This window comes from Schistocerca americana, chromosome 11 (genome assembly GCF_021461395.2).
Source record: "Schistocerca americana isolate TAMUIC-IGC-003095 chromosome 11, iqSchAmer2.1, whole genome shotgun sequence".
Classification (NCBI taxonomy): Eukaryota; Metazoa; Arthropoda; class Insecta; order Orthoptera; family Acrididae; genus Schistocerca; species Schistocerca americana.
The window spans coordinates 17,204,769-17,276,857 of NC_060129.1; positions in this window are offsets into that span (position 1 = coordinate 17,204,769).

The window sequence follows — 72,089 nt, forward strand, 5'->3', positions numbered from 1 at the left end:
TTCCTACTCTCGAATTCCAGTCACTCATGACTATTAAATTTTCATCTCCCTTCACTACCTGAATAATTTCTTTTATCTCATCATATATATCATCAATTTCTTCATCGTCTGCGGAGCTAGTTGGCATATAAACTTGTACTACTGTAGTAGGCATGGGCTTCATGTCTATCTTGGCCACAATAATGCGTTCACTATGCTGTTTGTAGTAGCTTACCCGCACTCCTATTTTTTTATTCATTATTAAACCTACTCCTGCATTACCCCTATTTGATTTTGTATTTATAACCCTGTATTCACCTGACCAAAAGTCTTGTTCCTCCTGCCACCGAACTTCACTAATTTCCAATATATCTAACTTGAAACTATCCATTTCTCTTTTTAAATTTTCTAACCTAGCTACCCGATTAAGTGGTCTGACATTCCACACTCCGATCCATAGAACGCGAGTTTTCTTTCTCCTGATAACGACGTCCTCTTAAGTAGTCCCTGCCCGGAGATATGAATTAGGGACTATTTTACCTCCGGAATATTTTACCCAAGAGGACGCCATCATCATTTAACCATACAGTAAAGCTGCATACCTGCGGGAAAAATTATGGCTGTAGTTGCCCCTTGCTTTCAGCCGTTCTCAGTACCAGCACAGCAAGGCGATTTTGGTTAGAAGGCCAGATCAGTCAATCATCCAGACTGTTGCCCCTGCAACTTCTGAAAAGGCTGCTGCCCTTCTTCAGGAACCACACGTTTGTCTGGCCTCTCAACAGATACTCCTCCATTGTGGTTGCACCTATGGTACAGCCATCTGTATTGCTGAGGCATGCAAGCCTCCCCACCAATGGCAAGGTCCATGGTTCATGGGGGGAGGTGGGTGGGGACTTCATCCCATCCCATTCCAAATATGTAAGTTCAAATTGCAACACACTTACCAGAGATCCCAACTCAGCGGCCTATTTTCTTTGCTGCTCTCCCACATCTTAAGTATTTAAGTCAGCCACCTGATTGGTTGAATGCGCTAACTGTGCTCGGATCCGACCCAACTGGCTGTCACTAGGTTGAGTTCCTTCTAAGAGTCGAATAGTGTCTTCAGGGCCCTTAAGAGCCTCACCGAGAAACTGGACTGCCGCATTTGTCTCGCCAATCACAGTCAAGGTGAAAAACGTCAAAGCTTTTAATGTTTATAATCAAAGGAGATAATTGCTTTTAAAATCAGTCATTAGTTTATTGCAATATATGAAGTGTGATGGAGGTGAATTATTGCGTCATTAAGCATCGGTAAAGGGCTATGGTTCTTCTCTTTGCAAACTCGGTACACTTTGTGCATGAAAGGAACTCTTCTGATGCTTTCCTAGCTGGGAAGGCCGGCGACCAGGTGGACACAGGTAGTGCCCTCGGGCGAACGGCGGTCGCGCGTCTATGTCGGCACGCTTCACAGAGGGCAGGTCCCCAGAGGATTAGCGACAGGCGAAAACGCCGCATACATCAACACGCTGCCAAGGGAAGCCGTGGACATTCGCACCTGTGCCCTAGGCTACAAACTTAGAACGAAAAACAGCTTTGTCACGATTCTAGGTAACGCGGACAGAGCGGCGAGTTGAATAGCAACAGCACGACTTTTGGGTGTCCAAGAATCTCTAGTGACCCGGGGAATTTTGGCCGTTTCCCGCGAGCAGAACACCTGGGAACGTAGCGGCAATACTCAGGGGGAGAACTCTTAATTTATTTGTATTGTCTCTTTTCCTCGTGGAATGCGATGGCAAGGAGGGAAGAAATTTTGAAAGGGACCTCTTCATTGGCAAGAATCTAATGTTCGCTTTGAAAAATAGTACGAGCTACGTAATTTGCAGAAGGGAGGAGACGAGACGATGGAGGGGAGCGGCTCTCTCTCTCCAGGTGCGAGGAGCACACTAGCATTGGGCATTCCGAATATTGCTTATGAGGAGGCAGGAGTTCACTATTGACTACTTCCGATAACTTGCAAGGATTCTCTTATCGCTTGTCTTGAGACAATGCATTTTGCATTCGTCGCAAACAGTGTAGAGAGCAAAGTTTGTTAGATCTAAGTAGGCGAGCTTCAATCACTGTGCGCGTTATCAAGAGCCTAACTCAGGATCACATTTTTATTTACTACATGTCCGATGACGGTAGTAGTGTTAAAACAGTTTTGAGCTTTGTTTAATACAGCTGCACGTAGGTCTGCACTTGCAGATGGACGCATACCGTCGTCCAGTAATGATAACTTTCAGTAGCAGCTTTCGGTCACTATTTTCAGCGTAGGGCATGTTAGACGCTATCAACTACGTCGCCGGCAGAGCGTTGATGCAGCCGCACTCGATCAGCCGATTCCACCGCCACGCCGAGCACGTTATGAACATGGTAATAAAGAAAACGCCCGCTTTCCTAGCTGCGCATTCTTCTTTCGCTTTTTTCAATTTCTTTGCAATGTGTTAGATGCCCATAAAGACGCAAGGCACAGTATTCACCGTTTGCCCGTTAAGAGAGTCATATGTTCAGCTGTTGTTTTCATTCCTTCCTCATTTATTACACCAGGTCAACCCGTCTCGTGTAATTTATTTATATGTTAAATAAGAATGAGTTCATACAATGTTCATGTTAAAAGACAAATACCTTAGCAGGCAGCTTATATAATTCACTCGTTGTGAGCTCTTGGTGCCAATTCAATTCTATTTGTTGCCTTTTTTTATTCTTTCTACAGTATCTGCCGACCCAAATTTTTAAATTTTTTTTATCATAATTAGAATAATTTGTGAGTGATTGTTAAATGAATTTGATAAAATTTCAATAAATATTGTATATGCAGTTTAATGCAGTTTCATTGAATAAGCCACTTACCTGTTGAACAGCTCTGCTTGCATTTCATTTATAGCATTTAAATAAAATTCACATCTCTTTCTCCCTCCCACACGAGGTATCTTGTATATAAATGTACGATCCTGCGAGGATACGAAATGACGTGGTTCCCTTGTGAAGTAGTCAGATTGCTGTTATACACAATTTTTTTTTTTTACGGGAGTTTTCATTCATTCTAAAGAAATTAATGCAGCGACAACGGTGAATTACTGCACTCTGTTAATCTTTTAGTTTATCTTCACCTAGCACAGTGTACTAACTGTAAAATCTTCTCTTTCAGCTTGGACTATTGTAGGTTCTGACCTACAACACGTTGCTTTCCAGCGTTGAGGTTGTAAGTAAGTTGTTTTACTGTGTGCAAATCAGGCAACTTTTGTACATTCGAGATAGGTTTTGTTTTGTCTTCTGGGGGTAAATTCCTGCGGTAATTAGTCAATGTTCACTAGATGCAAGGCTAAACTTCTGGCTAATAAAGTAACAAATTCTCATTTCGAGATGTCAGAAACGGGCGACGTAAATGAAATCATATTAATAGGTCAGGAGCCGCTAACGCCGGCTGAGCTCGAACAAATGAAAAATCCTGACGTACAAAACACGGATGTCGACATCTCGGCCCCGATAGGCGCTCCGCAACTTCAGAATAAGGTCGTTATAACGGAGGCCCAACAACACGTTAAGGCTGTGGTTAATTTTGTAAATTGCTGGGAAGAAGACAGCGAGGACGAAACCGATAGGGCAGTGTCGCCACGACAGTACCACATAGGTGTCCAATTAGACAATCGTGGTGAAGCGCCAGAAAAAACAGAAGCAGATAAATTTATGATACTGATGAAATGTATGCAGGAATTGAAAGGTGAACTAACAAGTCAAATCAAAAACGAATTAAGGACTGTGAGAGAAAGAAGGCCAAATGAAGGAAAATAACGAAAGCCTAGGACGGAAAATCAAAGGCGATATAAAGAACATCCAGGTAGGTACTGAACGTCAAATGAAGGAACATAATGAAAGCATAGAAAGCATGAAGATGGATCTGGAATGTAGGTTAAACAATTCCACAAGGAGATCACGGACTCTCATGAAGATATGTATAACAAACTGCGTGGGGAAATTGAGCAGCTCGACGGTCAGACTAGGAATAATGAGGCAAAGATCTCTAAATTAGCGGTATCCGTAGAGCAACTTCCGGTATTGCAGGGGAGGTAACGGTGATAGTAGGCGAGCTGTCGGCGAAATGGCCAAACTGGTTATTGCAAGCCAAACGTGCAACACGCCACAAGGAAAGGAAACCATTGTAGACAGCGCGAACTCGAATTCGGGAGTGCAAATGATCACCGACATGGATTACAAACACCTGCTCTCTGTGCAGAGTTTTCACCACTATAAAGACAGTGGAAACGTTCTGCATCCTCAGGCCTTTTACAGCAATTTCTAGTGCCAATTCCACCAAACTGGCTCCTCAAATTTAAGCTATCTTTCATTTGCGGATTTCTAGAGGGTAGCGTATCCGAGCGAATGCGAGGTGTCGGAGATAATTTCACCTCCTATGAGGAATTCAAGGAGATCTTTTTGGGCACTTATTGGTCAAAGGCGACCCAAGAACGTATCAAGCAGGAAATTATCCTCTGTAAAGACTGGCAACTCGGGATTCACAAACCCTTTCAAGTTCTTCGAGGCTCTAATTAAAAAGAATGTCTTCCTCGATGCACCATGTAGTGATACCGAGCTCATCCGTTATTGCTATATGAAACTGCCATTGAATTACCAACAGTCGCCGATAGGACGATGCGGCAGTGATATTGAGGAGTTTAAAAACCTTCTCAGAGAATTAGAGTTTGCATTAGAGAGAGAGATGGGCAGAAACCGCAGAAGGCAACAAGTACAGGCGAACGGTCGGGCTGAGCAAACGGGAAGAGAGCAGCGCAGGGACCGTAGGCATGACAATAACGATTATAACAGTTCTGTCGGAGGAGGTCCGCGCCAACAGCCGTACAGGCGTAATAGCAATTACAACGGCAATGGAGGCAATGGTAGGAACGGAACGTCGTATCGGAACAACGGCAGGCAATGGCGTCAGTCGCAAGACGGCGACGACGATACTAATAATAAAATTATAAACAGTCGACCAGTTGCAATGGATAAAGAAATTCTTTACCTAGGCTTCGACAAGTATAAATTTGTCTTCTTCAGAAGGTAGCAATTTTACATTAGTAAGGGCTAATGTACCATCGCCGTTTTTACAATTGTCGGCATAGATCCATGTGTCAAAAATAGCCGTTTGTGAGCGCTGCAAGATCCATCAGCTATTTTATATCTACGCGACAAACCCTAATTCTAGGGTTATATTTTATTTTTGACACATGGATCGGATCACGACATACGTGGATGATATCATTATCGCCGAAGCCTCGTGGGAGAACCATAATGAAATACTGAGGAACCTGTTGAGCACTTTGAAAGCATATGGTGTCACGGTAAATTTAGGAAAATCATACTTTCGAAGGTCACAGGTAAAGTTTTTAGGCCACATAATCTCGGCCGAAGGGATCTACCCCGACCCAGAGAAATTAGATGCAATTGAACAGTTATCCACCCCCACCACCAGAAAGAAATTAAGGGGTTTTCTACGTTTATACAATTTCTACAAAAAATTCATAAACCCAGCCTGTCTGGCTACCCCTCGTCTCTGTGCCCTTATGGGAAAGAAAACACCTTGGGTGTGGGAGGAGACAGCTGAGAATGAGTTCCAAAAGCTAAAGGCTGCGTTAGTAGAAGCTCCCCAATACTATGGCATCTGGACCTCACCAGATGTTGTTGTATACCTACAGACTCAGCGAAAACAGGATTGTGCATAGTAGTGTTCCAGGAGTTCGAGTCCGAGAAGGGCACTGAAAGACGGACACTCGGTTTCGGCAGCAGAACCCTGTCGAAATGCGAAAGGAACTACTCGGTAACAGAACTGGAGGCATTGGCGGTTGTATGGGCGTTTGAGAAGATCAGGTATTTCCTGTTCGGGAGAAAAAATCGCGTCTACACTGACCACAAAGCGCTACAATTCCTGTTAATAGCCAAATTAAACCACAGGAGATTAGGAAGATGGGTACTTTATCTGCAACACCACGAATTCTCGATCGTACACATCCCGGGCTCAACTAATATTATCGCCGACGTACTGTCCAGATCCCCTATCGGATTAATCTCCACTGTACAGGACGACCTCGAGGAAAGTAATTTTAGCATCTTCTACATGAGAAAGGTTGCGTTCGAGAATTTCGTAACGGCCTCAATGCAAGATATTGCAAGAGAACAGGATAAGGACCCAGTCTTGCGAAAGATTAAGGAACAATGGAGAGATAAAGAACAGGTCGAAGCTCGACAATTTTATATCGTAAGAAAAAACATCATTTTCTACCGTAGGGAAATCGAGGATGCGCGTTGGGTTTTGTGCATCCCCGAAGAGACGATCAATACAATAATATGGTACACGCACCTGAGCTATGCACTTTTCGGCGGCAGAAAGTGCTATGTAAAACTAAAAACGCTGTACAATTTTAGGAATATGGAGAGGCGCATTAGGAAGGTGTTCTCCGTCTGCAAGTTGTGCCAAAAGTCCACGCACAACAACTAGAATTTCCAAGCTCCCTTGTATCGGATAATCCCACAAAGATCGAAACAATTAGGTGCCGCGGATCATCTCGTTCCATTACCAGGGGCGAGTCGTGGTTATTGTTTTGTGCTCGACGCGGTCGAGCTTACGTCAAAATACGTAACGTTCACCCCATTACGTAAGGCAACAGCAGCGACGGTATCAGAGGCAATCTGCAGGGGCTTCTCATCGCAAGTAGGTAAAGTTGAGAGCATCATTACCGACAGTGGGCCGCAATTCAGGGCGAAGAATTGCGTTGAAACATTGGAACGACGCGGTATAAAGCCGATTTTCATTTCAGCCTTCCACCCGTCTTCGAATCCGCCTGAGCGCGTGATTAAGAATTTAGGAAACCTTTGCCGAATGTACTGCGCTAAGCAGCACGCCTACTGGGAGGTTTTCTTATCTCTGATTTTCAACAGGTTATGAATGAGCTGCCTCACGGGACAACGAAGTTTCCGCCGTCTACGGTTTTAAGAAACAGGCACCCGACAGACCGAGTCAGGGGGCTAGTTGACTTCCCTCATCGAGAGCGGACGCAGCACAGAGCTGTAGTTCAAAAATGGCTCTGAGCACTATGCGACTTAACTTCTGAGGTCATCAGTCGCCTAGAACTTAGAACTACTTAAACCTAACTAACCTAAGGACATCACACATATGCATGCCCGAGGCAGGATTCGAACCTGCGACCGTAGCGGTCGCTCGTCTCCAGACTGTAGCGCCTAGAACCGCACGGCCACTCCGGCCGGCTAGAGCTGTAGTAAACATGGCATTGGAAAATATAAAGGCGGCGGCAGAAAAACGCAAAAGGTTCGCAGACAGAGGGGCGAAGGTCAGACACTTTGAGGTCAGACACTTTGAGTCCTATTGAAATCCCACTGACTGTCATGCAAGCAAACGGGGCTCTGCCAAAATTTTTTTCTGTTTATATGGACCATTCAGAGTAAGAAGGGTGGCCCACCTGAACTCATACGAGTTAGAGTACTCTGCTGGTCAACTTCACTGTGCTTCATGCAACAGGATATTCAAAGCGAAATTCGGATTCGCGAGCCACATCCGAGCCTACCACAAGGACAGAGAAGACTGACGGAGTCGCTGTCGCCGGACACGGCGAGGAGGACATCATACCAATCAGAGAGCGGATAAAATAAGGAGGTTGCAACTGCAGGAGAGTGGAATAATTATAAATGGTACTGTGTGTGAAATTGTGGGCAAGGATTTCAGTCTTCCAGCATCGCGTACGGGTGAAACAGCTTTAACTTTGTCACAGGGAATGTTGTTTTATCCGAAGGGGTTTCAGGAGATATTAACAACGCAGAATCTGACATATTTAAACTCCACGTTAAATTCAGAGTTTTCCGTAACGTTGCATTCCTTTATTAATGCACAGGAGGATCTATGGGAATACGTTCGAAAGTTACAACAGCATCAGAGCAACAGGATAATGACAGTGAGCATTTCAGCCACAGGGTCTGTGGTTTTTCTATTTTTCTTGAGTATAGCTGTGTGGAGAGTGTGGAGACGTGCACCAGTAGAGGAGGTGCCTACACTTCAGTTGCCTATGGCATGGGCAACCAGTGTCTATAGGCGTAGAATTAATGTTTTGATGTTCTCGTTAGTTTTATCTGTAGAATGTAAGTTTTGTGAACAAGGTATGTTACGCAGCCACAGGCCACAGGCCACGTCTGTTATATTTCGATTCGGGGCGAATCTTGTTCAGAGGTTGCTAGTCTCAGAGTGTTGTAACAGTCGACAACTAGTGGGCCAGGAAATGCAAACATGGCACTCGCGAGCGCGTTGCTGCGACGACGGTATTGCGCGCACGATTTGCTTTCAATGAAGCAACATGAGGTAGCAAACTGTTGTGTTGCTTGAAGTTATGGCGATATGAGGCGAGGAATTAGGCCAGAGCCGAGTGAAGATTTGTAGACGGCTAAAATTTGAGATTTTATCCCTGTCATAGTTTCTGTCTCTCTCTGACACCACATCAGAAGCGAGGGGAAAAATTGTATAAAGAGAAGTGCAATTTGAGCTAGTGACAGTGTGTCCCAGGTCAGTCGAGAGTTGGGTCGCCTGTGCTGGTCTACGATTATAGGGGCCAGTCTGGCAGCGATGTTGTAAATATTCTATGTAAATCTGTAGTTCATTTCTATGTACATGTTCAGGTTGTATTCCACCTCTGGGGACCCAATACTGGGACGGAATGGCAGCCACGTACTTGGTGACTGCATGGTCTGCCTGAAGGAGGGCAGTGACAGCAGTCTGCAGCAGGTCCAGGACAGGCCATGTTAACATCCCACCTGAGGTACCGAGGTCCGGGCGAGGCGTACACTGCGGGAGGTGCAGCAGTGCTGAACAGCATTGGTGACGACGGCGAGTGTTGCCATCTGGCAGTCAGCACTAGCGGAAAGTTGCACCACTGCATCCAGGAGGGCGCGGGTTCGAGTCTGGCCCTGTCTTAGGAGCAGCAGCGGCCAAGGGCCACGGGTGACCAGTACAACCACCTTCATCCCATGGTCAGACAGAGCAGGCCAAATGGGGCAGAGGGCGGCGAGGACCAGGGACTGTAACAGTCTCTGAAAACGTGGGCACCAGCGCGGTGCAAAGCGCAACGCATGCCGGGCGGTGAGTGGACATAGCGTGGCCGACTTACAGCTGAGTGGCCTTGTTGACACCAGCAGCGGCGTCGGTACAGCGTCGGCACACCAGCAGTTGCTGAGCCAGCTGGATTCATGGAACAGCGTGCAGGTGGCACACTGAAGCTCTGCTGTGTTCATCAAAACACTGTAAATCAGGTGAATAAAGATATTCTACCAAATACCTCTGTATCACTCTGAACAGCCCCTGGATGCTATTGAACATGCTCGGCCTCCTGACGAGAAGCGGCGTGGTGGGTCCTGGCTTCAGTTCGGCCATTTAAAGTCCCAGGTTCGACCCCTGCAACCCTGCAACACTACTAACAGTGAATCATATACCTAGACGATATAATCGTGTATTCAAAGAGTATTTCTGAACATTTGGAGCGATAGCGCGAAGTGTTTCATCGTCTGTGTCCAGTATGGTTAATGTTCAGTTTAGAGAAATGCCATTTTGTATTGCAGGATGTTTGGTATTTGGGTCACATTGTAGGGCAGGACGGAATTTGTACCGATCCAAAGCTACTTGAGGCCGTTCAAAATTTTCCAACACCCACCATGGTGAGTTTCATAGGACAGCTAAGCGTGAGGCGTTTTCCAGAAGTTAAAAGATCTGTTGACGTTTTGCAAAGCCCTGCCACAACAAGACATCTCATCAGTGAAGAATTTTGTTACGAGAGGGAAACTTAAATGGAGACAAGTGCAAAATTAAATACAAACGCTTTAGAGAAACTAGTATGACAGCAGTGTTTCCTAAGTACCATGTGAGTCAGTGAGTTACGTTAGAATCCTTATGTGCCGAAGGGAAAAACTAAGAAGTTTGTATCACAGCATAATAGCCTCTACCAATTAACAGAGATGATGTCGCTGGTTAACTCTGAATTGCAGCTGCCCAACTGCCCTTTGATAGTCACAGAATCCGAATTCGGCTGTTTAGGAGGGATATGGACAATTTGCCTAGTCTGAACCTAGATTCCGTAGAATGGGGGAAAGGAACACTGGATGAGGAGAAGAAAAAGGAAAAAGCAAAGTGAAGGAAACAGGATAATATAACGATTTATCAGTATATGCTAAGACCTAGAGCATGGATGTGGGACTAACATTAGGATTTTCTTTTTGCTTACCAGCCGCGATAATGGGAACCATAGCCATAAGTATGATCCATTCTTAAATTTATGTACCTGACCTAATTACCTTCCTCAGTTTGCTCCCCAAAAATCTTTCATTTCTTAATGAGTCCATTCATGAGGATTTGCTCACTCGTCTGGATCAGATGACTGCCACCAATCATGGTCGTGTTAGCATGGAACACCTGTTACATCACATGAAAAGCTACAGAAGTAAGCAGAAGCATCAACAGGTGGTCATCAGTTCATTAACGCCAGCCACTTGTGTATTCCCTGTGGTTATTGGAGTTGTGTGTTTCTATCTCAAAAGAAGAGATGCCCAAATTCAACCCCTACCAACCTTCAGCCTACGATTTTGAACTGAACAGAACAACAGGGGAGTGTAATGAGTGAACATTCATGAAGGGAAGGACTAAGTATGCTCAAGGACCGCAAGGAACAATAGTTTATGTGAGAGAGAACTGTAATGTAGTTAGTAGTGACAAGCCATATTATGTAGTTTCAGAGGAAGTTGACTGTGTAAATATCATACAATTGGTAGACAGTTCAAAATGATGTAAATAGAGTCATGTGTAAATAGATGTAGAAGCGGAATGAGGAGGCGCATTCTTTCCATAGAGGGTGTGGGTGTAGATGGTCAAACGATTAAAGCGATTAAGTTGCATAAAGGTAGGACTTTCACAGTAATGAAGTTAGTGACAACGTGCAGAAATCTTGGGAGCCAGAAGTCATATATGTGCTGCACTCTTTTGCGCAGATTAGTGCTATGATACCACTGTGTAATTGGGTCGGAGGAGAGACGAGTTCAGCAACACAAAGGAGGATGCTGTGTAACCATCCAGCTCGCTGCACACCTGGGTGTCAACATCGAGGGGAGTAATCAGGTCAGTTACGACAGCCCAGCAACACCAAAATATTCCGCCGTTCCATTGGGGAAGAAGAACCGCAGATGTCAGTTGCAGAATGCCATATTTAAGGACAGGCACTCATCTCGTCAACATCGAACATCGTGAAGGGTTGGAATGCGTAGACTCTGTCACTTACTTCAGACACCAGTTCGGTGTCGTCACTGTCAGTGCGATCATCGTAATAGTCACGCCCATAATGCAAGTCGTCACCTAGAAGGCGCCAGAGTGACGCCGCCGGCGTAACTATCGTCAGATGCCGTCAACAGACAGGCACCTGTCATGGGAGTCATCACTTGGGGTACATTGTGGTAACGCACTGCCGACATGGTCCTGGGGCACTGCCACCTCAAACGCCGTGACCGGTGTCGGAGACAGGGACCATTCCCCACCGACACCAGACAGCTGCCACTTGGGATAGTCGCAGAGATGCAGAGATGGGACACTGGGACACTGGGGCACTGATCCATACCACAGCTGCCACGCCCCAGAACCACGATCAAAGAGAGGCCAATGGCATATGGTTCCAGCTGTCGCAAGTACAATCCACCTTGGCCGGAGCGCCGCTGTCGAGGCAGCAGATTCTAGTTACGACAGCGCCGCTACAGACCCAGCGTAGGGCGGCCACGTCAGTGGAAGCAAACCTCGCCCAGACGACCTACAACCAATATGTGGCAGATGACTAATAAATGTTGTTATTTTATCATCAGGAGCAATCTGTGGAGACACCCGATAATCCTCGTCTTTACCCCCAGCAGCAAACCCACGTTCGATCCTGGCAATGGGCAGTGGACTCCCACGCGTGTTAACATGGCCTGTTTACATTGGTATCTGATGTTTCCATTTACAGTGCTATAACCCACAAACATGTAATTTCTTGTGTTTAGGTACCCCACTTGATAATCAGCTGAATGCCTTTAAAATGATAACATAAATTTCATGTGACATGTTTTGTTACTCTTGAAGTGAGTATTGTGAGGTGGGAGGAATGGATAGTGCATTGAAAATTTTATGATGATACTTTTCTTCACGATTTTTTAAGGTTTTATGAAAATTTATGTTGTTTTAGGAGTTTTATAAAATGATGATGCTAACGATATTCAGGAAAGCTTTTAAAATGTTTTATAAATTGTTATCATAATGATGTTAAGATGAGTACATTCAGAAGTTATTGTGATCCTGAGGTAAATGCGAATCTTACACATGACATTACAATGAAACTTTGAAACAATTACAATCATTTCATTAAAAAAGCGATTTCCTGTACTACAGCACTAAATAACAACTATTATACTTGATTCCTTGGTTACAAATCATTTATTATTTAGTTTGCTTTTAAAGAAGTATTTTGTGGGTGTACCTTGGGCCTTTTTTTTAACAAAGATTATTTTGTGCATCTATTTGTGTTGTTATTTCAACTGTGATGGAGAGGAATACATGAGTACACTTTGTTTTTTTGCGCCCTAGTTCCATCTTTCATAGCAACTACCTCCTGCAACCACAGCAATCAAATGATGTCATAGATAGGTGTCTCAAGACCTCTCAAACACAGAGCATGCTGAGGCATGAACAGTTAGCTGGCGCAGTAGAAAACACCTCCCTGAGCCTCTGAAAAGAGGAATCACTACGTGTTATGGCACAGGCGGGGCTTCTGGAGGTACCGAGATGATGCGAAACCTGGGCCAAATAATGTCATGATTGCCCAACAGAAATTCCTGGCACCTCCAGCCTGTTCTGTTGTAGTGGCCAGGAGCATTGTGGTTTCAAAAACTCTACCTGGTCAGGCTTGTTATTATACCATTTCAATTCAAACAGACATGTGGTCGTCACTAGCTGTTAGCTGTGAAGGAAGGTCTATTCCAGTCTTCAAATTGATATGAAACAGGGAGCTACCATTGCTGGAATCTGTCTACAATAGCCACATGTCTCTGCTCCTGCTAAATCTGGATGCTGTCCACTTGGTACTTCTCCACTTGTGGGACCCCCACTCGGTATCTGTCAACTGACGTTAGTTGCCTTCCTGGCGGCCTGGGGGTTTGAGACTGGGTCTTCTAGATGTCCTGCCGTCACAGCCTCAGCAGGAAAACAACGTCACTGTTCATCATCCTGAGTAGGGACCCACCACTGCCGTCATCCATGCTGGGTGCCATGGTTTGACTCCAGCTGCCCCAGTGTGCTTCGAACTGAACAGCATAAACAGAGCAACTGCTGTGACTGCCTTTTCTGTCCACCACTGCCTGCTGCACATCAGCTGGCGTTAGCACTTCTGCTATTGTGCTGACCGCACCATTCCACTGGATGTCCTCAATGCCTGAGGGAACATGCAGTGCACTGTCTGTGTGATGGGCCACTGATGACACCAGAAGGCCTCTGCAAAATGAAGCACCATACATAACGAAGAATGGTTGCCACCTCTTCAGCACCATCTCTAGCGCACTAGCTCGATAGGAAATATAGGGATTATTCAACCAGTAGTGTTTCCATGATGAACCACCACGACAACCACCACCATCCCACTGGAACCAGGCCCAGGGTAGTGAACTGCAGACATCGTGACCTGTCACAACTAGCCACATGTCCACCATGGTGATCATGCACCCCAGCTGCTACAGTTTCAAGTTATAAATATATTTGAGTGGTGTCTGCTCCGTCAGACACGTCGAACAGGATAGACAGCACTGAGATATATACTTTTCTGTAAAAGCACGACGACTCCTGGACGTTTGCCTCAGTACAGATGCGCTAATATCATCCAAATTACTATGGCTATCCGTAATTTGTGAGTAGATGGTTAATGGAAGGGGGACACTGTGTTGCAGCGTGCGATAAGTCATAAATTTGAGTCGGTCAGCGACTGTGTCCGGATGGCCGAAGCGGTTAAGCAACCACTCACACAAAACAGTAAATCTGGGTTCAAGTCCTGGTCCAGCGTAAATTTTCAACATTTCCCATTGCATTACCACAATATGCAGTGCAGCTGAAAGTCAGAAATTCCCACCAACCATTTACCTTTCTTTCCCCGTTCTCTGTTTCATATAAAAGTTTCAAGTTATTTAAGTAGCAACTAAAATACTTGTGCATATGCTTAGAAATCATTGTTTTTTTAGGTTACTCTTGCAGAAGTGTTTTACACATGTAGCCTTTGAACTTTTAAGCGCAAATACTACTTTGTTTATTTAGTTGCCTCGAATTCCATTTCTCGTGGAAGAGAATCCGTCAGTTTATTCTGTTTCAAAATATTTTTAATAAGTTAACCGATTTTCAGATTCAATTTGCCAAACGCCAGTCACATATCGAATGCACCTCTTGTGCTGCGTTTTGCTGTTTGTTAGTAAGTATTTTACCGTATTGTAAATTTCGAGGTGGCACATACCACAGGTAGTCCTTTTTTCTGCTTTCTATCCTGCTCCTTCTGATAAGATGTTTGCTGAAACTCGTCTTGTGCTGGAAGTCCAATATACACTCCTGGAAATTAAAATAAGAACACCGTGAATTCATTGTCCCAGGAAGAGGAAACTTTATTGACACATTCCTGGGGTCAGATACATCACATGATCACACTGACAGAACCACAGGCACATGGACACAGGCAACAGAGCATGCACAATGTCGGCACTAGTACAGTGTATATCCACCTTTCGCAGCAATGCAGGCTGCTATTCTCCCATGGAGACGATCGTAGAGATGCTGGATGTAGTCCTGTGGAACGGCTTGCCATGCCATTTCCACCTGGCGCCTCAGTTGGACCAGCGTTCGTGCTGGACGTGCAGACCGCGTGAGACGACGCTTCATCCAGTCCCAAACATGCTCAATGGGGGACAGATCCGGAGATCTTGCTGGCCAGGGTAGTTGACTTACACCTTCTAGAGCACGTTGGGTGGCACGGGATACATGCGGACGTGCATTGTCCTGTTGGAACAGCAAGTTCCCTTGCCGGTCTAGGAATGGTAGAACGATGGGTTCGATGACGGTTTGGATGTACCGTGCACTATTCAGTGTCCCCTCGACTATCACCAGTGGTGTACGGCCAGTGTAGGAGATCGCTCCCCACACCATGATGCCAGGTGTTGGCCCTGTGTGCCTCGGTCGTATGCAGTCCTGATTGTGGCGCTCACCTGCACGGCGCCAAACACGCATACGACCATCATTGGCACCAAGGCAGAAGCGACTCTCATCGCTGAAGACGACACGTCTCCATTCGTCCCTCCATTCACGCCTGTCGCGACACCGCTGGAGGCGGGCTGCACGATGTTGGGGCGTAAGCGGAAGACGGCCTAACGGTGTGCGGGACCGTAGCCCAGCTTCATGGAGACGGTTGCGAATGGTCCTCGCCGATACCCCAGGAGCAACAGTGTCCCTAATTTGCTAGAAAGTGGCGGTGCGGTCCCCTACGGCACTGCGTAGGATCCTACGGTCTTGACGTGCATCCGTGCGTCGCTGTGGTCCGGTCCCAGGTCGACGGTCACGTGCACCTTCCGCCGACCACTGGCGACAACATCGATGTACTGTGGAGACCTCACGCCCCACGTGTTGAGCAATTCGGCGGTACGTCCACCCGGCCTCCCGCATGCCCACTATTCGCCCTCGCTCAAAGTCCGTCAACTGCACATACGGTTCACGTCCACGCTGTCGCGGCATGCTACCAGTGTTAAAGACTGCGATGGAGTTCCGTATGCCACGGCAAACTGGCTGACACTGACGGCGGCGGTGCACAAATGCTGCGCAGCTAGCGCCATTCGACGGCCAACAACGCCGTTCCTGGTGTGTCCGCTGTGCCGTGCGTGTGATTATTGCTTGTACAGCCCTCTCGCAGTGTCCGGAGCAAGTATGGTGGGTCTGACACACCAGTGTCAATGTGTTCTTTTTTGCATTTCCAGGAGTGTATTTATGTCAACCTCTGCAATGCCTGTATACTATTTTCTGAAGTCTCTGTATTGTCAGACTTTTAGTTTGTCTTTTTCTGTTATCCCAAAAACCGTTAGATTTCTAATATTTTACGCATGAAGAGTTCTTATGGAATGAAAAACATGTGTCAAGTTTATCTTGCAAATTATTCCTCTGTGATGTCTGCTATTTATAAGGGATTGTTTTAGAGTGATGGGAATAAGTTTTCATAATTTTGCCTGTCAGAAGAATTTCGACGTTTATCTGCTGGGCTACCATCCCATTTTACATTCATTGTTTCATTTTTTGCCAAGTATCGGAGGTGGAGTCCACATTTCCGAACAGTTATTTTATTTGATTAATATGCAGACTACCAGTGCCTCAAGATAAACTGCAGCAAGCACCCCTTTGTGAACGCAATGCTGCGTTGCTTTGAAGTTAAATCCATTCTGTTTCCTGTTCCTATTTTAAAGCGTCTTGCACTGGAAACGAAAGTATTACACATTGCTTCGCATTTTAAAATCCTCCCAAATAGAAGACTATTTACTGGCAGCTCCAGTGGTTCTTTGTAACATTCACGCCCGTGTCATCTCCGTTCCTGTGCTTAGCGAAATCACGTGGACTCTTGCACTGGTGGCTTTGCCTAAGTGGTCCAATTTTACCTGACGACCAAATTGGTCTTTTCTCTGGCAATCCTTAGCACTTCACTGTATCAAATCATTTTTCTTTCCGATGTGTCTCCACTGTGTTTTAGTTTATGCAACAACTATCGAAAATACGATATTAAAATACCTGAGTTGTTCAGAAATACGATACAAAGCTCCTCTGGACATGTACACAAGTCCGTAGGAACAGGCACAGTAGCGACTAAAGCCGTTATGAAACACACGAAATCCATTCACAGTTGCAAATATGGGCAATCGTCAGCTGTCAGCCCAAATGACAACAGGGAAAATTTGTGACAGACCACGGCTCGAACCCGGATTTCCCGCTTATCGCAAGCAGTCGCCTAACAAATAGGCTATGCACGCACGAGTCATGGCCAGACCCAGGCTTCCATACGTCGTCAACCATGTGCCTACAATATGCACTCGTATATCCATGATGTGTATTCCCACAGAGGAGAGACATTTTTAATTGAAAGTCGCTGGCCCGGTTTCGGTCTGTGTTGTTTACAAGTACAATAGAAAGTGCAGACCACCGTCTTCTTGAATTTCCTGCTCACTGTGATTACCCGCAAAAATTAAGCCAGAATGTGCCTCGTTTCCGTCACATACCACTGCAAATCGTTGTAAAGTTACTAGTCATCGTTTGGCACAAATCTCTCCTGTAATTGGGATTATGCGCTCAAATAACTTATTTCTGTGCTGTAGGAAACCTGATTTTTTCTGTTTTCGTTATTGGCATTTCGATGTTCATTTTTATTTCAAAGAATTTCGTGCTTAATATCCCGTAGGGCTTCAAGCTCGAGAAATAGATAAATATGAAACAAAACATGAAACGCCTGTGCAATTCCTTAAGGTCAGTTTTGGATACAGAATAAGGTAATACTTTAGTTTCCTTTTCTTTTTTTTTTATAATACATGACAAACAAATGACAATGGTTTATTCTATGACTACTACTGTAGTCATCTATTTGTTGCTTACTTAATTGGGTTACATTGTTTCTCATGTACCTAAATGTCACTATGTGATATATGATGGTTATGATGATCGATAGAGAGATTTACTGATTTTTCATACTTGTTTACATTTATAATGACATTTGCCTTTTACATAAATGCTCTGTTAAATTGTGCTTGGTCTAGTTTAAGTTGAGTATTAGGTCTTGCCCGTAACAGGGTTTGATAAAATGTTCACAGTGAGGTTAAGCTTTTTTTGTGCTGCCACTGGGCGGGAATAATTCTCTTTTTTCATTTCCAGGGATTTAATTATATGATGGTTATGTAGTGGCAGCTATTAAGGTCAAGAACTTTGGCGATACATACTCGTATACACTTGTTCCTCAGTTTCTGTGAACTCTCAGTAATAATTTCTGCTTTCATGTTAACGTGTTATGCACTAAATACCAGACAAAAAAAAATCTTAAAATTCCACCAATTTTTAAAGGTACTCTATCTTCTGGACAGTGTAAGGTATTCTCTTCACAGCCGCGCCGGATTAGCCTAGCGGTCTAAGGCGCTGCAGTCATGGACTGTGCGCCTGGTCTCGGCAGAGGTTCGAGTCCTCCCTCTGGCATGGGTGTGTGCGTTTGTCCTTCGGGTAATTTAGGTTAAGTAGTGTGTAAGGTTAGTGACTGATGAACTTAGCATTTAAATCCCATAAGATTTCGCACACATTTGGACATTTGTTTTTCTCTTCACAGTACGTGCCCTGATAGTTTTATGTTTGTTGTGTGGGTCCTAATTAGTTTTGATTAATGTTAATTCCCACTCTTAAAATAGAAATTGCTTAATATGCTTATTCATTGGTATTGACAAAGTGTATTTATTTGTCTTACAATTACGAATCTCATTATGATCATCCGAGTGTTTGAGATATTGTACCTTTTGAGCAGCTCACTTTAGAATTCACTTTAGAATATCATATTACCTAAGCCAGCTACTGCAAAGGCCAGGAAATTATTTTATTATGCACATATGTTTTTACATTTCTGTTATTGCAAAGTGAAGTGAACTGTGTCTGATCAAAAACAGTTACACTTTAAATATAAGTTACTTACAGGACCTATTCATCAATGTCTCATATGTCTTTTCGAAAGTGTGAATGATAAACAACTCTAGATGTCAGTCGAAACAGTGATTCCTTAAAGTTAATTTTTATCTTTTCGTTTCTCATTAAGTTTCACCTTCCGTGCCCAGTTGTTGTAGCGAGGAACATATGCCGCTACGTGAGTATTGTTTTGGTGTATCAAAGCTGAAGGGCAGCACTGAGACCTTACAAAGTTACAGCATAGGCCAGTATTTATTCAAGAACTAAACAGAATGGGTAGGGAGAACGCCTCTCATACCTACCTGCACATACTTGTGAGTTCTTCGTTTGTAATTTGATTCAGCTAAAGGGAAGATGTCTTACGCCAAGGGTTTTCAGATTAGCTAGTACCACAAGCCACAGACTCCTCACTGTGACTATGTAAGGGTCGCAGCCAGGGAAGGAAATTCGGTGTCATTTTATTTGTTTTTTATGGTTTTCTTATTATAATACATGTTCAGTGGGCTAATGATTAGGGTGAAGAAGCTCACTAACACAAAACATGTACTGTAGAATACCCAACCCACTGACGACTAAACAATGTTGTTCGCCACAGACCCACGTGCAGCTCTTGTTACTGGAACTGCTCTGTTGTGGAAGTGTGCCACTTCAGAAATAATTTCCAGTAAAATAAGTTGTTGTTGTTGTTGTGGTCTTCAGTCCTGAGACTGGTTTGATGCAGCTCTCCATGCTACTCTATCCTGTGCAAGCTTTTTCATCTCCCAGTACCTACTGCAACCTACATCCTTCTGAATCTGCTTAGTGTATTCATCTCGTGGTCTCCCTCTACGATTTTTACCCTCCACGCTGCCCTCCAATACTAAATTGGTGATCCCTTGATGCCTCAGAACATGCCCTACCAACCGATCCCTTCTTCTGGTCAAGTTGTGCCACAAACTTCTCTTCTCCCCAATCCTATTCAATACTTCCTCATTAGTTACATGATCTACCCATCTAATCTTCAGCATTCTTCTGTAGCACCACATTTCGAAAGCTTCTATTCTCTTCTTGTCTAAACTATTTATCGTCCATGTTTCACTTCCATACATGGCTACACTCCATACGAATACTTTCAGAAATGACTTCCTGACACTTAAATCAATACTGGATGTTAAGAAATTTCTCTTCTTCAGAAACGCTTTCCTTGCCATTGCCAGTCTACATTTTATATCCTCTCTACTTCGACCATCATCAGTTATTTTGCTCCCCAAATAGCAAAACTCCTTTACTACTTTAAGTGCCTCATTTCCTAATCTAATTCCCTCAGCATCACCCGACTTAATTAGACTACATTCCATTATCCTTGTTTTGCTTTTGTTGATGTTCATCTTATATCCTCCTTTCAAGACACTGTCCATTCCATTCAACTGATCTTCCAAGTCCTTTGCTGTCTCTGACAGAATTACAATGTCATCGGCGAACCTCAAAGTTTTTATTTCTTCTCCATGAATTTTAATACCTACTCCGAATTTTTCTTTTGTTTCCTTTACTGCTTGCTCAATATACAGATTGAACAACATCGGGGAGAGGCTACAACCCTGTCTTACTCCCTTCCCAACCACTGCTTCCCTTTCATGTCCCTCGACTCTTATAACTGCCATCTGGTTTCTGTACAAATTGTAAATAGCCTTTCGCTCCCTGTATTTTACCCCTGCCACCTTTAGAATTTGAAAGAGAGTATTCCAGTCAACATTGTAAAAAGCTTTCTCTAAGTCTACAAATGCTAGATACGTAGGTTTGCCTTTCCTTAATCTTGCTTCTAATATAAGTCGTAAGGTCAGTATTGCCTCACGTGTTCCAGTGTTTCTACGGAATCCAAACTGATCTTCCCCGAGGTTGGCTTCTACTAGTTTTTCCATTCGTCTGTAAAGAATTCGTGTTAGTATTTTGCAGCTGTGACTTATTAAGCTGATAGTTCGGTAATTTTCACATCTGTCAACACCTGCTTTCTTTGGGATTGGAATTATTATATTCTTCTTGAAGTCTGAGGGTATTTCGCCTGTTTCATACATCTTGCTCACCAGATGGTAGAGTTTTGTCAGGACTGGCTCTCCCACGGCCGTCAGTAGTTCCAATGGAATATTGTCTACTCCGGGGGCCTTGTTTCGACTCAGGTCTTTCAGTGCTCTGTCAAACTCTTCACGCAGTATCGTATCTCCCATTTCATCTTCATCTACATCCTCTTCCATTTCCATAATATTGTCCTCAAGTACATCGCCCTTGTATAGACCCTCTATATACTCCTTCCACCTTTCTGCTTTCCCTTCTTTGCTTAGCACTGGGTTTCCATCTGAGCTCTTGATATTCATACAAGTCGTTCTCTTATCTCCAAAGGTCTCTTTAATTTTCCTGTAGGCGGTATCTATCTTACCCCTAGTGAGATAGGCCTCTACATCCTTACATTTGTCCTCTAGCCATCCCTGCTTAGCCATTTTGCACTTCCTGTCGATCTCATTTTTGAGACGTTTGTATTCCTTTTTGCCTGTTTCACTTACTGCATTTTTATATTTTCTCCTTTCATCAATTAAATTCAATATTTCTTCTGTTACCCAAGGATTTCTACTAGCCCTCGTCTTTTTACCTACTTGATCCTCTGCTGCCTTCACTACTTCATCCCTCAAAGCTACCCATTCTTCCTCTACTGTATTTATTTCCCCCATTCCTGTCAATTGCTCCCTTATGCTCTCCCTGAATCTCTGTACAACCTCTGGTTCTTTTAGTTTATCCAAGTCCCATCTCCTTAAATTCCCACCTTTTTGCAGTTTCTTCAGTTTTAATCTACAGGTCATAACCAATAGATTGTGGTCAGAGTCCACGTCTGCCCCTGGAAATGTCTTACAATTTAAAACCTGGTTCCTAAATCTCTGTCTTACCATTATATAATCTATCTGATACCTTTTAGTATCTCCAGGGTTCTTCCATGTATACAACCTTCTTTCATGATTCTTAAACCAAGTGTTAGTTATGATTATGTTGTGCTCTGTGCAAAATTCTACCAGGCGGCTTCCTCTTTCATTTCTGTCCCCCAATCCATATTCACCTACTATGTTTCCTTCTCTCCCTTTTCCTACACTCGAATTCCAGTCACCCATGACTATTAAATTTTCGTCTCCCTTCACAATCTGAATAATTTCTTTTATTTCATCATACATTTCTTCAATTTCTTCGTCATCTGCAGAGCTAGTTGGCATATAAACTTGTACTACTGTAGTAGGTGTGGGCTTCGTATCTATCTTGGCCACAATAATGCGCTCACTATGCTGTTTGTAGTAGCTTACCCGCATTCCTATTTTCCTATTCATTATTAAACCTACTCCTGCATTCCCCCTATTTGATTTTGTGTTTATAACCCTGTAGTCACCTGACCAGAAGTCTTGTTCCTCCTGCCACCGAACTTCACTAATTCCCACTATATCTAACTTCAACCTATCCATTTCCCTTTTTACATTTTCTAACCTACCTGCCCGATTAAGGGATCTGACATTCCACGCTCCGATCCGTAGAACACCAGTTTTCTTTCTCCTGATAACGACATCCTCTTGAGTAGTCCCCGCCCGGAGATCCGAATGGGGGACTATTTTACCTCCGGAATATTTTACCCAAGAGGACGCCATCATCATGTAATCATACAGTAAAGCTGCATGCCCTCGGGAAAAATTACGGCTGTAGTTTCCCCTTGCTTTCAGCCGTTCGCAGTACCAGCACAGCAAGGCCGTTTTGGTTATTGTTACAAGGCCAGATCAGTCAATCATCCAGACTGTTGCCCTTGCAACTACTGAAAAGGCTGCTGCCCCTCTTCAGGAACCACACGTTTGTCTGGCCTCTCAACAGATACCCCTCCGTTGTGGTTGCACCTACGGTACGGCTATCTGTATCGCTGAGGCACGCAAGCCTCCCCACCAACGGCAAGGTCCATGGTTCATGGGGGGGTAAGGCTCAGCCCTTAAGCAACTTTTGAGTCACCCCATTCTAGCTGGAACTGCGGCAGAGGGATCCATATTCGAAATAATAAAATAAGTTATTATTTCGAATATGGATCCCTCTGCCGCAGTTCCAGCTAGAATGGGGTGACTCAAAAGTTGCTTAAGGGCTGAGCCACTCCTTTCCAGGCAAGAGTGAAAGGTAGGTAAAAAGTTTACTAGAGTGTACAGTGAGCGGCGTGCCACCATCATATGAACTGTGAGAGCTGTGGTTTGTCCATCCCTGGTTTAGGCCATCTGCAACAGCCGCTTTCGTCTTTGTCTCTGTTATAGAGCAGAAGGCACAGCCTTGATGTTCATGAGATGGAGAACACCTTATGGAGTGTCCAAATGTAACCTATATTAGTGCTATAATCACAGACTATAGTGATAACTCTCAACTGCCAATGACACAGAATTCTTTGATTGTAATTATGTCTCAGTGAACCTCGTTATAAACAATAGTTCTGTTCCACCCTCAAGCCACTTGGCATGCTTTACATTGCAGAAACTCGTATGAACACAGGTGACAGCATTTCATGCTGAAGTTTGATGAGTTTTTCCTAAGGATACAATGTTTCATTGTTGGTATCACAATGCTGAAAGTCCGCTACTGTAGTGTCTCTTTCACAAATGATACATATTTCTTCTCCAGAAGTTATTATTTTAGACGAAGCTTTAATTCTGTCTGAAGAGAAAACGGTTACAGGTAGCTATGTAAAAAGCTAATGGATGTTTAACAATTTGCGTTATAACAATATCTGTTGAAAATCAACTGATCAGATGCTACAAAAAGAAGCTTAACTTAAATAACCGCTACAGTGGGATACTCATATACCCTGATCATATATTTTTACATGAAATGACTATATCAGATAGCTCTCTCATGTGCCATGAACTGTAACCAAAGACATAACACTACATAGACGTGCACCTTCACTGCTCGACCTTGCATAAATTTATACAAATAATAAATGCGTGGCCTATGTATGTAGCCTATGCGGTGCACAGCATTATCTTAGCCCTTACAAATGAAACACAATTAATTAATTGAATAATTAATTTAACCTTGTTAAATGGGCAACTACCTCATAAATATCAATAACAGGAGAATTTTAATAACAGGAACAACATTTATACACAAAACGTAAATGAGTAACATGCACCAGAAATTAATTTTCTATTTTTATATTCTAATTAGGAGCTGTGTTTTAACTTTAAGTGACACTTGTATCATCTCCCGGCAAACTTAATTCAATCAAGTAATTCCAAACAAAGCGAACTGCAGTTTTGCAAAGGACACAATGTCCGAGGGTAAGTCAAAATGATCCAAATCTTCCTAAAAAAAAAAAATAATTAGAAAAAGTATCTGAATGGTGCGAAAACTGTCAGTTGACCCCTAAAAAACGAAATGTGTGAGGTCGTCCACATGAGTACTGAAAGGAATTTATTAAACTTCGGTTACACGATAAATTAGTCAAATTTAAAGGCCGTAAATTCAACTAAATACCTAGGAATTACAGCTACGAACAACTTAAATTGGAAGGAACACATAGAAAATTTTGTAGGAAAGGCTAACTAGAGACTGCGTTTTATTGGCAGGACACTTAGAATATGTAACAGATCTACTAAGGAGACTGCCTACACTACGCTTGTCTGTCCTCTTTTAGAAAATAGCTGCGCAGTGTGGGATCCTTACCAGGTAGGACTGACAGAGTACATCGAAAAATGTCAAAGAAGGGCAGCACGTTTTGTATTATCGCGAAATACGGAAGAGAGTGTCACTGAAATGATACAGGATTTGGCCTGGACACCATAAAAAGAAAGGCGTTTTTCGTTGCAATGGAATCTTCTCACGAAATTCCAATCACCAACTCACTCCTCCGGATGAGAAAATATTTTGTTGACACCGACCTACATGGGAAGAAACGATCAACACGATAAAATAAGGGAAATCAGAGCTCGTACGGAAAGATATAGGTGTTAGTTCTTTCAAAGCTCTATATGAGACTGGAATAACAGAAAATTGTGAAGGTGGTTCGATGAACCCTCTGCCAGGCACTTAAATGTGGTTTGCAGAGTATCCATGTAGATGTAGATGTAGATGTCGACTCTGCAGTACGCTAGCGGAGGATGGAAGCCTTTCCTTATTTGCAACTATAGAAGAGTCTAGAGTACGTGCTTTAAGCGTTTAAGTCCTCAGCCATTCCCATTCACGTACTAAATGACTCAGCCTAGACCACGAGCCTGTGACACCCAGAGCAACATCCCAGAGTGCAGTATGGGGTCTGCTGTTCGACCACGACACAGGGCAGCCTGCCATGAGTCACAAGGGAGGCGCCAGAGATGTGACTGACAGCAGCATTTGTGTGATGTCATGCTCAGCCGCACTCTCTGCGCATTCAGCAATGATGGACGTCTATTTTTTTACATGAGAAGCAACTGGAGGCCTCCACCAAGCTGTTGCTGATGTACTACGGCCGAGGGCCAGAAAAAAGAAATTAACTGAAAAAATCTACTGTCATACTGATGTCTCATTTCACTCTTCATGGGAGACAATCTTAAGGGTCATTAAGCACTGGTGTCAGAACACTGATGTCACCTTCTCAGGCAATGTATGAACCTGCAATATTTTGTATAGTGATTCAAAAAAAATGAAGAAGAAGTTTGATGTTCATGCATTTTGTAAAGTAGATATTACTGCAAGTGTAAGACACCAAGGATGTGCAGGACTTTGTGGGAAACTTTCGAAATCTGGCTCAGATGGAAGGTTGGCCTGATCAGGAATGATAGAGTGTTGCAAAACTGAGACTAACAGGGGAAGCAAAATCTTATGTAGGGTATACAGAAGCACTTAAGGCAGCCACAACATTCGAAGGATTTCAATAAGGGTCAGTTCAAAGATATACGAAACGAAATAGTGCCAGACACTATAGAGAACAATTAGGGCTGGCAATTAAGAAGAATATGCAAATTGTGGAACAATTTGCATATGGGATACGAAAAATTAATGGATGTACCTATGAACTGGGACAGGATGCTGCACTTAATGAAATTGTTTTCCAAGAAACTGAGCAGACGGCGCTCGACACTTTTTCACGAAAGTTGCATGCAGATATATCAAGACATGTGTAGACAGGAGTAAGACGGATTTGTTCACAGCAGTTCAGTTAGCTATAGAATGTGAAGAGATAGATTTGGTGATTGGAATGCTTGGTAAACGGACAGTGTTGGCAGCAAATATGAAATGTTTCAGGTGTGGACAAATGGGGCATGTAAGGAGGCAATGTTGCCAGCCTCCAGATGATGTGAATAAAGTAAGAGAAAGTAATAGTTTTAGAAGTAGAAAACGAGGCAGCATGCAACACCTCGGTTCAGTTTACAGTGACAAAAGCCATAGAAAGAATAATTTAAAATTAAGAATAGAGTTTCTATAGGGGAAAATAGTGTAGAATCATAGTTCGGTAATTGCAGATGAAAATTATAGTGTATCAGCAAGTAGTTTAACGTCTAAGTACAGCAAAGCCATGGACGCTCCGTCATGGAGAAGGCAGTGACGTTAAATCCTTGTGATGCAAAACCTATAAAAAGGCCTGATCGTCATTATTGCCGCCTTTTTTTCCCTTGATTGTTTCGTTAATGGATGGGGAACCCGTGTCAGTCAGCGGGACAATAATTAGATTGGACTTTATTGTGTTAAGATTCACGATAAACTGTTAGAATATTATGGAGATTAAAAGTGTTGTAGTGTACGATCTCTAACTGTTGGTAGCAACAGAGTATTAAGGGGATTTTAGGACTTCAGTGCCAGATTGGAACTTTCCGGACATATAGACGACAGAAACAAATTATCTGCTGATACGAGTGAATTCAGAGGTACCATTATTCAGATATTAACGTGTGGACGTTTGAAAGTGTCGTGTGCCGTTAATTGCGAACCTGGACGTAGAGCGCGTGCATATCGGCATTTACGGACTATTTAGATTCCTCCAGGCTAGGAACCTTTTAAATAGGTCATCATCCATCACCATCTTAATCCTTGAATATAGAGTGAAAGTGAAATACAAGAGTGTTGTACTTATTTCATTTACCTAGTACTAATCAGTGAAGGTTTTGCGGAACCAAAGCTATTCAGCAGTAAGTCAGCACCATCTACCGGAAAGCGTAAGCATTAACTGACACGCTAACTGAAGTGAACGTTTACGTGTTTTACAGACTGCTTAATATGAACTTTTGTGACTCTTTGATGTCCCCACTCCCTCCGAAAGGTGGCGCAGGCTGTCTTAATCATAAAAGGGGAGAGTTTTAGCCAGGCAAATTACTAAGTAAAAGCGATATTTACAAGACTCGCAGTAATAGCGAAACACAAGGCCCACGCCTCATCGAAGAGTCTTCGCTGTCACGTCGGGAAGTAAAGCCGGAAAACCTACCAGCGATACGTATCTACGAGCAGACGTCGCGGTGGAGTACCTAAAAAGGGAAACACAAGAGAGTTGGGGATGCTTCAAGGCATAGCCCCAAGCGCACCTACGATGCATCCCAGTAAGATTGAATGCTACGAAATCGTATGCAGAGGGGTAATAGTAGGAAAGACAGGTCGCAGGATATATTGTTGGACACAGGGGCTCATGTGTTGGTCGCCAGTAGTGATCTGGTGAAATGTAAGCGACACAGTACAGACTGAGTGGAATTGGCGTGAAAAGAAGTGACACTATTAGAATCGGTGGACACAGACTTCTGCCTAGATACAGTATAGTTTAAGCAATGTCTAGAGACTGTGCCACACATGAGTGAGGGCTATGACAGGATTCTTGGATTAGATTTCTTATTTCAGCATCGCGCCATACCCGATCTCCCGCTACATAGGGTGGAACTTGATCGAAAAAATTTTCAGTTACATGAAGTCATTGTCAGCGTAGCGATGTCACGACAGAATTCTGTCATGAAAGACAAACCGACTAAACCACAGACGATCACACTGAAGCTTGATTAAGACGATTGTTTACCTAATGGTACTGCGAAACCGCTTTGGTTGATTACTGAAACTAGCTTGCCAGTAGGACTTTTGTGTGTGGTGCAACTGTTAGAAGAGAATGAAGTATTAGGTCAGGTGTGGTGCTTAGTCAAAAGAGGTATTGTACGCACTCAAGAAATAAAGCGTGAAGAGAAGAACCTGTTTCTACAGATAATTTCAGCGCATAGGACATAGGATTAACAAAGGGGTTGCTAATCGCTAACATGGATGTCCTGAAGCAAGAAGAATGGGACACGAGGGGTGTCTTCCACGTCGTGCACCACTGAAACTGCACTATGAGAAAAAGTGAAGCACCTAGAGAGCAGCTATGCAGAATGAATGGAAAAATTTCTTTTGGAATTTAAGGGTTTATTTTTTTCAAAAGAGTCATTAGCACTTACGCATATTACACAGCACTGCATACAAATGGGAAATAAATCACCATTCTAGTGAAAATCATTCAGGATAATAGCTGCTTGCAGCCAATTTTGGAGGAATTTATCGACCAACAGCTGAAAGATGGAATAATTGAAGAAACTAATAGTCCATGGGGTCATGAATAGTTGTCATGTCAAAAAAGTCATTGAATGGGTCGCAGAAATACAGGTTTTCCTTTGATTACAGACACCTAAATGCGAAAACCATAATGGACGCCTACCCTTTACCAAGCATTTAAGAAATCTTTGATCATTTAGCGTAATGAAAATTTCTTCAACAATGTATTTGAAGAGTGATTATCACCAGGTATAGGCTTCATCCAAGGATCGACACAAATCAGCATATTCAGCATAGTGTGGACAATACGAATTGAGACAAATGCCATACAGATTAAAAAATGCGCCTGCAACATTTCAGGGATTGTTGGACAGAGCACTCAGAGGTTTCAAACCATGGCGGTGCTTAGTGTATCTTGATGACACAATCGTGTGTGGGAGTAATATGGAACAGCATATTCAGCAACTAAGGGAAGTCTTCCTAAGGTTAAATGCAGCGTACTTAACATTGGGTACAGCAATGTGCAATTTTGTGCTTGAACAGCTGGCATACTTAGGTCACATCATAAATAAAAATGAGTTTCAGACATACCCAACATTAATTACGACTGTATGTGAATTTCCTGCACCAGAATCTGTAAAGGAGCTGCAGTCGTTCTTGCGACTAGCGAACTATTATCGGTGGTTCATAAAAGGATTTGTGGATACTACCATACCATTGACAGAGTTAAATTGTTAAAAATGGTAACTAAATTTATGTGGTAGGAAGAGTGCCAGTGAACTTTGAAGGAGATAAAAGAAGCTGTAACAACGAATCCGATGTTGATATTTCCGGATTTTAATAGAAAGTTTCTTTTATCATGTGATGCATGAAACCATACACTAAACAGTGTGGTGTCACAAGAGGTAGAAGGCGTAGAACATCTGGTAGCCTATGAATCAGGGCAACTAAATTCTGTGCAAAGAAATTATTCCACAAAGTAGAAAGAGATGTTAAGCCTTACTTAAGGAACAACATATTTCAAATGTTATCTGTACCATAAAAAGTTTCCAATAATAACTGATAATGCGGCATTAAAATGGTTGAAATGGTTGTTGGAATTAAAGGATACTTCCAGTAGATTTTCACAATGGGCAGTAAGACTAAGTGAATTTGATTTTGAAGTTGTGCATAAATGTGGGAAGAACCACAGAAATGTAGAAAAGTAGCAGTATTTCATGTTGGGGGTCATAATCATAAGGATGGGAATCTGCACAAAAAGCGAATGAAGAATTAAGCAGTATTTTAAGCAATCATAGTTTTGTATGGAGGATGGGTTGCTATGCAGAGAAACCAACTTGGGGCTGCATGAGAAGCTGAGGAACAGAGTGCTACAAGAAGCTCATAATCACATATTAGCAGGACATGGAGGTTGCAAATCTACCAACAGAAGAGTAGTGGAGAAGTATTGATGGAGGAACAGGCAAATAGAAGCAAACCAGTACGCACGGAATTGCATACAGGGCACACAGAGAGCGGATTTGTGTCCAATGAGAGTACCATTGCAGGGGTTACCTGAAGCATTAGCACTATTCGTATTTCTGGGGATTGATGTTTTAGGTCCCTTCAATAAAACACCATCAGAGGATAAGTACGTACTCACAATCATACATCATTTTTCACGATACTTAGAAATGTTCACAATGCCAAACTAGCAGGCAGAAACAGTGGCACAAACTCTTTTGAATAATGGGATATTGAATTTTGGATTGCCTGAAACAATAACAACAGACCAGGGAGCGAACTCCATGTCAGACCTATTCAAGGATTTGTGTAAGTTACTGAATGTGAAGAAGTTAAGAATGAGCTCTCTCCATCAACAAGCCAATGGAAGTGAAACAATGCACAGGATGATTAGGAAGATGCCTGGATTCTACACTGACTCACATGAAACCAGCTAGGATTCCTATTTGAAGTACATCGTCTCCACCTACGACTTAAAGCAGCATACAAATCCAGGATTATGGTTATATGAAATAGCATATGGTCGTAAAACTACATCACCATTTTACGTACTGGAAGTGAAAAAAGGAAGTCTAGAGTGTCTGTTAAGAAATTTGTCAGAGCGATTAGGGAAATTTGGAATACAGTACAGAGGGCAAATACACGAGCACTGGAAAACCAGGAAGAAGCTGTGGACCATACAGGAAGAATACCACAGTATAAGGTTGATCAGTGGGTGATGCTGTCAACTTCGTATACGCCAAAGGGAAAGATAAAGAAGTTTTTTTGCAAAGTATCAGGGGCTGCACGAAGTGCTACATACTACCTCTTGGAAATCGGGTTTTCTGCCGGATATCAGCGTCTTCCAAACACAATACTTCGATGTCATTACTTGACATCTTCATCAGGTGTTCCCTGAGACTGGCTGCTTGCTGGACCGGGTCGCATATTTATGCCTGCCCGGTGCCTGGTGTTCTGTTTGCCGTTCCCTAGTCAGTCCGCGCCTGCGAGTCGTGCTATCCTGCCGCTCTAGGTGTTCCCTATTCCGTCCGCGCCCCCTCTAGCCGCCTCCAACTGCGGTCGTGGCCTCCTGGTGTTGCCTTTTCGGTACGCGCCCGTGAGTGGCGCTCCCCTGCCACTTTGGACGTTCTCTATTCCGTCCGCGCCCGCTCTGGCCGTCTCTATCTGCGGTGGTGGCCTCCTGGTGTTCCCTTTTCGGTCCGCGCCCGTGAGTGGCGCTCCCCTGCCGTTCTGGACGCCGCCGTGCACCTCCAGTCTGCGCTGAGCCGCCCGCCGTAGCGAGAGGACGCTCTGGCTCATCGCAGCTGCTATTGTATCGCTCGCGCTATTGTTCTCGCGCGTCTTTATCTGCTCGCCTTTATTAATGTGCGTTGGTCAACGGCGTTTGCATGGCAGAAGCAAAGGCATGTCTCTCCTGCTGACCACTCGCAAGCGAGTTTGTTAGCGGCAGAATTGTCATGTAAACTGCTACCGGCTGTGGCACAAATCGATTCAGGAATCGATTTGCGTCATGCCTAGGGAACGTTACGGCACGCCGTGATCCAGGACCCCCTTCACGTGGGACCAGTCCGCGATCACTAGAGTTAGAAACCTCCTTCTATTCTCTCTCTATTACAGGTGCCTCATGGACCCGAAAAATAGCGGCCTAACCGCCATGGAGGATTCTGTCCCAACAGAGCGCGCTCTGACGGCGGTAACATCTGCCACACAAACCGCCTCTGGCGAGACTACGTCCTTAGTCGAAACTTCTTGCGCCCCCCCCAGGCTACCGCCCCCTCTCTGACATCGAACTGTTTGCGATTATGAATCGCCTGACAAAAGCAACCACAGTTCCAGAACGAGAGGCCGCAGAAAAAGCGTACGAAATGTTCGTGCGCTACGAGCAAGCCGCCGTCAAGGCACAACAGCCGCAAACCGAGTCGCCCATGTTGCCGAGTGAACTGCTGCGCTCGGCCACAGAAGAGGAGTTTGTTCCGCCGGGAGTCCTGCCGGGTGTAGCAACTCAAGATGGTGTTGCGTCACCAGACCTGGCTACCCAAGAAGCCGGTGCGCCGCTGATCGCCCCAACGGACAATTCCAATCAAGAAGCCGCTAGTGCGCCAGTTCTCGCCGCGCAGGGACTGACTGACAGTGACTACCCAAACCCAACAGGGCCCTCAACAACTCCCGTTTCTCTGGAAATTCCGGAAGCCAACCTGGAGACGCTTCTATCGACAGAAGTGCCAATGGAAGTGCAACAGGCATCACGTAAATGGCTGGCCACCTCCGACTCCAACGAACAAACAACAGACGCCCCCACGGCACCTCCAGCAGTCGAGGAAGACGGTTTTACCGTACCGAACTGGCGGCACACCACCAAGCCCAAAAGGCTTGAAAATGTGCTTCCTCCACCTCCAGCCATGTCAAATCGATTCGCAGTGGCAACTGAAGAGGTCATGGAAGCGGAACCCGCCCCCCCCCCCCCCCAGCGCATAAACAAACACGCCCGCCACCGGTAGTCATGAAGTGGTACAACGACTACATGAACTTCCGCTGCATGATTATGGAATTAGCGGATATAAAGTTGTTCAAAGTTACCAGGAATGACCTCTATAAGGTCTTCCCATCATCCATAGACGGGCACAAAAAGCTCATGGAATTTGTTATGGATCAGCGACTCCACTGTTACACCCACAACACCGAGTCCCTGAAGCAACTAAAGGTGGTTATACGTCACCTACCAATCAAGACGGACCCCGCCCACTTTAAACACGAACTCGCGGAGTCGGGTTATACCGCACGCGTGGTAGAACTTATGACATCGCCTCGAATACACAAAAAGATGCCGCTGTTCCTCGTCGTCCTAGTGGACAACGAGGACAACAGAAAAAATCTTCCAACTCGATAAAATTGCGGACATCGACGTTTCAGTCGAACTGCTCAAGGCCAAGGGCAAGAGACCTCAATGCTACTCTTGCCAAGGCCTAGACCATGTTGCACACAACTGCACCATGCCCGCATGATGCATGAAGTGTGCAGGTGCACATCAAAGCTGTGAATGTGCAAATAAGCGTGACGAACAATCCAAATGCTGCAACTGCAGTGAGCTCCACGTTGCCAGCTACAGGGGCTGTAGCGCATTCAAATCCCGCAGACGTGGCAAGGCTGCCAAGATAGTGCAGCCTGGAGTTAGTTTTGCGTCCATTGCCAGGGGACGGGCTGCTGAACAGCAGGCCCTGCCTCGCAGTGAATGTCGCCCACCCACCCGCAACCTGCAACTGCCTACCAACCCACAGCCGGAACCCAGTGCCGCTGGGCTACCCCCACCGCCCTCCCCGACTCGCACCAAAAATGGACAGGCTGCCCCCACTGCGCAGAGTCCCGTTGCAAAACAGTGCCAGCCTAGTACTGACCCAGCGCCCCCCGCCCCCGCGGCCGCAAGCGCTATCACCGACGATCTGCAGATTCTACTGCAAACACTAAACAAAATCATGACCCAACTCCCCAATTCTAGTCTCCGCAGCTGCAACGGCCCTCCAGGCCATCGCCCAGCCCCCCAGTCATGGATAACGACCATACCCATGGCCTGACTATTTGCGTTTTCAACGCAAACAGTCTTGTACCGCAGCAGGGCGAATTTAGGGAATTTCTACACAGCGAGGCAGTGGACATCTGCCTCGTCTGTGAAATCTTCCTAAAACCTGGTGTACACGTCCAGGTCGCAAACTACAGCTGCTACCGCTCCGACCGGCCGACCCACGGCGGCGGTACGGCGGCATACGTCAGGTCGTCCCTGCAGCACTATCCCGTGCAACTGCCACAACTCGATCACCTTGAAGTCACTGGTGTGACCGTTAACACGCCCGTCGACAAGATCACTTTCGTGGCGGCATACCGGCCGCCGTGGGGTGTTCTGCCAGAAGCTGATTTCAACGACCTACTGTCCATGGAGGGGCGGCTGTTCATCGTGGGGGACTTTAACGCAAAGTCCGCTAGCTGGAACTCCCGCCTTACCAACGTCAGCGGGCGCCGCCCTCAGACACGGCGCCATCATTCTAGGGCCCAACGACCCGACCCACATCCCAGTGCGCGGACAACCTGACGTGCTCGACATTGCTATACTGAGGGGGGTCGATCGGTTTACGACTGCCGAGACGAGGACAGCTTTGTCATCAGACAACTTGCCAGTAATCTTTGACATAGACGTCGTCGGCGCGGCGGTGCGGGCTGGTCGTCCATCCTTCAGGAAAGTCAACGTCGAGCAATTCCAAGACGAGGTACAGGCGTACCTCACAGATGCCCCTGATCCGGAGGAGGCGGGGGCGGAAGCCGTCATCACCTCCCTAACTCAGGCGCTCCTGCGAGCTGCAGAGGCTGCCACACCTGGTCGCACTCGTCAGCCACAAGACAGGTCACGTCGCCTCCCACAAGAAATATGGGAGCTTATAGTGGCGAAAACCAGTCTTTTCCGCAAGTGGCAAATAACGAGCAATAACAGCATGCGTCGAGCCATCACTGCGGCCGTCCGCGAACACCGCAACAAAGTATGGGCCGACCTTGTCGAGTCCCTCGACCCAGATGATGGCAGTGCATCGTGCGTCATGAGGGGCTTCCTGCGCCGCAGGCAGTGCATTCCTCCCCTGCAACTCGGACAGGACCACGTCTGTGAGCCGGATGCCAAGGCAAGTGCCCTAGCGGACACTTTCGAGGCAAACTTCCAGCCCGTACAAGACGACATTGACGAGGCCCACGTCCGGCTCGTGGAAGAACGTCTCCCAGCCTTCCTCGGAGCATGAGAGGAGGGAGACAGCATAGATCCCATCACCGCCGAAGAAATCGCACTGCAACTCAGATCACTTAACTCCCAGAGGACAGGCAGCATCGACAGCATCCCAAACTCACTTCTTAGGAACCTCCCTCTGGAGTATCAGCCATACCTAGCCACAGTCTTCAACCAAATCCTTGCTTCGGGTGTCTATCCCTCGGTGTGGAAACATGCCGAAGTGGTGGCCATCCCGAAGCAGGATAAGGACCTCTGGTCGCCATCCAGCTACAGGCCCATCAGCCTCCTTCCATGTCTCTCGACGGTTTTCGAGAGACTTTACGTGAGGCGACTCCTACAGCACATGGACCAGGATCAAATACTGCCAGACGAGCAGTTTGGTTTTCGCGGAGGTCACTCCACGACCCACCAGCTGCTCTGTCTCGTGGAACCCGCGATGAGGGCGCTGGAGACGAGGGAATACCTTGGGGCGTTATTCCTGGACGTCTCACGCGCCTTCGACTCAGTGTGGCATGACGGCCTCGTCTACAAGCTGTTTGTACTCGGGGTACCAACGTCGCATGGAGTCCTTCTCAGTTCCTACCTCTCTGGCAGATCCTTCCACGTCCGAGCAGAACAGGGAACGTCCACCAACAGACTTATCCGTGAATAATCTATTCCCCCAACAGCATCAGGACATACACTATACCTTAGCATGGACCCCACAACCAGACAGGACGTCGTTCTAAACTTTTTTTTCAGGATCTGCAGGCACAGCATTCAAGTGCTTATCCTGCCCTCACACGTGCTTCAGGAAGGCACGACAGTATCAGAGTCGGAGTCGGACGCCGCCGTAGCGTGAGGTAGTCTGCAAGCCGCACCGCTCCGCCACGCAGCAGCTGCAGGCGTTTCGGCCGCCGCCTACACTGCCAGGAACGCCGAAACAAGAGGCAAAATTGTCATGTCCAGTCAGGTCGCAATAGAAGACAGGCGAGATATTCTGGAGAGCCAGAATTATTAGGGACTGGATAGCATAGGGAACGCTGCAAGGTCAGGGCCCCTGCTGTGGCAGGACAAGCCCGCGCTTTGCCAGGCCAGGCTCAGAAAAGTAGGGCAGAAGTGAGTCTCGCGAACAGGGAAAGTAATTCTCCCACACTAACCACAACGATAGGAAAAATGCCCTCCCCGTAAGGTATCACCACCTCTACTAGCCAGGAAAATGGGGAAAATAGGATCCCACACAAAACTGGCAAACAACACCACCACACCAGACGCGGAAAAATGACAAACAGAAGGCACTACCGTGCCAAACTACACACCACCACGACTCCTCTTCCCCGCTGAGCGGCGGGGACGAGAAAAGGAGAGTGAAATACTAGAAAATGAAATGACGAAAAAGAAAAGCGCCAAACTGATGATAGCCAAATACAGCACAGCTCGACAGAGCCGCCAAAACCGCGCTCTGTCCGCACCACAAAAAAACACTCGCGGCACCCGCGCCAGCACCTCGAAAGTCACACAAAAAAGCCCGACCAACCGCGTCGCGTCGACCTCCGCAACTGCGAGCAGACCGACGACGAACACACCAGAAAACATCACCCCACGACACCAGCAAGGGGCAGGGAAATGGAAGTCTCAGATCCCCACAAGGATACCACACAGCTTTCTAGAATCCCAACAGATTCGACGCCTTAGGGGACTCGGATGAGGAAGGCGAGACTACCGCCCCACTAGATGACAACCCGCCACCACAACGAACACCACCAGGGGATACACCAGCAGTCCTCACCGAGGACACCGCTACGTCACACGACGACAACTCGACTCCCGCCGTCGAGGGTCAACAACAGCCCACCGACAGTGGAGAGGACGAGACAAACCCCAGAAATGTACCACCAATAGCGGTCTGCCAATTAGAGGGGCAAACAAAACTCAACAGAGAGATAAAAAGTAGAATATCAGGCCCCTTAAAGGCCATCTTCCGTGGTGACTCGGTTAAATACAATTTGGAGTCCTTAAGTGACTACTATGCCACAGCATCCTTTCTAAGACAAAGGGATGTACCGCATTTTAACCACCAACCGCCTGAGAAAAAGGAACTAAATGTGGTCATCCAGGGCCTCCCAGCCGAAGTCCTAGAGGAGGAACTAAGAGAGGCCCTTGTAGAAGAAGGTTTCAGACCTTCATACATCCACCAATTTAAAAAACGAGCCCGAATGTCACGATGCCCATCAGAGAGCTAACGTACAAAGTCACCCTTCCCAGGGGCTTGGACGGTGAGAGGATATACGAAGTGCGGTACATCCTGCACACAAAGGTGACGGTAGAAACCTACTGTCCCAAGGAAGGTCACCTGCAGTGTCACCACTGCCAGTGCCTAACGCACACGGCAAACTATTGTAACATGCCGGCGAGGTGCGTAAAGTGTGCGGGCCTCCACGCCACAAACGACTGCCAAAAACCAGAGAACGAGCCGGCAAAGTGTGTGCTGTGCTCCGGAGTCCACCCAGCATCTTGGAAAGGCTGCCCAGAACACCAAAAGTACATGCACCGCCACAGACAATGACAGAGGGACAGCACAAACAGCGCGCGCCCTCGGGAAACAGAAAACCCCTACAAAACACAATTAAGGGCGAAAGACAGACGAGGACAGACCCCATCCAAGAGTTACAATACACACCACAGACAGAACACGACCAAACAAACAGGGTGAACCCCCAGAAAGAGGCCCCACTCCTGGGAAAACAATACAAAAGGCGACGAATGACGAAACAGGAAGAACGTCATGTGCAACAGACAGACCAGACACACCCAACAGAGGGCGCACGCTCACCACGCTCCCAACAAACACAACCACAGTCAAGACCACAGTTTCCACCCCTCCCTGCACGACGACAAGTCCATCCGGACATTGCCGCAGCCGCACAGGCGGAAGCGGCAGGCACAGACACGAACACACCAACACCTCGCCGCCGCTCCTTCAGAGAGGCATTAACATCACCAACGACCGCTACAAAATCAAACAACAGCCCAACTAACACTACAAAACCAACTCAGATGCAAAAAGAGACCACACAAAACAAACAAACTGCCACACCACTCACAAATGAAAAAGTACTGCTCGTGGACGCCCTCTGGGAGATCAGAAACACGATTCGTACCCTCGAGCAGGACTCAAACATCATCACAACAATATTTAACACAGCAAACACGCTCCGTCAAACATTGGACAGGACGGAAAAAACACACATAATCCTACAGGGTCTGCTTAGTGCGTTCATGTAAAGATGGCGCAACGAGGCAGAGAAAACACTGACACAACACTTTGCATCTGGAATGTAAACGGCATCAGAAACAAGAAAACAGAACTACAGACGTTCATATAGGATCACAATGTGGACGTCCTGTTAGTCTCCGAAACACACCTCCGGCCCTGCTATACATTTAAACCGTGGAACATGACAGGTTACCGCACCGACAGACAAAATCAACGAGGAAGCGGTACGGCCGTGTTCCTAAAATGGACAATTCCGCACGATGTGGTGATCGCACCTCCAGTGCAGGACATCGAGGTCACTCTGGTTACAATAAACATGGAAAGAGGGAAATTGACGGTGGGGGTAGTATATCTAGCCCCAAACAGCCAGATGCTGGAAGAAGACCTCAGAGTGATCTTCGACAGGCACCAAAGGGTGGCGTTGGGAGGGGACCTAAACGCCAAAAATCCAGCGTGGAACTCCCGCACAACGAACCCGAAAGGAACAAAACTCCTGCAACTGGAGGATGCGTACCACTACATCATCCGCGGCCCAGATGACACGACATACTTCCCAGTTATAGCCGGACACAGACCGGACGTCCTGGATGTACTGCTGACGAAAAACATCGGAGACGACGTCACGCTAGATGCGATCCAGGACCTAACGTCTGACCACAATCCGGTACTAGTGAGGCTCCTCAGGATAAACTCTCTCCCGGACGTCCCGATAAAAGTGATACAGATGAACTGGGAACAGTATCGCAGGGTCCTCATAGACACAATAAACCCAACGCTGACCAGTCGTCAGAGGAAAAGCTGGCTGGACGATGCTGTCGACTACCTGACATCCAAAATACAGGCAGCCATAAGGCAGACCAGGATAACTGCAATACTAGCGAAAGGACACGAGACAGAACTCCCCCCACTACTGTGGGAGCTCTGATGCCAGAAAAACAGACACATAAAACAGTGGCAAAGAAGCAGGGACCCGCGGGAGCAGAGAGAAATGAACAGACTGTCTCGTGAACTCGGAAAGCGTCTGAAAGAATGGCGCGCAGAAACCTGGGAAGACAGGATGAAGACCTTCTGCCTGCAAACCCAGAACGAGTGGCAACTGATCAAAAACATTCGACAGCAGCCACCAGCCAAAAGGGCAATGCTAGGACCCCAGGGAATCGTATTTGATGCCTTGTCGAAAGCCGAACTGCTTGCGGACACGTACAAGGAGCAAAACACCACAGATCGACCTCACAGCCGCTGAGCAGCTTGAGGAAGAGAATACCACACAAAATCTGCGAGATACACCGACACAAACAGCACCAGAACTCACAACACCGACACAAATAAAGAAAATATTAGCCTGCAGAAAGGGCAGATCCGCACCAGGACTAGACAAAACTTCAAACATAAACTTAAAGAACCTCTCTAGGAAACCACTAGTCCTGCTAACACGCATAATAAATAGCTGCATGCTGCTACAGGCAGCAAAAGTTATGACTATCCCGAAGGCAGGGAAAGACCCAAAACTACCAGCGAACCATCGCTCAATCAGCTTACTCTCCACAATGGGGAAAACGCTTGAAAGAGTAGTGTTGGACAGGATCAACAAATGTCTCATAGACGATGAAACTATCAGACCGGAACAATTCGGGTTCCAGAAAAAGGTCTCTGCAGAGCTACAAGTCCTTCGACTAACAGAACACATCACACACCATTTCAACTACACAAATTCCACAGCAGCAGTATTCCTCGACTGGGAAAAGGCTTACGACAAGGTTTGGCATGACAATCTGACCTTCAAGATACATCACAACACAACAATCCCCGATGTGTACACAAAATTGATAGACAGCTTTCTGACAGACCGGAAACTCCTTGTTAAGGTAGACGGAAAACGCTCCTCAAGAAAGACCCTGAGGGCCGGCATCCGCCAGGAGTTGGTTTTATCACCCACACTCTTTAACATATATGCAAACGACATCCCCCTGTCACCACATGCCAGGATAGCCCAATTCGCGGATGACACAGCCTTCTACACGAGTGGCAGGCAGCACCACTCAAACATAGCACGCCTCCAAAGGCAGCTAGACGTGGTAGAAGACTGGTGTAGGGGAAAAAATGTCATTAAACGCAGACAAAACTACAGGTGTCTACTTGACAAGAAAGCGGCCAGTACTCAGAAACCAGCTATCTCTAAACGCCCAGGAATTACCGTGGAGAGACTCCGTGAAATACATGGGTGTAACATTAGACAAAAAAATGCTGTTTCACCTCCACATCGGGGAAAAGAGGAAGAGAGGTATATACCTCGCAAAAGCCCTCCTGCTCTTCTTCCTCAGCAGGGAGATGTGGATGGAAACAAAGAGAACACTATACAAGACAACAGTCCTCCCGGCACTAACGTACGGGTGTTCTGCATGGGTAATCACGTGCCAGACCAACCACAAGAAATTGCAAATGGTGCAAAACAAGGTACTAACGTGGATTCTGGACGCCCCACTATGGACACCCTTACGCGAGCTCCATGAAACAGTTGAAATCGAAATGATACAGGATACTGTTAAAAGATTAGTAAACACACTATTTGATAAATTAGAAACACTAAGAGAAAACTGTAGACAACTCAGGGACACAGGTACTGTGATACCCCAAACATGGCACAGGCAGAGAGTGCCATGCCTAATTGTACAAGACCCGGTAGATTAGATGAGTATATTAGTAAGAAATAGTGAATAGCTTAATTGGTTAATATGTTTTTTGTTCTAGTTTAGTCCATTAGTATTCCCCTTTGATATAATATACCCTTGTTTATTTTGTCCTTGCTAATCCTTGCTCCCTTTTTGGAACGAATAGGAAACAGATAAATGTTTAAATTGGTTTTGCTTTGGTTTGTAGTTACTTTGTCTAGCCGATTTTTGCTCCCTTGTTGAGATCCAATAGTGTTTAGATAAATGTTTAAATTGATGTACCTTGTTTACCGCTTTGCTCCCAAGAATTACTAGCATAGGAACCCAAATTAAAGTAAGACGTAGTGACTAAGCCCACTCCCCCCCCCCCCCCCCACTCTCTGTTGGCTGTGCGATCACCTTTAGCATCATAGATTAAACTAGAGTAAACCACACTAGACTAGATGATATAGAGTATATGTTAAAGTGTAGACGCAGACCAGCTGCAGACCTACGACTGCATGACGCCCATCCTCAGTGGGCAAGCAGCGGGAAACACCGTCCACACCAAGGTAGGGAGACCATCATCACGCAACAACCAGCACAGCGACCGCCACGAAACGACGACAACATCTCGCTGAGCGGCCGACTGGCGCAACTGTACAAAAGAAAGCAGTGGGGAAGCAGCACCCACTGCACCCACTGCACAGAACCCAACAACCATAAACCCACGCCCCATAAATCGAGGATGGTCGGGGGCCACAAGGCCTTATTGTTGCCGACCATGCCCTCCAAAGCGCACGATTTGTTTTTGTCAAATAAAAATATAATCCCAGAGAACAACAACAGAAACCACACACAAGTAAACATAGATTCGGTGAAGCCGAAGGAACTGTAAACACCACGTGACAAAAAAAAAAAAAAGAATGGACGTTCCCTATTCCGTTCGCGCCCGCTCTGGCTGCCTCCAACTGTGGTCGTGGCCTCCTGGTGTTCCCTTCTCAGTCCGCACCCGAGAGTGGCGCTCCCTTGCCTGAAGCCTCAGCCGCAGTCGGAGGCGGCCAGAGCGGGCGCGGACGGAATAGGGAACGTCCAGAGCGGCAAGGGAGCGCCACTCGCGGGTGCGGACCGAAAAGGGAACACCAGGAGGCCACCACCCCAGATGGAGGCGGCCAGAGCCGGCGCGGACGGAATAGGGAACGTCCAAAATGGCAGGGGAGCGCCACTCACGGGCGCGGACCGAGAAGGCAACACCAGGAGGCCACGACCGCAGTTGCAGGCGGCCAGAGGGGGTGCGAACGGAATAGGGAACACCTAGAGCGGCAGGATAGCGCGACTCGCAGGCGCGGACCGACTAGGGAACGGCAAACAGAACACCAGGCACTGTGTAGGCATAAATATGCGACCCGGTCCAGCAAGCAGCCAGTCTCAGGGAACACCTGATGAAGACGTCAAGTAATGACGTCGAAATATCGTGTTTGGAAGACGCTGATATCCGGCAGAAAACCCGATTTCCACGAGATGTCATCAAATCGCCGGGAAAGTCTAAGAAATTACATGGTACATACTACGTCACCAGGAAATATCTAGATTCAGTTGTTGATGAGACCAATAATTGTGTGTGTAGGGCGGTTGAAAGCGTTTCGACTGAGTACGGAAGTTATTCCAGGGATACGAATGTGAACCAGAAAGGAACCAAAATGTATCAGAAGAGGAAAAAAGAAGTTGTGAAAGAAACAGTAATGAGGAACCCATATTGATTAACGCCTAGGAAACAGACATTAACATTTTTGCGGTTATGTTTACATTTAATGCATTTAATATAAGCAGCCGTGGAACAGTAAAGAATTAAAGGAGAAGGGTAGTAATAGGTACTCCTGCTCATAGGTGAGGTTTAGAGAAGGACGTATTGAATAACACACGACTACTACAGCTCACCTGAGAAGTATATCAGTATGCCGGAGCTGCAGAAGAGGCACTTAATCAGAACACCAGGGAACTACAAACTGAAGTAGAACTCTTAGATACGGAAGTAGTGACGATAAAGTGGTTGCAGTTCGTAGATTTCAGTGTTTGGGAAGCATAAGGGAAAGAGACAGAACTATAGGAGGCTATGTAGCAGGCTGTAAAGGGTGAGCTAGGAGTAAATTTGCTATCGGCAGAGCAGTATTTAAAGGGTCTAATTAATGTACAGAAGGAACTACCACCGGAGTTGAGGTTAGTTTAAGAATCCAAGCGCAAAATGTCACCCTTTTATTTCAAGATAGCCACAGCATCAGTGAGAACTGATGAAGGGAAAGTTTATATTTCCGTTTCTATACCAGTTACCACGAAACAAGCACATTATAAGTGCTACATAGTTCATGCAAGTCCAGTAATGTGGGGGACATTGAAGAAATTTGTATGAGTAAAAACGCACCAACTGCTGTTAATTACAGAAGACAAGGAAAGATATGAACAAATGCAGGAAGGAAAATTACAAAAATGCCACTGACAGGAAATCACAATCTGTCCAAATATGGTAATAAGAGAGGGGCAGGATTCCTGCACAGTGAAATTGCTAATGGGACAAAAGGAAGAAAGAGAATGCAATAAAGAACGACTCGAGTCACAATTGCACTTTTAGCAGGTTGAGGCGCATTGGTTGTACCCTACCTTTAACAAGATGGTAGTAACAGCTAGTTGTTTCGATCAGGGGAAGCTTACACCAGCGAAGAGGCTAGAATTCTGGTGGGAGTGATGTGTCATTAAATTGAACAGCGTGCGAGATAATGGGGCCTACTTTCTGTCTGCCTGACACCATTTCAGGGGTAACTCAGCTGAATATTTCGGAGCCTCACATGTATTGGCCAGAGGAGCTCAAGGAACTGCTACCAGCCGGAAATCTTAGCAGTTCAAATCAAACTCTAGGGTCGGAATTAACGCAGACTATAAACACATGTATAAACCAGCAGGAGGAACGAGTCTCCCTGGAAACCTTATTGCAGCATGTAAATTCATATCGGGAAAATTAGTACAGGAAAGAGACAATATTTACTATTGTTCTACCATCAACTACAGCAGCTCTTGTTCTGCTGTGTAGTCCTTGTTTTGGTACACGTAAGACGAAGCACAACACTGAGGTTGGACCCAGTGGCTTAGATACCCAGAGCATAAAAACAACAGAATGGAGCTGAACACACAGGAGGATAGTATTAAGAATAATTGGTTTAGTTAAACTTTTAAGTTTGGCATAGAGCATTAGAAGTAATTGTGCAAAAAGCATACGGAAATGTCGTGTGGCTAGGGCCTCCCATCGGGTAGACCGTTTGCCTGGTGCAGGTCTTTCGATTTGACGCCACTCAGGCGACCTGCGCGTCGATGGGGATGAAATGATGATGATTAGGACAACACAACACCCAGTCCCTGAGCGGAGAAAATCTCCGACCCAGCCGGGAATCGAACCCGGGCCCTTAGGATTGACAGTCTGTCACGCTGACCACTCAGCTACCGGGGGCGGACAAAAAGCATATAATGAAACAAGTTCCGAGGTATTTGAGTTAATAGGCAGGACAAGGAACCCTGTGGCAATGTGTAAGATTAAGTGATCGGAATAAAGGAAACAACTGTTAGAATAATTTTTAAGAGACAATACAGGGCTGACAGAATAAGGCGCCAGGAACTCTTGTGTAAAGGATAACCTAGCTTGGTTGGCTTGCGGGACGGGATTTGATAAAAAGGAGGGCAGTCTAGTGTATCACCCGAATTTGGTCAAGAAATAATCTAGAGCGGAAGTCATCTGCAACAGAGACAGCCGCAGGTAGGCGAGAGTGTTATGCGTTGTGTTGTGGCCACATGTAGTAAGCATTGCTTCACGCAGTGGAGAATGGCAAAACAGAGGCACGCTGGCGACTGAGGTGTTGCGAAGTAATCACACAAAGATAGCCTTGCTGACAGCAGCAGTCTACCAACAGGCTGGCGCAAGGACGCACACAGACTGAGTGCCGAGTGAAGCCTGGAGAGTGCTGAGTAAGGGAAGTGAGAGCAGCACGCTAAGTTACACTGCAATATACTGTGGGAGTAATAACAAAAAGCTACCACCGAGGGTAAAAAACGTCCTCCTGCCAGATACACTCCTGGAAATTGAAATAAGAACACCGTGAATTCATTGTCCCAGGAAGGGGAAACTTTATTGACACATTCCTGGGGTCAGATACATCACATGATCACACTGACAGAACCACAGGCACATAGACACAGGCAACAGAGCATGCACAATGTCGGCACAAGTACAGTGTATATCCACCTTTCGCAGCAATGCAGGCTGCTATTCTCCCATGGAGACGATCGTAGAGATGCTGGATGTAGTCCTGTGGAACGGCTTGCCATGCCATTTCCACCTGGCGCCTCAGTTGGACCAACATTCGTGCTGGACGTGCAGACCGCGTGAGACGACGCTTCATCCAGTCTTAAACATGCTCAATGGGGGACAGATCCGGAGATCTTGCTGGCCAGGGTAGTTGACTTACACCTTCTAGAGCACGTTGGGTTGCACGGGATACATGCGGACGTGCATTGTCCTGTTGGAACAGCAAGTTCCCTTGCCGGTCTAGGAATGGTAGAACGATGGGTTCGATGACGGTTTGGATGTACTGTGCACTATTCAGTGTCCCCTCGACGATCACCAGTGCTGTACGGCCAGTGTAGGAGATCGCTCCCCACACCATGATGCCGGGTGTTGGCCCTGTGTGCCTCGGTCGTATGCAGTCCTGATTGTGGCGCTCACCTGCACGGCGCCAAACACGCATACGGACATCATTGGCACCAAGGCAGAAGCGACTCTCATCGCTGAAGACGACACGTCTCCATTCGTCTCTCCATTCACGCCTGTCGCGACACCACTGGAGGCGGGCTGCACGATGTTGGGGCGTGAGCGGAAAACGGCCTAACGGTGTGCGGGACCGTAGCCCAGCTTCATGGAGACGGTTGCGAATGGTCCTCGCCGATACCCCAGGAGCAACAGTGTCCCTAATTTGCTGGGAAGTGGCGGTGCGGTCCCCTACGGCACTGCGTAGGATCCTACGGTCTTGACGTGCATCCGTGCGTCGCTGCGGTCCGGTCCCAGGTCGACGGGCACGTGCACCTTCCGCCGACCACTGGCGACAACATCGATGTACTGTGGAGACCTCACGCCCCACGTGTTGAGCAATTCGGCGGTACGTCCACCCGGCCTCCCGCATGCCCACTATACGCCCTCGATCAAAGTCCGTCAACTGCACGTACGGTTCATGTCCACGCTGTCGCGGCATGCTACCAGTGTTAAAGACTGCGATGGAGCTCCGTATGGCACGGCAAACTGGCTGACACTGACGGCGGCGGTGCACAAATGCTGCGCAGCTAGCGCCATTCGACGGCCAACACCGCGGTTCCTGGTGTGTCCGCTGTGCCGTGCGTGTGATCATTGCTTGTACAGCCCTCTCGCAGTGTCCGGAGCAAGTATGGTGGGTCTGACACACCGGTGTCAATGTGTTCTCTTTTCCATTTCCAGGAGTGTATAAATAGTGGAGCGCAGGCAGAAACAGACAGAAGCCATTAGGAAGCAGATTGGATCTGAGGACGGACGTGGTCCATGTCCGAATGTTCAATCTCTGTAGGTGACGATTCCGGAAGTCTGTTCCAGATTGCAGGAGTCATCTGTTCACCGCCAGATGTCAACTTCAGCTCTGGAGGTCGGTCCGAGTTTGGTCGGCACCATGGCTGACTAACTACAGTGAGAACTTCCAGCAGGACCGACCTCAGCGTGGTCTTGGTCACAGGCGCCGCCGGGGACTGACGCCCAGACTTCACGGCAACCCGGCCCATGGTGCGTGGTCCATCCAGGACGGGACCTTGCAGACATCGCGACTGATGGCTTCCCTGCCGCCGGTGCAACAGGCGTCGGCAGCTGACCTCACGACGATGCGGTTCCGTGGGCGTGCCCATACTGGGACGCCAAGCGGCGACAAGTTCATCTCAACCACAGGGCGTCCTGGCTTCAGCGGAGCACTGGTGGCCTGAGGCTCCCGAGTGCGATCAGTGGCGCACGTTGCGTGCATTGTCGGAGAATCTACACAGCAGCAGCCAGGCGGAGGGATTCGCAAGGCTGAGCAGCGACGACGAGGGAGAAATTGTAAAGAAAGTTCAAGAAATAATTGTATGACTCCACGCCGTCTCAGTCTTTGGCGCAGCCACTGTGTCTGCTGCTAAGAAGTGGTGCAGAAGTCGTAACAAGTGGTGTCAGGCACACCCACGCCACGACTTTGACAGCACTGTGCGGAGCAACTGAGAAACACCGAATAGGGTGAGTCCAGCAACTGCCTTCTCTCTCTGTTTTCTGTGTAGCTAGACACGTCGAGGGTAACGTTACGGGATGTGAGAGTGTCATTTTAAAGGCCTAGCAGCCCTGTAGACTTACCGCAGTTTCGTGGGAATGATAGTCACGTTAACTTAGTACCATCTGAATGTGTAGTATGTGGATTAACAGGTCATGTCACTCCTTGCAATGAATTTGTACCAAGCACTTATGATGTGTGTGGCTTCTATGGTAATGTAACGGGGCAATGTGGTAAGTCTAGATGGCTTGCCATTAGATGTGCTACGAATTAACTTGCTTCTGGGTAATACAATTTTTTTTTGTGAGGTATACCACACGGAAAATGCTAGAGACACGTGCAACTGGGACAAGTGACGCCATAGTCGCATTGACAGAGCAAGTTAAGAAACCGATTGAAGAAAATAAGTTGCAAAAGCAGCACATGCAGGGGATGGAGCAACAATTGTTGCAAAATACTCAGTCAGGCTCGGGAAGCAATAATGTAGAATGCAAGGGGTCTTTTCCGGTGTGCAGATTGTTCAGCGGCTAATTTGATACCTTCCTTCTCGGGTGAAACATCAGAGGATGTGAATGTTTTCATTGGTGACGTATGTGCTACGGCTAGACTGTGTGGCTGTTCGGATGAAATGTGTTTGCAAATGGCGAGGTTACGGTTAGTAGGTGACGCGAAGACTTACGTGGCATACCACGAAGGGTTAAAGGATGCTACTACGTTCACAGAGTTGGCTGAGGGATTATTGCAAAGGTTTAGGAAACAAAACAGTGCCAGATTTTTTAGAGAAAAATTGGGGCGATGATGCAAAACACGGGTAAACGGTAGACGAATTTTCAGACAGAATTAGGAAAACGAATGCGCACACGTATGAGTTAACGCAAGATGGGAGTGCAAATTAAGTTCTATTGAAAGAAGCACAGAATAGAGCTTTAGACGCATTTTTGCGAGGGGTCTCGCGGGATTTTTCATGCCGGATACAGATGGAAAATCCAAGTGAGTTAGCAGCAGCATTGTGTGTAGCTAGACATTGGCAGGAAGTGGATAGCGCCACCAGAAGTCGCAATGACAAGATAATTTTTTCGTCTTCCAAAGAGTGTTACCATTGTGGGAAGCAAAGATTTGAGAGGAAACGATCGTTCGGGTATGGAAGCGTTACTACTAAAGTATAAAGCATTGTTTGAAGCACAGCATAAGTTACTTGCTACACCGATAACACATCATTGTATTCCAACAGGGAATCACGCTCCGGTGTATCGTAAGCCATGCAGACTACCGAAACAATTACAACCAGTAGTAGAGCAATTAATAGAGCAACAACTAGAAGATAGGATAATCCAGCACAGTATTAGTCCTTGGTCTAGTAGCGTGGTCCTAGTTCCGAAGAAGACACTGGACGGGGCGAAAAAATTTCACTTTTGTTGCGATTACAGACATTTGAATGAATGGACAGTGGCGGCCGTATATCCGAATATCACAGAAACGTTAGACAACGTAGGGCAGTGTAAATTTTTCTCCACTATGGATTTGCGAAGTCGTTATCACCTGATTGAAATATGTCCAGAGGACAGGCCAAAAACAGCATTTACGACGCGTTGTTGTCACTTCGAGTATAAAAGAATGTTGTTTGGACTAAAAAACGCTCCAGCAACATTTCAGAGGTTGTTGGATGGAGTCCGCGCGTTGAAACCGAAAAAATGCATCGTGTATCTGGATGACATTATAGTTTTTTCAAGAGATATAGAGCAGCATGTGGAACGGTTAGAGGAGGTGTTTAAAAGATTAGAGGCAGCACGGCTAACATTAAGTTTGGACAAATGCCATTTTGTGCAAGCACAAGTAAATTATCTCGGGCATGTTATCAGTCAGGACAGGGTATGGACAGATCCTAATCTCACTTCTGCAGTACAGGATTTTCCAGTTCCACAAATGGTTAAACAACTGCAATCGTATATTGGTCTTGCGAGCTACCATCGAAAATTCGTACAGGGGTTTGCAGAAATAGCGAGGCCACTTACTAAGTTGCTAAGAAAAGATGTTACCTTCCAGTGGACGTCAGAATGCGAGAAAGCATTTCAAGAGTTGAAACTGATACCGACATCAGATCAAGTTTTGAAGTTTCCAGACTTTTCGAAGGAGGTCATACTACAATGTCACGCGTCTAATCACGCTCTTGGGGTTGTACTTGGGCAAGAAATTGATGGCAAAGAACATCTGATTGCGTTCGTGTCTCATCAACTTAACAAGGCGGAACAAAATTACTCCACGATGGAGAAGGAATTGTTAGCGTTAATATACGGGATTTCGTACTTTCGATGCTATCTGTATGGTAGAAGGTTTAAGGTTGTGACGGATCATTCAGCTGTGAAATGGGTATTAGGTCTGAAAGACCCAGCGAGTAGGCTAGTGAGATGGGCGCTGAAACTCAGTGAGTTCGAATACGAGGTGATACACAAGCCAGGGGCGAAACATGTCAATGCTGACGCATTGAGCAGGAAAATGGCAGTATTATAAGTAACAGGGGTGACTGAAGATGAGTGGAAAAGGGCACAAGCCATGGATAGTGATTGCCAATTGTTCAGAAAGCAACCGCAGTTCCTAGTACAGGACGGGTTACTTTGCAGGTCTACGAAATGCGACCTGCGCGGCGTCGGACCAGCAGCGTTAAGATCTGAAGTTTTGCAACAGGCGCTTGACCATTTTCTTTCAGGACGTGACGGGAGAAGAGCTACGGATAGGCGGATAGCGGAGAAATTTTGGTGGAGGACTCGACGTCAAGACATGGACAAGTACGTCAGGAATTGTGTGCCATGCGCACAGCATGTGGACTTGAGCCATCAAAAGATTCAGCTTCAAAGATTACCAGAGGCAGACAGACCTTTCCATCAATTCGGAATTGAAGTATTAGGCCCATTTCATAGGAGTGCAGCAGGGAATAAGCATGTGTTAACAGTGATTGACCACTTTTATAGGTATTTAGTCATGGTTGCATTACCAGATCAGAAAGCAAGTATGGTGGCACAAGCTTTAGTTAATAATTGGCTACTCAGGTATGGGATACCTCAGTCCTTAATCTAGGATGAAGGTACTAATTTCACATCTGACCTGATGAAGCAACTGTGTAAGTTACTAAAGGTAAAGAAACTACAAACAAATCCATTCCATCCCCAAGCAAACAGATGAACAGAGAGAGTGCATCGCACTATAGCTAAGAAGTTGAGTCACTATGTAAATAGTCAACACACCGACTGCGATGTGTACTTGCAATTCGTAACCAGTGCATATAATAGTAAGGTACATACGTCGACAGGATTGTCGCCGTGCGAAGTGGTGTATGGGCAGAAGATACCATAACCTTTTGACATGATTCGTCTAAGGCTGGGAGCGGAGGGCGAGCATGTAAGGCAGTTTGCGAAAACCATTAAGGAAGTATGGCAGAGAGTTAGTCGAGCCAACACGAAAGTGTTGGAACGACAAGAACGGATGGGAGGTACAACGAGGAAGTTGGCACAGTACAGAGTAGGCCAACGGGTGCTATTAGGTAATCCGTATGTTCCAAAAAGGAGAACCAAGAAGTTCACAAACAAGTTCCAGGGACCATACCAGGTAGTGGAAATGACATCACCTGTCAATGTAAAATTACAATTGCCTACCAAGACAACGGTGGTTCACGTTAGTAGAGTTAAGCCGTTCCAGGGGGCAGTAGATCCGTGTATATGTACTTCTCCTTCTGGTAGAAAGCGAAAAGAAGCGCCAGAAGCCGTCAGTAAACCGGGTATTAAGTATAAGTTGCGTTCGAGGGATGTGTAGTTTGCAGTAATTATTATGTGTGTATTATTTTTGTGCACGGACTAGAGCTATTTTATTGGTATTAAGGGGGTAGTGATGGAAGTTTTTTCCTTCTCTCTCCATTCTGTAGGTGACACGGGATAGGATACAAGTGGAAAGTATGGGGCGTAGTCCTCTGGCAGCTGACACAAGCTGGCCAGGTACAGGATATGCCGCTGCGAAGTGGGGTGCTGTTCGGGAAAAAACCGGATGTGGTCCTCACGAGTCACAAGTGGACACTTCGGCTGGAACTCAACAACTTACAGGTAAGGAACAATATGCTGCAGCTACTGTGTATCGACTGTGGAAACGGTTGCATCTAAGAACGGAATATTACGGGACGTGCAAGAAGAGTACGAGGCTTTCAACAGGTCATGTAAGGAAATAAGGGAATAACTGCGCCAAGTCGTGAGCATGATTCCAGGGAGCAGAAAGGGAGTAAAGAAGGCTTGGTTGAATGCAGGTGGGAAGTTGCTGAAAACAATTTTTGGAACAGCAGATAGAGACGATATTGAGGGTTTGAACAATTCTTTAACAGTTATTCGCGACAGGGAGGAAAGCATAGGGAAGTTAGTGGATATACACACAACAGAGATACGGGGATTAGATACAGAGTTGTTTAACGTGACACGCATGATGGAGTCTGAAGCAGCAAGAGGGAGAGTTTCCAGAGGAGGTAGAGCACGTAGTGCCGATAATTGAAGCGAGTATGTCTCTTTTTTATCACATGTCTAGAATTAAGGTAACAACGGATCTAGTTAAGATGTATATAGAGATTAGATTTCCAGTAACTAGTGTGGGGAGACAGTATCACAGTTACACAGTGCATCCTTATGCGGTCAGATGGGAGCGCATGGGGAAGGGTGTACAGTTCAGGACACAGGAGGTTTTATTAATTTCTAAGGAGGGAGACACTCATGCTACTATGTCGAGTTTAGAGTTGAGTAGATGTCTAACAGAGTCAGTTTCCATTTCTCCATCACGGGTTGTTTTCACGGGCAAGGGGTCGTGTGAGATCCAGTTACACGCCTAGAAATTGAAATAAGAACACCGTGAATTCATTGTCCCAGGAAGGGGAAACTTTATTGACACATTCCTGGGGTCAGATACATCACATGATCAAACTGACAGAACCACTGGCACATAGACACAGGCAACAGAGCATGCACAATGTCGGCACTAGTACAGTGTATATCCACCTTTCGCAGCAATGCAGGCTCCTATTCTCCCATGGAGACGATCGTAGAGATGCTGGATGTAGTCCTGTGGAACAGCTTGCCATGCCATTTCCACCTGGCGCCTCAGTTGGACCAGCGTTCGTGCTGGACGTGCAGACCGCGTGAGACGACGCTTCATCCAGTCCCAAACATGCTCAATGGGGGACAGATCCGGAGATCTTGCTGGCCAGGGTAGTTGACTTACACCTTCTAGAGCACGTTGGGTGGCACGGGATACATGCGGACGTGCATTGTCCTGTTGGAACAGCAAGTTCCCTTGCCGGTCCAGGAATGGTAGAACGATGGGTTCGATGACGGTTTGGATGTACCGTGCACTATTCAGTGTCCCCTCGACTATCACCAGTGGTGTACGGCCAGTGTAGGAGATCGCTCCCCACTCCATGATGCCGGGTGCTGGCCCTGTGTGCCTCGGTCGTATGCAGTCCTGATTGTGGCGCTCACCTGCATGGCGCCAAACACGCATACGACCATCATTGGCACCAAGGCAGAAGCGACTCTCATCGCTGAAGACGACACGTCTCCATTCGTCCCTCCATTCACGCCTGTCGCGACACCACTGGAGGCGGGCTGCACGATGTTGGGGCGTGAGCGGAAGACGGCCTAACGGTGTGCGGGACCATAGCCCAGATTCATGGACGCGGTTGCGAATGGTCCTCGCCGATACCCCAGGAGCAACAGTGTCCATAATTTGCTGGGAAGTGGCGGTGCGGTCCCCTACGGCACTGCGTAGGATCCTACGGTCTTGGCGTGCATCCGTGCGTCGCTGCTGTCCGGTCCCAGGTCGACGGGCACGTGCACCTTCCGCCGACCACTGGCGACAACATCGATGTACTGTGGAGACCTCACGCCCCACGTGTTGAGCAATTCGGCGGTACGTCCACCCGGCCTCCCGCATGCCCACTATACGCCCTTGCTCAAAGTCCGTCAACTGCACATACGGTTCACGTCCACGCTGTCGCGGCATGCTACCAGTGTTAAAGACTGCGATGGAGCTCCGTATGCCACGGCAAACTGGCTGACACTGACGGCGGCGGTGCACAAATGCTGCGCAGCTAGCGCCATTCGACGGCCAACACCGCGGTTCCTGGTGTGTCCGCTGTGCCGTGCGTGTGATCATTGCTTGTACAGCCCTCTCGCAGTGTCCGGAGCAAGTATGGTGGGTCTGACACACCGGTGTCAATGTGTTCTTTTTTCCATTTCCAGGAGTGTATTTAGGGCAGAAGTAGAAGCTTCGGAGAATAATAGTGAAGACTACACGACATTTCCAGTAAGTTGGGAGGCATAGGTTGTATTCAGTATTCGCTACGGAGAGGATATAAGCCAAGTGTTATGACAATGGGAATTGGACAGAGATGGAATTACGGGACAGTGTTTTGCTAATCAACGAGACAAATTGTGAAATAGTAGGGGGTCGTTTCAGCTTACCAGCGACAGTCACGGGAGTCAACAAGGTTACTGATACTCATGTGACGTTGTACTGGCCAGATGCGTCATTCAGCATCGCTCCAGGAGAAAATTTGACAGATATTAACAACACCTTGGATGCTACACTGTTGCAAACGATAGATAAACTAGTAGATATGGAGAAAGGTCAAATTTCAATGCAGCAATTATTAAGGCATGTGGAGGAGTACGATACCAGGTGGAAACGTAGCATAGTGACCATTGGTATTTCAATCAGTACCGTGTTGATTGTATTTATCGGTGTGGTATATGTCTTATTAAAATGGAGGATTCAGCATGTTAATGCAAGACTGCTCCATGGGATTCCTGTAGAATGGATTACCAGTAGGGCATGAGCCAGGGCAACCTGGATGTATATAGAAAAGAAGTAGAATATAGGATAGAACTACAGTTAAGGTATAGGGTAAATTCGGGGACGAATTTAATTTTTAGCAGGAGGCAGTGTTGCAGCCACAAGTAGTAAGCATTGCTTCACGCAGTGGAGAATGGCAAAACAGAGGCACGCCGGCGACCAAGGCGTTGCAAAGTAAGCATGCACAGATAGCCTTACTGACAGCAGCAGTCTACCAACAGGCTGACGCAAGGACGCACGCAGACTGAGCGCCGAGTGAAGCCTGGAGAGTGCTGAGTAAGGGAAGTGAGACCAGCACGCTAAGTTACACTGCAATATACTGTGGGAGTAATAACAAAAAGCTACCACCGAGGGTAAAAAACGTCCTCCTACTGGATATAAATAGTGGAGCGCAGACAGAAACAGACAGAAGCCATTAGGAAGCAGTTTGGATCTGAGGACGGACGTGGTCCATGTCCAAATGTTCAATCTTCGAATGTGACGATTCTGGAAGTCTGTTCCAGCACGCAGGAGTCATCCGTTCGCCGCCAGATGTCAATTTCAGCTCTGGAGGTCGGCCCGAGTTTGGTCGGCACCATGGCTGACTAACTACAGCAAGGCAGGGCCGGCCGCAGCCTGGTCTTCGTCACAGGCGCTGGCGGGGACTGACGCCCGGACTTCACAGCAACCTGGCCCCACGGCGCATGGTCCGTCCATGACGGAACCTCGCGGACATCGCGACTGACAGCTTCCCCGCCGCCAGTGCAGCAGGCGTCGGCAGCTGACCTCACAGCGACGTGGCTCCATGGGCGTGCCCGTATTGGGGCGCCGAGTTCATCTCAACCACAGGGCATCCTGGCTTCTGTGGGGCACTGGTGGCCTGTGGCTCCCGAGTGCGATCAACGGCGTGCGTTGCGTGCATTGTCGGAGAATCTACACAGCAGCAGCCAGGCAGAGGGATCCGCAGGGCTGGGCAGCGATGACGAGGGAGAAATTGTAAAGAAAGTTCAATAAATAATTGCAAAACTTCAGGCTGTCTCAGTCTTTGGCGCAGCCTCTGTGTCTGCTGCTAACAAGTGGTGCAGAAGTGGTAACAGTTGCAAAGCAAAACACGGCCAAGTGCCACTGTGCACAGTATAGCAACATGCGACTCTGCAGTACTCTAGCGGAAGGATGGAAGCCTTTCCTCACTTGCCACCACGAAAATGTTTGGAGTACATGCCTTAAGTCTTTAATTAACATAGTCTACAGTATGTAAGTACTCAGCCATTCTTGTCTTAGAATCACAGCCTAAACCACGAGCCTGTGACATCTGGAGCGACATCCTGGAATGCAGTATGGACTCCACTGTTCAACCACAAGACAGGGCAGCACAACCTGAGTCATGAGAAAACCGCCCAGTGACTGGAGGAAGTTCACCGCCATTATCAGCTGCGCTGTCACGCTGTCTTCATTATCACAGCCAGAGATGTCGCTGACAGTGGCTTTGGAGTGACACCAATCTTGGCCCCGTTCTTCATCACGTCAGAGTTGACAGATGTCAATTCTTTTGCATCAGAGCAACTAGACGCCTCCACCAAGCTTTTGCTGATGTATTATGGCCCAGGGCCAGAATAAAGGACATAATATAACAAATCTACTGTCATCCTGATATCTCATTTCACTCTCCACACTCTTAAGGCTCATTTAACATTCCAAAGATGGATTATGCCATGAAGTGCAAGATAAGAGTTTTTGAAAATGTGAACGATATTCCTCCACTTATGACACCTGCTATATATATTCTGAAAGAAAAACATCCAAAAAAGGGCAAGAACATAACATGATGATGATGTTAGTAATGAACAGCTACTCATAATGAGATTCGTAATAGTATTATTCTCTAAATACCACTGAGGTTGCAAATGGTGGTGGTCTAGGGTCAGTGAAATGCATAATACAGGGCAGCTGGCTCGAAGCTATCAATGAAGTAACCGATTTGTAAATGTTCATTGTGTCAATGTAGTGCTGAATGGTGCTCATATTTCTACTGCAGATGAAGTACGATGGCCCAGAATCATACGCCAAACATGATAGTCTTTTCTCTCATTAGTGCCACATGGTAGTCTGGAGCCCAGTCTTCTTATGACCATACATTCCCATGACCACTGATATCAGCAATCATGTCCAGTGGCAACATTCCTGTCAAGTCTTTCAGCAATATCACAGAAGGAACATCCGGCTACTCATAGCCCTGTCACATGACCTTGTTTAAACTCAGTGAGGTGTTGGTAACGGTGTCTTTGTCGCCTTAAAGGCATTCTTGACTAACATCAGCTCACCACATCCATCCTCAAAAGTACGTAACGCTCAAGACCATTACAGCGTGTATTAAAAACAAATTTGATTTTGATTCTCGTAGTGGCGCTACTAACGCCACTCTTTTGTGAGTGGCGTGAAAGGTGAATACACATCATCTTCCTGATGTAGAAACACGCTTACCAAATTTCGTTTATGTCGTACAACTCCTTCTTGGTATTGCGATCATTTTTCAGGCAGTGTACTATGAAACTCTAAGAAAAACCAAAAGAATTGTAGTAATACATTGAAAAGGATACCTCAATACATACATAATATACAAAGAGGTCATCTAAAACGGGGAAATATAGTGATTCTCTTTTATATGTCATGTAAGCAGAAAATAAATCTCATTCATTTCGTGGTTGCACAGAAAACCGTTAAGCGAACTAGGTCAATATAACGCACAACAGAGCCCCATAAATAAAAGATTGTAATCACGCCCACTGATATCATAACATGAACTAATTACGGTCAAACAACCCATAAAACCAATACAAACTTACATGCTCGTGGGTTAGCCTTGTCAGTAATATGTGCTCACACACAGTGAGGTAACCAGACTTCCACACACTAACATTATAAACAGAGACAGTACAATGTACCTGCACGTGCAGGTATCAGTTCATACATGATAAAGATGTAAGGATTCTGACTTACCAATACTGCATTCATGTGCATACGGAACACCATACCAGCCGAACATCAAAATTAAAATGTCATATGATGGTCAACATACTGGGCCGAGTTCACAATGGCTGGCATCTCTTGAGAAAGCTGTAATCTTGTATCCCTGCTATCATCATATCTAAAACGTTATGGAAAAGCACTATCACTAACACACTAAAACAGCCCATGAACAAGAAATGCACTATTATTACATATAGCAACACCTGCAGTAAGCCAATTGCACTACTAACAGATGTGATAAAAAGTAAGTAAGTGGACATGTCTCCTACAACGCCAATAATAGGATTTGATACCACCACATAACACCAGTAGTAAGGGCAGATACCACCATGTAACACCACTAATAAGGTCAGATACCACAATGTATCATCACAGACAAAAGATTGTCACTGAGCTGTACCCAGTCTGAGCTTTCAGAAAGCTAATACCTCTAGGACACAAACCTTAAATGAAGTTTTTAAAACCACCAATCTATAAAGATCACTGCTACAATGGCAACATCAATAAAAATGCAGTTGACAACCACATATTAGAATCAATGTATGAATAAGAACATATTAACAAAGGAGAACCTTCAAGAAGGAAGCCTGTAAGCAACAAGTGAATAACTGTGCTAATGTGAACAAGTCCCCAACCCACTGTAATACTTACTACACTTGTTTAATTCATGCTAAGGAAAGCACGTGAACTCTACATCATTTGCACAGCTTAAAAAGCCAGTGGCTTTCTCATGTCAATATAATTTCACATCAACATACATGAGTGCCTTAGTGCGAGCTCCAGAGAAAAAAGTCGTGGCGGAAGAAAATGAAAAATATATGATAATGTAAATCTAAACGCAAAACGCTAAGATTCTTTACCCGGCGCTGCAGTCTGGAACCGCAAGACCGCTACGGTCGCAGGTTCGAATCCTGCCTCGGGCATGGATGTTTGTGATGTCTTTAGGTTAGTTAGGTTTAACTAGTTCTAAGTTCTAGAGGACTAATGACCTCAGCAGTTGAGTCCCATAGTGCTCAGAGCCATTTGAACCATTCTTTACCTTTTACAGAAAATAGGGTATGTCTACTGGGATACACTACCTCAAAATTAATACATATAGATATGAAGCATTCCGTAACGCCTTAACGCAGTTTGTTAACATCACTCTATGGACGGTTGATTTTACATTTCATGATTTCAGTTTCTTCCAAGATGCCAGTATTCGGCCTATGGGGCACTCGTGGTAGATATCTGAATCTTCGCTAACATCCTGTAAGTTTTGGTTATTGAGCGCTAGGTGGAAGGAAACGACTGACAGGATTATTCACTGCATCATGCTCCTTATATCTGATATGGAAGCTTGACTCATTTTGTCTGAGAATCTGCAGTCACACTGAGGTCTCTTAATCTTATGAACACCTGTATTGTCATAAGGTTAACCTATCGTTCTTCATGATGTATAAAATGTTGACCATTTTACTTGGATATTAAATATGCAGCTATGACATTTAAGACTCTCAGCCACTTACCCACCTAATCTGAGACTGGTCGACGTGAAGATACTCTGCAACATCTCTTCTTCTTATCGTCCACTTCCTGCTTAAGGAGGAACTACCTTCTGATCCCTTTTTCGTACCCCCTGTTATATTTGTCAACCATCTCCCAATGATAATCTTTCACCTGGGTCACATATCTAATGGTATCTAGTTCTCTCTTTATCTCTCTATCCCTCAACGGAATTTCCTGCATTCTATAGAGGATTCCTCTAAAGGCAACATGTTTAAGGGACATGGGATGTCCAGAAGAACTTTGTGTCAAATTATGTTGTGGTGGTCATATGATAAATACTGAACCGAATTTTTCATTCATTCAGAGAGATGCTTAAATCCAAATAGGGTGGCTTATCTTCCTGTGATAATTCGACAGTAAATTTAATATAAGGATATTGGCTATTAACCGCCTTATACATTTCATCTACCTGATCACTATTACCATAAAAATCGTAATTATATCATTAGTATACCCCTTGTAGCCCATTGTCTTGTCCTTAGACGTGGATGTGCAATAAAGAATCTTTGTTCAAAACGTACCATGTGAGGCAGTGGCTGCGGGGGAGCCCTCAGCCAACCCCATATTTCATTCGTAAGCTTGTTCCCCTAATTATAAATAGGACTACCAATTATAGTTTCATAAGATCAGTAAAGTTTGCAGACATCTTGAAAAGTAGTGCCTCCAATTTTTTTATTCTGTATCAATATCGGTTGATATTTTATATGTCATGCATAGTACTCAGTCAATCTTCCCGCTTTCCTCACACAAGCTGCAACCCTCTGCTAGTAGAGGGTTCCTAATTGTAGCGTGTAGCATGACACCATGTAACACAACTATGTCAATGCGTGAAGATCCCTAAAAAACAGGAAGCACGAATTCCAAGAGTGTGCCCACATATGGAGCATCCTCACATGGACCATTCTCTTCTTCAGCATGACACTCCCAGACCACACACGAGGGCTGTGGCATCTGGAATAATCCGACGCCTTGGGATCACTATCATCAATCATCCTCCATACAGTCCCGACTTGGCCCCATCTGATTTTCATTTGTTTCAAAAGTAAAAATACAGAGAGTATTACACACCTTCGAGGGCACCAATTTGCTAGTGATGAATTGCTGCAAGCATAGTGGGTTTGTGGCCCTGTCAACAAAGTATAACATTCTATAGTGATACAATCAATAAACTGGTCTCTCGTGAGAGAAATGTGTTCATCACCAGGGTGTCTATGTTGAGAAACATGAAGGATAAAGATGCATAATGTTAACAAAGTATGTTTTATTTAAAAAGCTTTAAGAATTTTCACATAAATTATTCTGAGACAATACTCTTCAGCACAACCTTTTAGTGATACACGAGATTACTCTAAGTCCAGAGATTGTTGCAGATTATTGCCTACGATCAAGAACTTCCTAAGTTCAGATGTTTCAGTAAATACTTTCTGTATCATAGGACTGTAGTACCGCTCCTTTAAATATGTTCAGTGCCTCCAGATGCTCAATAACTTCCTTCTGATTTTTAACTATATTCGATTCCAAAAGAAAAAAAATCCTCATTTAAGGATATCATTGAGGTACCTAGCCAGCTGACATCCCAGACTATCGGTGGTCTTAACAATAGGTCTTGAGAGGTGACGTCTCGTGATATACCCATTAATGTGGTTGCACTGATTGCACACTAATTGGATACATTTCATGCTCCATGTCTTTGCCAATAAGACCACATTTAACCAGTTATACATCGTTAGCCACAATAAACGGCTCTGGCTTCTGTTTATACTCAGCTTGAGACAGTACAACAGTGGTTATACCCCCGTCTGACCGAATACCGAGGGCCACGTTCTCACCTAACTTCTCGTTTATAATTTTAGCAAGATGTTGGTTATCGTTAGTACGATGATAAGAAAAGATATTGTAGACTAACGTATTGTAGACCAAATCAGGGTAAAGCAGATAGGTGAATGAGTGCCTTAAAATTCATACCTGCACATTTTATCCACAACAAAAATGGACAACAGTTTATACATAAAGACTGGCCGGTTCAGCCTATGGTAACATACGTGTTTATCAGATTAAGTGCCTACAGCATGATTGCAAATATGTAGACAAATGGGAAGAAGGTTGCATACCAAATATAAAGAGCACACTGTGGTGTATAATATTGCAAGCCCTTTCTCTGTACCTAGGATTTAACAACCACAGCTTACATGACATTAGGGAAGAAAACTCTCATATACAACCTAGAGGTCTGATGCTTAGCTTCTTGAAAGAAACTGAAACCATAAAATGCAAAACTATGTATCCAAAGAGTGCTCTTATGGAGCAATCTAAATTACGGCACTGAGCACTATGGGACTTAACTACTGAGGTCATCAGTCCCCTATAACTTAGAACTACTTAAACCTAACTAACCTAAGGACATCACACACATCCCTGCCCAATGCAAGATTCGAACCTACGAGCGTAGCGGTCGCGCGGTTCCAGACTCTAGCGCCTAGAACCACTCGGCCACCCTAGACGGCCGAAATTAAGGCAGTATGGCGTGTTTAATAACTGTATAAACTGTTTTCAGAGTATTGATTTCAAATAGAGAAACCAATACTCTCTATAAAACATAGGGGGTGTCAGTATGCGATTTTTAGATTTATATCAACATATTTTTACTCTTGCTTCTGCCATCTGTCAATTCCCTGGAGCTCACACTAGTTCTCTCTTCCACAATGGGGTGTGATAATATTTAAATTTTTTTAAAGTTTCGTTCTTTATACAACCAAACTGTGTTTCGCTGCAGAGCCATGCTTAGGCAGGGATTGCTGGTTTGGTACCAGTTACCACTGGATATCGTCACCAGTCCACACTTTGGTCACATTCATATCATTCTGACAGCGAGAATTCTGAGAGGATGATGCTTAGGTGAAGCGTTGCTGACAATGGAACTCTTCTAGAAAATCCTCCAGCAGCGAATCAGAGAACTGCAAATGGTAATGTGCGGTCTGACCTAACTCGCTCTTGGCGGCTAGCCTTCGACAGGATCATCTGTCCATCTCTTGAGTAATATGCTCCTCAGTTTGTTAGTCGCCTCCCAAGCGCCACTTGCATCCGTTAGATGTTGATTTCAGAAATAAAAATCAGACAGTAGTTTTGAATCACAATCCACTTGTCATTTTTGAAAAATTCCCTCGGTTTACATGCACTCCCCGACGCCCACATCCTAAAATTGCCTTGATCTCACCAATTCCTGTACGCAGATGTCATCTGCAGGATTTGAATACATCGTTGTGGGTGCCAGTCCCGCCCGAGCCACCGCATCCGTCGCTATGCCTTCATTCAGCGAGAGTTCCAGTGAGCACCGCGGGTCGGTGCCACATTTTCGAGGGTCTCAGTCGTCGTCCTGCTGTTGACTTGCCGTTATTGATGTCGATGCCGTCGTTGGCGCACCTTTCCCTGCCGAGAAATCAAAGTAAGTCCCGCTAGCGATGCTTACTTATACTCAGTTGCTGCTTCTCTGTGAGTTGCCGTCGTTGTAAATCGTTGTAGTTACGACCTAATTTTCATTCGAATGTTGTGACATAATTCTTGTCAAAGTTACGTGGTTTTCAAGTAACTGTTTTTCCTTCTGGAGGGATTCGAGTGCAAGAAGCCGCTGCTGGGAATGCCAACACGGACCCTTTCCATACGCCAGCTGAACATATCAATATACTTACCTGGCAGAAGTTAGTGTTACAGAAATAATGTGAAGAACTGGCGCAAAGGGATGAAACTGAGCACAATGCCTGTCGGACAGCTGCAAGTTTTTCAGGAACCCCTACAGCTAGTTCTGCAGCATCTGTAGGAACCATTGCAAGCAGCTTCCCTGCAGTCTCTTTTACGCCTACATTTTCGGAAAAGCAGAATGGAAGTGTTACTGCTTTCTTAAAGAATGTTCACGATCTGTGGCATCTTTGGACTTGGCCGAATGAAATTTTGCTAAACATAGTGAGGTTAAAATTGTCATATGACAGACATAAGTACATGGAATATGTTGATGCATTATAAGATGAAATAAAATTTCAAACAATTCATTTCAATTCAGTTCATTACTACGAATTTTAGATCTGTTTTCTGGAAACTCTACACAGGTCGTACATATTCGTTAATAATGGTGACACACATTGTTTCATATTATGTATGTAGTAGTAAATAATGTAACCAGCAACCATTGGTAATATTAACGTAGAATTGAAACAGAACAGTTGAAAAATAAGAATTTTTTTTAAAAAAATGAAATTAATGGGAATTAACACAAGATCCAAGCGAATGACTTCTGTCTTAAGAACGTCAGGTTTGCCAACTAACTACAGCTACACCTACTTCTGAATCTATCGTTGCTACACTATTCTACATCACCCGCATTGGTATGTGCATGACTCAACAATCCTCATGTCAATGCATAGCCGTGTGGGTGGTCCCTTAATTACATTTGTATGTGCCTATTATTATCTATAATTGAGAAAATGCTTTTTGTCAACTGTTGACATTATTTTGATACTCAGAACGTCCACTTGATCTTGTAGACTGAAAGTTAAGCAGTTGCCTTTTCTATATCTGATGCGCTATCATACTGACTTTAGACCTAAAAATTTTGGTCGCATGCAATTGTTTGCAGATTGCAGTCTAATTTTCTGCAATCTCTCTTTACCTGAAATAGGGGACATCTGAGAACGACATGATCACCATAATCTTCCTTTCTACATTCACAGATTCGTGTGTTTCTACATCCCACACAGTGCAGACGTTTGGGATACAGACCGTGCCCTCAACCTCGACCTCGTGCCCCATACCTCCTCGTGCAATTTGAATATGTTCATGATGCTTGACAATATGCGTTAAACACTCCTTGTAGTGCTCCTAGTGTCCGAATCAGACTGCTATTCATCTAACACTCAGGCTCATAAATGTCTTTTATCAGTAATGTGCATTCCTGCGATCTCACACACATGATCATATTGCTCACACCCTAACCAAAACAGCGCTGCCCTGTAACGTATCACGACACCCATCAGACGTATCCGATTATCGCCAATAAACCCTCTACAGGTGTAGTGCGAAAGACACAGCGAGCTGCAGAAGTATGCTGTACTGAATTCGTCGCAGTATTGTTTTGTTGCTCTCTAGTCTAAGATGATTTGTCAAGATGCTGGCAGTGAAGTCCATAATAGTGCCGAAGTTAGCTTCGTGATATGACCACACCACATGACATGATAATTTATAGTCAGCACTCCAAGCATAGGCAATAATATGCATAATTTTAGCCGCAATCTGAGTAACAGATTTTTAGTGATCTAAACAGTTTCTTTCCTCGACTAGAAGAAAGCGTAAATATCTACTAGCAGTGATGCATTTTGCAGGTATTCCGTCAAGCCTCAGGGAAGGATTCCTGTTAGGAGAAAGCCTTCGTTTCAGAAATATGTATGTGATTTTATGAACAGCTATAGTCAGTTGTTGCTCTTGCACTGACGTTGCATCTGAGCAAGCACATCGCTAGCCTTTCCTTTAAGTCTTGCCCTGGAGTCTGCAGACACACCTACTAGGATGTCACCTGCGTATGCGACAACACCTTCAATAGCATCTGCCCCAGATGTAACAGGGTCAATACTAAGATCCCAAACCAGTAGACCACTTACGGAACTTTCAGGACAGCCCTTGGTAATCTTTTTAATTACCTTTCTGTGAAGCCCAGGCCTACGACCTGGCAGAGCACTATTCTGACAAATGAGAAGTCAGCTACTACAGAGACCATTTATCCACTTTAAGGCACAAGCTAAATGAAGATTTTGCTGATCAAATACGAGCTGTCTTGGGTGGCACATATGTGTTAGGGTGGGATGCCACATGTAATGACATGTTAATTGAGGTAGCTAGAGCAAGAACAATTGGTGTTTTCATATGTGGAATAAATCTGCAGATATGTAGTGAAGTGAAGGTGGCCTCACCTACTTCACGACATGAAGCAGTAAGATTGACTCTTTTTTGCAAGGTGGCTGCGAAGCTCGTCTCTTCTCTGTCGCAAAGCAATAAGCTGCGCCACATTTTTGTAAATGACACGAATTCCAACCACTGATATACAAGTACTGCCTGCCAAAAACATCAGAGACAGAATCTACAATAGCGGAATTCTCCACGTGATAACAGACAAAATGTGAGTACACGCAGGGGAAATGGTCAGGAATCAGGCCCCACCACCCATCGTCCACGTAACGTGGGTAATGTATCCAGCCCTAGACTAAAGTGTAAATGAGGTGGGTAGCATAATTTTAGAGGCCAATATCAGAGGAAGAGATGTCGAAGTGTCAGTAGATACAGGGACACAAATTAGAGCATTATTTGTTTCTCTTAATGATAAGAGTGCAGTTAAATCGTTGCACTGTTACATTAGTGGATTAAGAGAAGAAGTAACACTGCCACAGGAATATGTTTTGTAAACCTGCAGATGCATGGTAAGAACTATGGTTTTGTTAGGAAAGTTGGGAGAAGACGCAGAAGGGATTTCAGTGTCATTCAGTGTCATTTCAGTGTTGGTAGATTATGGGACGCATATTGTTCGAATCAGCGAGGCAAGTATTTCGGTGGAACTCGCGACCCTCAATCGCTAGGAATTTGTGGAATGAGGCCTCTTCCACAACCTGCAACAGAACCACATACATGGGCATTTGAAATTTAAACAACTGGTAACAATCAGCGGTGGCACAGGACAGACTACCAAATGCTGCCTAGAGTGGACTTTCTCGTTGATACACTCTGTCTAAACAATGTTCTCTACAGGTCATTGATTCATGTGAGAAGTGTAAATAAAATAGAGATACTGGTAAAAAAGTTTTGTGCTCCAGTACTTACTGATGACTTTCGGTAAGGAGATATAGAGATGACACACGGAACAATATTTACTGGTGCTCAGGAAGTTGTAGAGGAAGAATTTCAGAGTGAAAATAAGAAAGTGTTAGAGCAGGAAGCAACTGACAGAAGAAGAGTTTGCACAGTAACGACCTTACTTAAAAATCAGGCTTATGAAAAGTTAGCACATTTGCCAGTGTCAGTGAAATCTTTTGTACTCGGTATTAAAGGAACCTTGGTTATTCGAGAAACCGCAGTATATGCCAGTCACTGACGTTGTTCGAATGGTTCAAATGGCTCTGAGCACAATGGGACTTAACATCTATGGTCATCAGTCCCCTAGAACTGAGAACTACTTAAACCTAACTAACCTAAGGACAACACACAACACCCAGTCATCATGAGGCAGAGAAACACTGACATTGTACAACACGAAATTCAAACCGAAGACATTAGGTCAATTGCTTAGAAACTAGACTGGCTCGGAACTGGACGGATTCCTATTTTATCTACAATCTGTTGTTCAGGATGTTGCACAACAACAGTTGGCTGCAGGGATAGATCAATCCTCTGTGAACCCCTGCTTGGTCCCTACCACTGTGGTACCCAAAAACCCTATCGCATATGCATTAACGTACAAGAAGAAAACAAGGTAACTACCATTGATACTTACCCTCTATCACACATCGAAGAAACATTGGACAGACTGGGAAACTATAGGTGTTTTACTACCTTTTACACATATTCTAATTACCACCAAATTCCGATTGCACCAGAATACCTAAAAAAAACGCATTTGTGGTTCCATGAAGGTTGTATGAGTTTTTACACATGCCTTTCAGCCTTATAAATGCGCCTGTCACTTTCCAAAGGTTCGCTGACTTGTTATTAAGATGATTAAAGCCTACAACGTCTTTTGTGTATTTTGCTGGTATCATATTTTCAAGGAGTACTGAGGAACGTTTGGTGAGATGGAGGTACGTTGTATCAAGGTTACAGTACACACATTTGAATTTAAAGCTTTTGTTCTGCACAGTCAAAGGTTAACTTGGGACATATTATCAGTTCAGATGAGGTTAAGACAGATCCACTGCTAACCAAAGCAGTTAAGACTCTTCCAGGCTCACTGTCATTAAAGAGATGCAACCTTTCTTGGCCTCACTAGTTATTACCATCTTTGGTAAAGGATTATGCTATGACAGCCGACGAAGTTGTTAAAGTAAGGTATAGTGCTTAAGTGGACAGAGGGATTTGAAATGGCTATGAGGAAACTTAAATATGATTTGAGAGGTTCACAATAGTAATATACTGATTATGAAAAGCCTTTTATCCTTTTAACAGACACCTCAAATATGCTATCAGTGCTGTTCTTTGTCAAGAATAGTTGCTAGCACTTAAATTCGGAGTCAATTATTTCAGATGTTATTTCCATAGAAGAAAATTCTCTGTGGTCTCTGATTATACTGCTATTTTGTAGACGCTCAGTTTAAAGGACCCCAACAGTCATTTGACTCGTTGGGCATTAAAAGTATTGAAATAGGATTATGACGTATGCCACAAACCAGGCTGCTCACACCCGAATGCTGATGCACTGAGCCATAAGGTCAAAATGATTCAGACTGACAATGTTTTAATAGAAGAACTGAGACACGTACAGTGTCACTGGTACAATTATGTTCCACATTTTGTCACAGTTCATTATATCCTATGCCACATAAATCCCCCTGAGCAACAGAGTCATCATTGCAGAAAGAGTTGCAAGCATGTATAATGGCTCAGTATCATGACAGTTTGCAGGTGTGTCTTAATGGACAAAAAGCCATGAATGCCAGAAAAGACACACGGTATTGATGGGAAGATAGACAGACTGATGTTCAGAAGGACATAATAAACTACTTGCCTTGTGGCCCTACCATGAACTTAAATTGCCTTGCAAACACGTCTAGGCGCTACAGACATTACAACACCATTTCAGAATGTTGTCTTAGACTTTGTCAGACCGTTGTCACAGACCACATAAAATAATAAATATATCCTACCTATCACTGATCTTTTCCTAAATATGTAATTATAGTACAAGTTGCAAATATGACTACAGAAACAGCAACAAGTGCCTTTGTCAATAGTTAAGTTCTATCATTCAGAAGTTCTGATCATATTTTGACTGAACAGAGGATTAATTTTATGTACATCCTGTTTTTACAAGTGTACAAATTACTACGAACCAAACAACTGAGAAACACTCCTTTCCATCCAACAGGTAATACCCACCTCCAATGTGTACATCAAACAACAGTTAGGATTTTGTCTTACTACATAAACCACTCAGTGACTGGGACAGGTAGGTCGCCTATGTAACTTCTGCGTAAAATAGTCATATACACCAAGCGGTTCTATGCGCTACAGTCTGGAACTGTGCGACCGCTACGGTCGCAGGTTCGAATCCTGCCTCACACATGGATGTGTGTGATGTCCTTAGATTAGTTAGATTTAAGTAGTTCTAAGTTCTAGGGGACTGATGACCTCAGAAGTTAAGTCCCATAGTGCTCAGAGCCATTTTCTTCGAATGTTTTCTTTACAGCAATAAATATTTTTCTTTTGCCGAGCTTCGTACGAAAAAAAACATACACCAAATTTTCACTTATTATCATATTTCCACTTTACTATCAAAATTTTATTTAGAATTCATAGTTCTCTTGTCCACAACAGGCAAGTAAACTTCTTGAATGAGATTTTCACTCTGCAGTGGAGTGTGCGCTGATATGAAACTTTCTGGCAGATTAAAACTGTGTGCCCGACAGAGACTCGAACTCGGGACCTTTGCCTTTCACGGGCAAGTGCTCTACCAACAAATGTCCCGAGTTCGAGTCTCAGTCGAGCACACAGTTTTAATCTGCCAGGAAGTTTCATATCAGCGCACACTCCGCTGCAGAGTGAAAACCTCATTCTGGAAACATCCCCCAGGCTGTGGCTAAGCCAAGTCTCCGCTATATCCTTTCTTTCAGGAGTGCTAGATCTGCAAGGTTCGCGGGAGAGCTTCTGTAAAGTTTGGAAGGTAGGAGACGAGATACTGACAGAAGTAAAGCAGTGGGTACCGGGCGTGAGTCGTGCTTCGGTATCTCAGTTGGTAGAGCACTTGCCCGCGAAAGGCAAAGGTCCCGAGTTCGAGTCTCGGTCGGGCACACAGTTTTAATCTGCCAGGAAGTTTCACGTAAACGTCTTAATTAAATACATGAACAGACAACAGATAAGTGCATTCATTTATATAACAGTTAGGAACCAATCTCCCCCCATGAACCATGGATCTTGCCATTGATGAGGAGGCTTGCGTGCCTCAGCGATACGGATGGCCGTACCGTAGGTGCAACCACAACGGAGGGGTATCTGTTGAGAGGCCAGACAAACGTGTGGTTCCTGAAGATGGGCAGCAGCCTTTTCAGTAACTGCAGGGGCAGCAGTCTGGATGATTGACTGATCTGACCCTGTAACAATAACCAAAACGGCCATGCTGTGCTGGTACTGCGAACGGCTGAAAGCAAGGGGAAACTACAGCCGTTATTCTTCCCGAGGGCATGCAGCTTTACTGTATGGTTAAATGATGATGCCGTCCTGTTGGGTAAAATATTCCAGAGGTAAAATAGTCCCCAATTTCGATCTCTGGGCGGGGACTAATCATGAGGACGTCGTTATCAGGAGAAAGAAAACTGGCATTCTACGGATCAGAGCGTGGAATGTCGGATCCCTTAATCGAGCAGGTAGGTTAGAAAATTTGAAAAGGGAAATGGATAGGTTGAAGTTAGATATAGTGGGAATTAGTGAAGTTCGGTGGCAGGAGGAACAAGACTTTAGGTCAGGTGAATACAGGGTTATAAATACAAAATCAAATAGGGGTAATCCAGGAGTAGGTTTAATAATGAATAAAAAAATAGGAGTGTGGGTAAGCTACAACAAACAGCACAGTGAACGCATTATTGTGGCCAAGATAGACACGAAGCCCACACCTACTACAATAGTACAAGTTTATAAGCCAACTAGCTCTGCAGATGATGAAGAAATTGAAGAAATGTATGATGAGATAAAAGAAATTATTCAGGTAGTGAAGGGGGACGAAAATTTAATAGTGATGGGTGACTGGAATAAGAGAGTAGGAAAAGGGAGAGAAGGAAACGTAGTAGGTGAGTGTGGGTTGGGGGTAAGAAATGAAAGAGGAAGCCATCTGGTAGAATTTTGCACAGACCACAACTTCATCATAGCTAACACTTGGTTCAAGAATCATAAAAGAGGGTTGTATACATGGAGAATCCCGGAGATACTAAAAGGTATCAGATTGATTATATAATGGTAAGACAGAGATTTAGGAACCAGGTTTTAAAATGTAAGACATTTCCAGGGGAAGATGTGGATTCTGGCCACAATCTATTGGTTAAGAACTGTAGATTAAAACAGAAGAAACTTCAAAAAGGTGGGAATTTAAGGAGATGGGACCTGGAGAAACTGACTAAACCAGAGGTTGTACAGAGTTTCAGGGAGAGCATAAGGGAACAATTGACAGGAATGGGGGAAAGAAGTACAGTAGTAGAAGAATGGGTAGCTTTAGGGATGAAATAGTGAAGGCAGCAGAGGATCAAGTAGGTAAAAAGACGAGGGCTAGTAAAACTCCCTGGGTAACAGAAGAAATTTTGAATTCAATTGATGAAAGGAGAAAATATAAAAATGCAGTAAATGAAGCAGGCAAAAAGGAATACAAACGTCTCAAAAATGAGTGACAGGAAGTGGAAAATGGCTAAGCAGGGATGGCTAGAGGACAAATGTAAGGATGTAGAGGCTTATCTCACTAGGGGTAAGATAGATACTACGTACAGGAAAATTAAAGAGACCTTTGGAGAAAGGAGAACCACTTGCATGAATATCAAGAACTTTGATGGAAACCAAGGTCTAACCAAAGGAGGGAAAGCAGAAAGATGGAAGGAGTATATAGAGGGTCTATGCAAGGGCGATGTACTTGAGGACAATATTATGGAAATGGAAGAGAATGTAGATGAAGATGAAATGGGAGATACGATACGGTGTCAAGAGTTTGACAGAGCACTGAAAGACCTAAGTTGAAACAAGGCCTCGGGAGTAGACAACATTCCATTAGAACAACTGACGGTCTTGGGAGAGCCAGTCCTGACAAAACTCTACCATCTGGTGAGCAAGATGTATGAGACAGGCGAAATACCCTCAGACTTCAAGAAGAATATAATAACTCCAATCCCATAGAAAGCAGGTGTCGACAGATGTGAAAATTACAGAACTATCAGTTTAATAAGTCACACCTGCAAAATACTAACACGAATTCTTTACAGACGAATGGAAAAACTGGTAGAAGCCGAGCTCAGGGAAGATCGGTTTGGATTCCATAGAAATATTGGAACACATGAGGCAATACTGACCTTACGACTTATCTTAGAAGAAAGATTAAGGAAAGGAAAACCTACGTTTCTAGCATTTGTAGACTTAGAGAAAGCTTTTGACAATGTTGACTGGAATACTCTTTTAAATTCTAAAGGTGGCAAGGGTAAAATACAGGGAGCGAAAGCCTATTTACAATTTGTACAGAAACATGATGGCAGTTATAAGAGTGGAGGGACATGAAAGGGAAGCAGTGGTTGGGAAGGGAGTGAGACAGGGTTGTAACCTCTCCCCAATGTTATTCAATCTGGATATTGAGCAAGCAGTAAAGGAAATAAAAGAAAAATTCGGAGTAGGTATTAAAATCCATGGAGAAGAAATAAAAACGTTGAGGTTCGCCGCTGACATTGTAATTCTGTCAGAGACAGCAAAGGACTTGGAAGAGCAGTTGAACGGAATAGACAGTGTCTTGAAAGGAGGATATAAGATGAACATCAACAAAAGTAAAACGAGGATAATGAAATGTAGCCGAATTTAGTCGGGCGATGCTGAGGGAATTAGATTAGGAAATGAGACACTTAAAGTAGTAAAGGAGTTTTGCTATTTGGGGAGCAAAATAACTGATGATGGTCGAAGTAGAGAAGATATAAAATGTAGACTGGCAATGGCAAGGAAATCGTTTCTCAAGAAGAGAAATTTGTTAACATCGAGTACAGATTTAAGTGTCAGGAAGCCGTTTTTGAAAGTATTCGAATGGAGTGCAGCCATATGGAAGTGAAACATGGACGATAAATGTGGTGCTACAGAAGAATGCTGAAAATGAGATGGGTAGATCACATAACTAATGAGGAGGTATTGAATAGAATTGGGGAGAAGAGGAGTTTGTGGCACAACTTGACGAGAAGAAGGGACAGGTTGGTAGGACATGTTCTGAGGCATCAAGGGATCACAAATTTAGTATTGGAGGGTAGCGTGGAGGGTAAAAATCGTATAGAGAGACCAAGAGATGAATACACTAAGCAGATTCAGAAGGATGTAGGTTGCAGTAGGTACTGGGAGATGAAGAAACTTGCACATGATAGGGTAGCATGGAGAGCTGCATCAAACCAGTCTCAGGACTGAAGACCACAACAATAGTAACCAAATTTGCAACAACCAGAGGACCTCTATATCAAGTGTTTGGAGTTAACACTAAAGACTAATTCATGCAATGAGTAACCTACAGATATCATGTACTTGACAAACTCGCCTAAAATATGCGAACCACAGCTATTTGAAATTACCCAAGACTCTCGTAGTATACAGTACTGGGAAGTTATGTTGTATAAAACATTATTATCTGGAAGTTGTGTTAACCACTTGTAGACAAAGAATAACTTGCTCTGCAACATTTTACTGGTAGTCAGGCCAATGCATGCATATAGTGTGGCATACGTTGCTGTTTGGCAGCATCTTTGCACATCACATAATCTATATTCTTTGTATGTAATGTATAACACTACAAGAATAAGTTCTCGTCTTCGTAATAAGCGGTGAAATGTATCATAACTCACGTGGATTGATCTGGTGAAACAAGCGATTTATGGTTACGAATTTGGCCATATGTCATTATAGG